The following is a 72,089-nucleotide window of genomic DNA, read 5'->3' on the forward strand; positions in this document are numbered from 1 at the left end:
CGGCACTTGACAGGTGAATGAACTTTCCTAGTAGGGTGTCTGAAGCCACACTGAAGTGTCAGCATAAAACAGGCCGATTTAGGGGAAAATATGGCACATTTTTTCAGGAAATTCAGGCTGCTATAAAAATGTGATCTGAATTAATCATTAACTTGTGTTTGGCATGTATGGAAAGAGAAAATTCAGGGGCATCTTTTGACAGTAAGGAGAAGTTTATAGGATTATTTGAAATGAGGATTTAGAGATAAATTGCAAACCCTTATTTGTGTGTGTGTTGAGATTGCCATTTCCCCATGCGTTTTCTATGGGAAAATGAAATTTCTGTTTGCACAAATTTTTTCACTTTGTCTTTGTCGCAATTTTTCATTGTGATCTGATTTCCAAATCTTTATAAAAATCATACCATCAGAAAGAGCATAAAATTCCTATTAGAAACTTTTAGGACAACTTTAGTCCGACAAGTTTTTGGCATTAATAATGAATTTATAACAGCTCTCAGAAGCTAAATATTTGGATTTGTGTGAGTCCATTTCTTAACTACAGTCTATGCCTATGCCTATGGCAGGGAAATGCTGAAAATTGACCCAATTTCATTCTTCTTTTTTGCAGCCAATAATTGGATTTTTTTTTTTAATGTAACATTTCTGTCATTCTGAAGGTCATTTCTCTTCAAATTCACAAAGAAAATGTAATGTTTTCTTGAAATAAGAAAAATATTTTTTTTCTCCAGTGTCAGAGACCAGACACCCTATTACTCCTACTCCTAGTCCTAGATAATTGTGTGGAGAAATCTTTGACTTTGAAAAATGAGACAGTCCCTGTAATGTATTTTGTAAACTGGGACAATCCCAATTTTCTGACCAGCGCCTCTACTGACTGGACACTGTCTCTGAAATTGGATACCAAAATTCTTTACAAAAGTCTCTGATGTCGGAGATAAACTCTCATGAGAGACAGTCTCCCATTATTAAATTGGCCGTGCGCCTCTGCAGCAGCGCAGCTCGCAGTCGGGCTTCTTGCAAGCGAGTCGTACCGTTAATCGTTATCTACGCCGGCCCAGCCCGCAGGCCAATCATCACTGGTCGGAGGGACTTCGTGTGCGGCATGGCTCAGTCGAAAGAGTTCCATTTGTTCCCTCATCTCCACAACATTTTTAACAGGATTTTAGCTGAAGACTAGACGATGAGAAACCTCATCTCTTCGATGAGCTCTGAACCAAGGGGTTAGTAAAATGCTGAAATAGAAGTTGATTTATTCCAGCTCGCTCGCAGGATGTTGTTCTCCAGCCGGCCAGCAGCAATAGTCGTAACTGAACCACGTGGTTAAATTCAGTGTTAATAAAATAAGTGGTTATTTCAGTTCAATCAATTTGAGGTGGATCTTCAGTGGCGTAACAGGGGGAAGGGGGCATTCTGCCCCCCCCCCCCTCGCTGGCGAAGCTCACCGGGAAAATAACAAAAAAACGGGGAAAGCTAGGGGAAAGGGAAAAAGAAAGGGAAGCGGTAAGAAAAAGGGAGAAAATAGGGAAAAAGTAAAGGCCCGAGAAAAGGGAAAGGGAAATAAAGGGGGACAAGGAAAAAGACCATCCAGAAATACTATAGTAAACGAGTGCCCAGACCAAATCCAGTTGAAACCAATTAGAGCAAAACCAATTGAAACCATGCAGTTGTACAACAGTAATAGAGCTAGTGATTCAATCTTGGAATAGTTTGCCTGCAACATCAACATCCCGGTTCCAGCGCGCATCAACTCATTATTAGACTTTTTGGTCAAGCAAACATTTTGAAATTGTCTGACATCCACGCCCGCACTGTAATTGTTAGACCTTTGATTATGCATCAAGTCTTTACGACCGGGAGATCTATAGGACTACCTACCCTCCCGTACAGATGATGATTTGATTTATTGTTTTCTTCTGCATCCATGGAACATTCGTATAATACATTTTCCATAACATAATAAACATAATATGTTAGCATCTTTGGCATGAATCATAAATAAAATGTACTAAAAATAATAAAAATAATTCCAGACAAAAATGATTAACTACCAAATTATTATATGATATTCACAATTTGCAGGAGAAGGATTGTCATCATAAGCAGATTACTTGAAGAAAAATGACAATCCCAAACTTAACTAATTAAATTAATTAATACGTTTATAAATCAGAATGGGCATACATTTTTAAATACGAATCATCAATTCATGCTGATGATGATGTTGATGGTTTCAATAGGGAAATTGGAACAACTGGTTCCAATTGAAACCAGTTGCCAATTTTGTTCCAGTTAAAACCCATTGGGCAACTGGAACACCAATTGGCAATTGGTTTCAGTTGAAACCAATTAGGCAACTGCATGGTTCCAGTTGAAATCAATTGGTTTCAACTGGATCCAATGGAATTTCCAGTTAGAAATTAATTATAGTTACAAATTAATTAGCATTTGTACTAACTATTGTTCATGCCAACACAGAAGAATTGTTATAATTATGTCTATTATTACCAATGAAGGGCATTGATAAAATATAGACTCTTATACATATATATTTATATGGAGGAGCTTCGAATATATGTATTTGCATGTGCCGTGTAATTTGGTAACAGTTAGTGGTGTACTAATTACACTGTAAAAAATGAAGTGCTAATTTAGCACTTACAGTGCTTGTATAGTGATTGCACTACGAGCGCTGATTTTTTAGTTCTTAGAAAATCAGCGCTCGTAGTGCAGTCACTATACAATCTATATTTAATCTGTTTTAATTATAATCTATAATATTTATGAACATGGTTTTCACTGCTAGGTATTCTAAACATTTATCTTAAACAATTACACATGTAAATGATGATGAATCACATAAAACATTAATCTGTACACATTGGCAGATAATATGCGAATCAACTGGTTTCAATTGGATCCAGTTGGGTAACTGGAAAAATTTCCAAATGGAAACCATTTGGAAGTAATTTCCAGTTACCCAACTGGATCCGGTTAGGATTTCCAGTTACCCAAGTTCCATGCAGTTAGGATTTCCAGTTACAACTGGTTCCAGTTAGAAGTCATTTCCAGTTGAAAGACATTTCCAGTTACCCAACTGGTTCCAGTTAGGGTTACTACTGGTTCCAGTTAAAAGTCATTTCCAGTTGGAAGACATTTCCAGTTACTCAACTGGTTCCAGTTAGGATTTCCAGTTGCCCGACTGGTTCCAATTGTATGGTTTCAATTGGAAATTGTTATATTCCAGTTAAAACCTATTGAAACCAGTTGGAAATTGGTTTCAATTGGATTTTGGTCCTGGGTGAGAAAGGGGTGAATTAAGAGATGGCAAAATGAAATGGGAAGTAATGGCGGGAAAGGGAAAGAAAAGGGACCAAAGACACGGGAAATTAGGTAGAATGGATGAGCGAAATTGCTAACATAAATCTGAATCAGCCGATCGACTCGGAGTTGCCGAGGATGAAAAATAAAGAACGGTATTAAATGAACAATCGGGTGGCGTACGTGTGTGTACGAAGTCTATATTACCTTTTATAAATTTCATATGCAATAACGGGATTCGCGCGATCGAGGTACCATCCAAGCATTGCCGATGTCCCCAGCCAAAAATAAAGGGTTACTGACATGCCCTTTATATATTTAGAATTTCATTTCAAACGTACATCCATTTCTCGCCGCGCTCGGGACGTCTTAGAAGCTTTCCCACATTTCCCATCTACCTTCTATAATTCTCTAAAAAGTGTTTTGGTTTGTATAATATGCCAATATACGTTGAAGTAATGTGTTTTGTAAAACAAATCCTTGCAATGGTTTGATTCAGGCGTAACAGGGGTTGGTGGCCAGGGGGGGGGGGGGGGGCAAGAGCCAGCAAATTTCCCGGTATAACCTTTTTTTTTGTATCATATGGTATGAACAGGCGTAATGGTGTAACGAGGCGACGATTTTGAGAGGGCCAGATATTGCGTATCGGGCAGAATTTATCTTTAAAAAAAAAACGTTGCAGGCGAGCAAAGCGAGTGAGCAAAAATTTTGGCATTTTTAATACAAAAATCCAATTTTTTGTGATAGATTTTGACATCAAGAGAATAATATATTTCACTCTCTTAATTACCATTCCTTTTTTTGTGGTCTGTACACCTCTTTGCGGCAGTAGCGTGAAGAGTACAAAAAACGAGGGGCGCAGTATGGCGCATGTGCTAAAAAGCTGCTTAATATAAGTCCCGAGCTATAGCGAAGCGAGCGAGAAAAAAAATCACCTTTTCATGAGAATCTAACTTTGAGATATTTTTTGACATTATATTCTGTAAATAAACTCATATCCTGCACTTTTCCTTTGCTTTTCTTTCCTCCTTTTTTTTTTGCTCTTGGTTGTACAACTTTTAGGGCCATGGCCCAACCCTTCTATACTCATATACGGCAGTGCTATGCGGTTGGGGTCCGGGCCGGGGCGGAGCCCCCGGAACTTCTTGATATCAAAGCCATTTAAACCTCGAAGATTGCCACTATTTTTAATCAAATCGCGGGTATATATACAGAATATAGCTTTTACACAACACATTTATTCAACCCAGTTGCGTAATGAACCAAATATTTTGAGGGGCAAAACATATAGCAATGTGGGAAAATTTGTAACAAGTCGCCAGCGAGCAAAGTGAGCTGCAAAAAAGTGCCTATTGAAATTAAATTCTAATTATGTGATAGATTTTTCTGTTATATTCAGCAAATAACACATTTCATTGTTTCAATTAATTTCACGTTGTCTCCTAGCTATAACTTCTTTTATTTCCTCTTGGGTGTGGAACCAAGATCCCCCCGCGCCTGTACGCCATTGATTGAAATATAACGTAAAGCTTATAGGAAGGGTCCCTACGGGCGGCGTTACATTTGAAGGTTATAGATGAACAGCCCCTACTGCATGGGGTCTGGGTAGCCCCGGTAGCCCCGGTAGCTTAATTATTTGCACAAAATTTAGCAAGCTTATATATATAGCACAATGTTTATTCTTTACTTTTGAACAATCCACGGCAGCCCGGTCGTGTTATTAAGTTTTTTTTCTTGTCCCTTTTCTTAATTGTTTTCCAATTTAGCTTTTGACTATAATTCCATTCTACCTTCCTTTCCCGCTATTGTTTGCCACTTTGTCATCTTTTGATTTATTTCCCATCATGCTATTCCATTACATAGGCCTATTTCGGAATGATTTGTTCTTTCTCAAATGTAAGTTCTTCTTTGGTTCCTTTTCCCGCTTTTCTTCCTTTTTCATAAAAAAAAATTCTTCGTTTTCTTTTCACTTTCCCCTTTCCTTTTCCCCTTTCCTTTTCTTTCTCCCTCCCTTTTCTCTTTTTCCCGTTTTTTAATTTTCCCGGTGAAATCCGCCAGGGGGGAGCAGCTTGCCCCCCCCCCCCCCCGCGGTACGCCACTGGTCTGTCGCGAATTTGATCTCAAAATAAAAGTTGCGCGAGAAATGTTGCGTTTCGGGAAGCGTTGGGGGGGGGGGGGCATTATTTTTTGTTACGCCAAAAAGAAAAGGAAAAAAAGCTAAAATGAAAATAGCTGCTAATTTCAACTAGGAAGTGCCCAAGCAAGTATGGCGAAAATGTAAACACTGTGCGCTGGGACTAAGTGCGATACCACCAAAAAAAGAAATATCCATGAGTCACAGACGCAGTGAAATCCTATTATAATTGTAAATATCCAGTATGAGGAGCAGAAGTAATTCAGGAGTTCGACTAGATTACTACTATCGTCTTGTTTCAGAGACAATTCTAGCATATCAGGTAAGAATCTCCGATTCCGTGCTTGTGCCTTTTGTGGCTGTGCTGCTGTGGAGTGTGGCTGTGTACCGTCTAACCAATAATATACATGGTCTAACTAACGTTACATGTATGTAGGCTGTGCGCTGTAGCTGTGTCGAGTCTGTGCCTGGCTGTGGTGCGGCGTGGGCCGTGGCTTTGTGGCCGGCTGGTGGCGCAGCAGTGCCGCCTGCTGAATCATTCATATTTTACACAGTAAGTTGTGAATATATAATTCAGGTCGGGCATTATCATGATTATCGTGATCCAAATCCCCGCTGACTCGGATCCAACGACAATTTTTCACAACGTAAAACATGTCCTACCTGTCTCTACCAACGGCCTCGTAGTTGTGTGCCACTTGTCTATTCAATTTCAGTCTCCACTTTATTGGCGTAATAAATCAGAATTGCATCTAGGGCCTACTTCTTTTCAATCTCTATATTGCTTTACTTTAGTTCGTAAACTAGTAATTTTCATATAAATAAATCAGGATTATATTCATCTTTTTATGTTTCTCACAATATAAAATTTGCTTTATTTCGTTTACGTTTTTATTATTAATATTAAAGGAGAATGAAACTCTTGGAGCAAGTTAGATAGATAGATAGATAAATGGTTTATTAATAAAAATCAATACATCATCGCGGCTAAGGCCGAATTGCGATATATTCACAAGGTAATAAATACACAAAAAATATTCAAACAATAACACAGATAATTACAAAATAAATAATACGGATAAAGTATGGTATTGAAAATTACTTGTGTTGTGAGAGAGAAATGGGAAGGAGGAGAGGCAGATAGAGAGAGAGAGGGGGTGGATAGGAATAGAGAGAGAGAGGGGGGAGTGAAGGGTAGGAGTGGAGCAGAGAGTCAGAAGAATGGAAGGTACAAACATTATGAAGGAGGTGAAAACATGAAGTTGTAAGGCTGCGAAATTTTACGTAAGAATAAACAAAGAAGAATTTGAAAGTAAAATATTATCCTCAACACATATTGGTATAGTGGTCCAGATTATCATTTACCGGTATATAGTTCTTGTACATCAGAGAAAAGCAGTAGTATTTACAATTCAAACTTTCAAAAAAAGAGAGGAAGAGAGATGGATAAAAAAGAGAGGGAGAAATATGGATAGAGAAAGACAAACAACAGGAAGAAAGGAGCTGCAAGGAAGGAAAAGGAATACAACATAGAGATCATACGAGTCCATCAATTAGTAAGTACATTGTAAAATTTAAGAGATTATGGATTTATATCCTCACATGATATGCGCAAGAAAAGTTACCTTTCAAAATTTGTTCAATTCTTGTGTAATACAATAATACCTGATTTTCAAAGATCATATATTTTTAAATGATATTTGATTATATACAAATTGGCTAATTCTATAAGCATGTCAAACAGAATATTTATGTCATCTACAATACTAAAAAACATAATGATTGTATACAAATGGTGAAAATAACTGACTAATGTTCATAATTGCGAGTAGAAATAGAGTACATATTATACAAATAGTGTGACATACTAATGATTAAAAATTTAAAAAAAAATCAATTGACTGATAAGAGCAGCAGACAGAGAAATACCATACTATAGATGTGGGTTGATTATTAAGTCATGATTGAGAATTCAGGAGGTCGATCAAGTATGGGATGGGACTGTTCCGAAATCTATTAGTTCTACATTTTAATTGTTCTCTTGTGTTTGATTTGCGCAAAGTTCTGGTGTTCTTAGGAGGGGGTATAAGATAGGATACCCTCTCATTTGAAATCAGTCTTTCGGCAAAAGTCAAACACAGTGCCTTTCTTCTGTCTGCAAGAGAGGGGAGGTCCAATACATTGAGAGCAGAATCATATGACTGGAAATTGGGTCCCAAGATTATTTTGAGGGATCTTTTCTGCACCCTCTCTAGACGACTCACTTGTTGTTTAGTTAGTCCTCCATTCCACACTGGGCTAGCGTACTCTAATAGGGGTCTGAGGAAGCCCATGTAGCTTTTGTGAAAGCAGAAAAAATCAAAGAATAAGAATTAAGATCAACAAAAGTTTGAGTAAAATAGGACTAGCAATAGAAGAGTTATGAGCATTTGAATGTCGAGATCACTAATGCTATGGAGATCCTCCCATTGGCAATGCGACCAAGATCGATGATGTCACAGATGAACAACTCTCCCCTTTTGGACACTGAAAATATACCCCCAAAACATCTCTTTTTGCTCATTCTAATCATGACAAACGATTCATCAATGATATAATGTTGTGAAACCTCTGTACTCTCTCATAAAGAGAACATCTCACCTTGTGATAGACTAAAAGTGAGAATATAAGTGAAATAAGTACTAAAGTAATGAGGGAGTTGTACGTGTGTGACATCACAGATCTTGGTCGCATTGCCAATGGGAGGATCTACATGGCATTAGTGATCTCAATATTCAAATGCTCATAACTTTCTTATTATTCATTCAATCTTCCTCAAACTTTCAACAATATGTTTCTTTGATTTTTCTCTTTGATATGGACTCAGCTGGTTTCAAGGGTTTCATTCTCCTTTAAATAAATCAATAGGCCCTATCCCTCTTCAGTCTCCATTGCTTTATTTCGTCGATTCCTAATTTACTAAATAAATCAGAATTGCATCTTTTTCTTTTCAATCTCTATTGCTATATTAAATTAGCACTTTTCATATAAATAAATCAGGATTCATCTTTTTATGTTTCTCACAATATAAAATTTGCTTTTATTTCGTTTACATTTTTATTAAATAAATCAATAGGCCCTATCCCTCTTCAGTCTCCATTGCTTTATTTCGTCGATTCCTAGTTTACTAAATAAATCAGAATTGCATCTTATTCTTTTCAATCTCTATTGCTTTATTTCGTAAATTAGCACTTTTCATATAAATAAATCAGGATTATATTCATCTTTTTATGTTTCTCACAATATAAAATTTGCTTTATTTCGTCTACGTTTTTAGTAAATAAATCAATGGGCCCTATACCTCTTCAGTCTCATTGCTTTATTTCGTCAATTCATAATTTACTAAATAAATCAGAATTGCATCTACTTCTTTTCAATATCTATTGCTTTAGAGTCGTAAACAAGTACTTTTCATATAAATAAATCAGGATTATATTCATCTTTTTATGTTTCTCACAATATAAAATTTGCTTTATTTTGTCTTATTTTTTTACTTAATAAATCAATAGGCCTTATCCCTCTTCAGTCTCCATTGCTTTATTTCGTTGATTCCTAATTTAATAAATAAATCAGAATTGCATCTACTTCTTTTTCAGTCCTTATAGCTTTATTTCGTCGTACTTTTTTTGCTAAATAAATCTCTTTTCATATGTATGTTTCTTTTGGTTATGCTTTATTTCGTCTATCACGTTTTTACTAAATAAATCAAATTGCATCTCCCTCTTCAGTCTCCATTGCTTTATTTTGTCAGGTAAAAAGAATGTCTGTATAATTACTCCTCGTGATTCAAGTCCTCCTCCATCCGAATTAAATCACTGTATCACTTTTAGACAGTTTCCTATTTTCGATATGAATTATTAAAATAAATAGAATTGAATTAAAACACTATAAAACTATACTCCTCGTGATCCAAGTCCCCTCTCCTAAAAATACAAAACGGCAATTAACCCGTTGATATTCATCTACCCCTCATTTCCCTCCTCTTCAAAACCACTCTGCCACTTTTAGACAGTTTCCTAGAGATGATAAATGAATATTTTAGATAATATGAATCATTAAAATTAATGAAAATCATATTAAAAACACTATTTAACTGTCTAATAATCCTCGTGATCCGAGTCCTCTTCCCGTGTTAAGACTGTCTAATTTCTCAAAGGAGGAGACTTGGATAATGAGGAGTACTATTACTCGTGATCCAAGTCCCCTCTCCTAAAAATACAAAACGGCAATTAACCCGTTGATAATCATCTACCCCTCATTTCCCTCCTCTTCAAAACCACTCTGCCACTTTTAGACAGTTTCCTAGAGATGATAAATGAATATTTTTGATAATATGAATCGTTAAAATTAATGAAAATCATATAAAAACACTATTTAACTGTCTAATTACTCCTCGTGATCTGAGTCCCCTTCCCGTGTTAAGACTGTCCAATTTCTCATAGGAGGGGACTTTGAAACGAGAAGTACTATTACTTGTGATCCAAGTCCCCTCTCCTAAAAATACAAAACGGCAATTAACCCGTTGATAATCATCTACCCCTCATTTCCCTCCTCTTCAAAACCACTCTGCAACTTTTAGACAGTTTCCTAGAGATGATAAATGAATATTTTCGATAATATGAATCATTAAAATTAATGAAAATCATATTAAAAACACTATTTAACTGTCTAATTACTCATCGTGATCCGAGTCCCCTTCCCGTGTTAAGACTGTCTAATTTCTCAAAGGAGGAGACTTGGATAATGAGGAGTACTATTACTCGTGATCTAAGTCCCCTCCCCGTTTTAAAACGTCAAATTTCCCATAGGAGGGGACTTGGATAACGAGGAGTACTATTACTCGTGATCCAAGTCCCCTCTCCTAAAAATACAAAACGGCAATTAACCCATTGATATTCATGTACCCCTCATTTCCCTCCTCTTCAAAACCACTCTGCCACTTTTAGACAGTTTCCTAGAGATGATAAATGAATATTTTCGATAATATGAATCATTAAAATTAATGAAAATCATATTAAAAACACTATTTAACTGTCTAATTACTCCTCGTGATCCGAGTCCCCTTCCCGTGTTAAGACTGTCCAATTTCTCATAGGAGGAGACTTGGATAACGAGGAGTACTATTACTCGCGATCCAAGTCCCCTCCCTTTTTAAAACGTCAAATTTCCCATAGGAGGGGACTTGGATAACGAGGAGTACTATTACTCGTGATCCAAGTCCCCTCTCCTAAAAATACAAAACGGCAATTAACCCGTTGATATTCGTCTACCCCTCATTTCCCTCCTCTTCAAAACCACTCTGCCACTTTTAGACAGTTTCCTAGAGATGATAAATGAATATTTTAGATAATATGAATCATTAAAATTAATGAAAATCATATTAAAAACACTATTTAACTGTCTAATTACTCCTCGTGATCCGAGTCCCCTTCCCGTGTTAAGACTGTCCAATTTCTTATAGGAGGGGACTTGGAAACGAGGAGTACTATTACTCGTGATCCAAGTCCCCTCTCCTAAAAATACAAAATGGCAATTAACCCGTTGATAATCATCTACCCCTCATTTCCCTCCTCTTCAAAACCACTCTGCCACTTTTAGACAGTTTCCTAAAGATGATAAATGAATATTTTCAATAATATGAATCATTAAAATTAATGAAAATCATATTAAAAACACTATTTAACTGTCTAATTACTCCTCGTGATCCGAGTCCCCTTCCCGTGTTAAGATTGTCTAATTTCTCATAGGAGGAGACTTGGATAACGAGGAGTACTATTACTAGGATCCAAGTCCCCTCTCCTAAAAATACAAAACGGCAATTAACCCGTTGATATTCATCTACCCCTCATTTCCCTCCTCTTCAAAACCACTCTGCCACTTTTAGACAGTTTCCTAGAGATGATAAATGAATATTTTTGATAATATGAATCATTAAAATTAATGAAAATCATATTAAAAACACTATTTAACTGTCTAATTACTCCTCATGATCTGAGTCCCCTTCCCGTGTTAAGACTGTCCAATTTCTCATAGGAGGGGACTTGGAAACGAGAAGTACTATTACTCGTGATCCAAGTCCCCTCTCCTAAAAATACAAAACGGCAATTAACCCGTTGATAATCATCTACCCCTCATTTCCCTCCTCTTCAAAACCACTTTGCCACTTTTAGACAGTTTCCTAGAGATGATAAATGAATATTTTCGATAATATGAATCATTGAAATCAATGAAAATCATATTAAAAACACTATTTAACTGTCTAATTACTCCTCGTGATCCGAGTCCCCTTCCCGTGTTAAGACTGTCTAATTTCTCAAAGGAGGAGACTTGGATAATGAGGAGTACTATTACTCGTGATCTAAGTCCCCTCCCCGTTTTAAAACGTCAAATTTCCCATAGGAGGGGACTTGGATAACGAGGAGTACTATTACTCGTGATCCAAGTCCCCTCTCCTAAAAATACAAAACGGCAATTAACCCATTGATATTCATGTACCCCTCATTTCCCTCCTCTTCAAAACCACTCTGCCACTTTTAGACAGTTTCCTAGAGATGATAAATGAATATTTTCGATAATATGAATCATTAAAATTAATGAAAATCATATTAAAAACACTATTTAACTGTCTCATTACTCCTCGTGATCCGAGTCCTCTTCCCGTGTTAAGACTGTCTAATTTCTCAAAGGAGGAGACTTGGATAATGAGGAGTACTATTACTCGTGATCCAAGTCCCCTCTCCTAAAAATACAAAACGGCAATTAACCCGTTGATAATCATCTACCCCTCATTTCCCTCCTCTTCAAAACCACTCTGCCACTTTTAGACAGTTTCCTAGAGATGATAAATGAATATTTTTGATAATATGAATCATTAAAATTAATGAAAATCATATTAAAAACACTATTTAACTGTCTAATTACTCCTCGTGATCCGAGTCCCCTTCCCGTGTTAAGACTGTCTAATTTCTCAAAGGAGGAGACTTGGATAATGAGGAGTACTATTACTCGTGATCTAAGTCCCCTCCCCGTTTTAAAACGTCAAATTTCCCATAGGAGGAGACTTGGATAACGAGGAGTACTATTACTCGCGATCCAAGTCCCCTCCCCGTTTTAAAACGTCAAATTTCCCATAGGAGGAGACTTGGATAACGAGGAGTACTATTACTAGGATCCAAGTCCCCTCTCCTAAAAATACAAAACGGCAATTAACCCGTTGATATTCATCTACCCCTCATTTCCCTCCTCTTCAAAACCACTCTGCCACTTTTAGACAGTTTCCTAGAGATGATAAATGAATATTTTTGATAATATGAATCATTAAAATTAATGAAAATCATATTAAAAACACTATTTAACTGTCTAATTACTCCTCGTGATCCGAGTCCCCTTCCCGTGTTGAGACTGTCTAATTTCTCGTAGCAGGGGACTTGGATAACGAGTAATATGCTATTAAGATAGTTAAATAGTGTTTTTGATCATTGTTTCATCAACTTGGAAGAATATACAGCCACAGGAGAGAAAAGAAAAGACTATTTTTGTCCTTTGAAAAAGTGTCCGAGTCAGTTGTTATTATGTCAATGGGGAAAACGTGTGGTGGAAGGAAGTCCCCGATCAGTGAGACGCTTCGCACCGTTTTGCACCGCGAACAATAGATTTCTTTTGAAAATCGTCCAACCGTGGATTCCATTGAAAGATTGCTGATATTTGAGGTGTGTCTCAAGTTTGTCCCCAGTGACTTGGATGACGATAAGGCCCAGGTCGTGCTCTGTGCTCGCATTATTGATATTCATGATTGAAAAAATGTATTCATAATGCCCAGATTCTAGGTCTAAATCGAAAACATGTGCACGCATGTTTATTGAGCTGAGATACGCAGATAAAACAGCCACGCGAGCCATTGCTTTGGGTGGTGATGGACATTTCATAAAGTTTTTTTTTAATCAGCAACTTTACAAATAAAAGAAAAGTAAAATTCTAATAACTTTTAAAATCTTTGATGGATTTTCCATACTTATCATTATTTTTTCTGCTATCTTTACAATAAACTTTTTGTCGGGGTGAACTCCCCCTTTAATGTTTGGTCACTTGGAAATGACACCTACAAACCATGAATGTGTGTTTTCTGTGGGGGAAAATTTGGAAATACACAAAATCACTTATCAGTTATTTTTACCATGTTTTATTTTTTTCAGAAAATAAGACTTCAAAAATGTGTTTTGACCATTTTCATCATCAAAGTTTTAAGGCATATTTCTGAAATTCTGATCTGCAAGATGCAGGATCGCGGGGGGGGGGGGTGGCATGACATACATGTATCGATTAGGAAGGCCTCAAAAGATGATAACATCCGTTTGCATGTTAGGTTTCAAAACAATATTAAATCAATGGAAGAAACTGTACACACATGTGAGAAACAGTACAAGAAATGATAGTCAGTTTGTCATGAAAGAATGAAAATATACGTTGAAAACAAGCTAAATTAGCCGTCAAATAAATAACATTATTTCATCAATGAAAATATGAATTATCGGGGAAAATTATGTGGAACGATTCATTTTAAAATCACAATTTCTTGAAAACTATCGGGATATGGTATCATGTAAAACTGAAAGGCTACGTCGCACCCCAGAAAATTCAGTTCCAAACGTGCATGTCAAGCTTGCTCGGCTAGCGCTAGCTAGCCACATCGGTGCGCTGGCAAAGCGCTAGCTAGCCGCGACGGTGCGCTGGCAAAGCTAGCGTGGCTGGCTGGCCGGCTGGAAGTGGAAATGCACCGGTGTTTATGCATGGACATCATCCGGTCATCAATAATAAGATCGTAGTTTGTTGAGATGATTCTGACACATCCTAAACTTTTGAGGATTGATGATGAATGATGCAACAATTATTTCTGATAATTATCCCCTTTTAAAAATATATATATCTTTTTTTTTTGCATGTGTTGCACACGTTTTTGCGTGTGACGCATGAAGAGCTTGTGGAATGCGTGCGTGTCGCATGCAACGCGTGTTTTCTACACTGACGAGAACATTGGCGTTCGCATTATTTATTTGTTGAAAGATCGTCTTCATGTCTAACTGTAAACAGTCCTTAACAGGTCCCTTTAAGATCAAGCCAGAATATATTTAAAAATTCTGCTCACACTCTGCGCTCGCAGTAATTATCTAGTTACATACGCATCTTGATCAGGATCACAAACATTGCCCAGAATGTTCACTTTTCAGGACAAAATACATGAAATTTCCAAAAAAAAAATGGAAATGTGGAATTGTATATAGACCCTCTAACTTTCTAATTAATTAATCTACCCCGCATTTCCCTGCCCTTCAAGATCAAGACCACCCTGCCACTTTCACAATTACAAAGTTTAAAAAAATAAAAAATTAGGGTGGTTAGGGTGTTTGGGTTGGCTGTCTCAAAAGAAACTCCCAATTTACTAGTAAATAAATCAGAAATAAAACAAATAAGGGAATAGGATCTAGATCGTAAACTATCTTTTTATACTCTTCAAAAATGGGAACCAGTGGCAATGAGTATCATACATCTCTAAAATTCTCTATAGAGTTGTACAAGAGTAAATAAAGACAGATAACTAGTAACTTTATTTATTTATTATTCATTTATTTATTAAAATTCATTTATTCTGGTACAAAAGATCAGCAAAAGGCTGTTTTTCATCAATGACCTGATGAAAACAGAATCATGATTACAAATAACATCAATATCATACATGTAAATAAAATCAAATTCTGAGTCACTATCTACACCTGTAGGCAATGCTAGTAACACAAACATTTTTTAATATAAATGATAACATGACAAGGACGAAAATGTTAACATTGGCACAGCAGAAAAATGTAGATATACACCCCAAATTGTATTATTTATTCACTGATAAAAACCACAGAAATGAAAGTAATGAATTACTCATTGATAACTGCTGATAGCCCCCCCCCCCCTTGACAGGTGAATTAATTTTCCTAGATTCATTATGTGTAAATATCATTATAAACAAAGACAATCCTTGTAAATAAGGGAAGATCCTCATTTTCAGACTAAAGGCTCTACTATTAATTGTTAAAATGGTAGAAAGTAAAAAAATGTGTAGCCCACACAAACACTTTGTTTAGATTTAATTGAAAAAAAAAAACAATTTTAAGAATTCAATTTAGAAGTGGGCCAAGGAATATGATGAATAACTGTAATAGAAACTTACTATGTCCCCCCCCCATCAAGCATTTATCTATTAAATAAGTGAAAATAGGCCAACGTATTCAAAGGTTACATTTCCAGAGGTGGAATCGGATGGTTGCTGATTTTTTTTCCTTTCCAAGTTTAAATGCTGTTGTTTTCAATATCATTTCAAGTTATGGGAACCTTTTTTATATTTGAAACTTGACATATTTCTCTTTTTTTTAATTTAGAATCCTATATCTGGTTTATTACAAGCCACAGCAGACCAGAAACATGCCTGGGTTAGAGATAATGTATATAGTATCATCTCTGTCTGGGGGTTGGCCTTGGCATATCGCAAGCAAGCTGACCTGGATGAAGATAGGGCTAAAGCATATGAGCTTGAACAGGTATGGAAGGCTAACCAAGTTTGTATTTTTTCTCTCTTCTTTGGTTTGATCTTAACAGCAAGATACTAAATTGATATCATTATGATGTTTCTATGTACTTTGAGTAGCTATTTCAGTTTTGAAACTGCTCTACCAACAGGCCCTGCTTATCCTTGACCCTTTTTTACAAAGAGGTGTGATAGAACGGATTGTTCTCATTTATGGAAAACCAGTGACCCCAACATACACCATTCGGAGTTCATAATGTTTTAGAAACTATGATGTATTGTCATGCATGTATTTTTGACGTGACCAAACAGTGTGTTTGTCATTATTTCCAACAGGGTTGATTTCCTGAAGCATTAGTCTTCTTTGAGCAATTCCTTACTAGTGTTTGGAGAGGATCTTTTCTTTCGATGTTGCAAGCGTCAGGGTGTAGTTGTTCTGACTCTCGACTCGTAAACAAACTTGGGTTGTGTGTTCGAATCCCACTGTAGCGTTGGCAAGGCGTTAATCCACAATTTGCCACTCTCCACCCAGGTGCTAAATGGGTACCCAATAGGATGCAAAAACCTATATGCCTAGCATTTGAGTCTTGGAACTCTTGTTGGAATGCTACCCAGGAGGTGGAAAAAGTGCATTTGTGTGCATGCATGCCAGGATCCAATGATCAGGATAATAATATTTCCATAGAGCACTTAGAGACGTCGATCCGATGTATTAAGGGCACAGATATGAAAGCAGACTATTATTATAATTAATATTAATGTTTTTCTGTATATGAACAGCAAGTAGTGAAGCTAATGAGAGGTCTGCTGACTAGTATGATGAAGCAGGTAGAGAAGGTAGAATCATTCAAACTAACCCAAAGCCCTGGTGATTGCTTACACGCCAAGTATGACAGTGAGACCGGTGATACATGTGTCAAAGATGGAGAATGGGGTCACCTTCAGATTGATGCTACATCCCTCTACCTACTGCTTTTATCTCAGATGACTGTGTCTGGTAAGTTTTATTTGTGATGCTACAGTTACCCCAAGGAAACCGAAAACAATCCAACCGATGATTCAAAGTAACGTAATACATGTAGCTTTGATCGGTTTGTCAGTTTCGTTGGTTCAGGGACGTGAACACGTCCTTGGTTGGTCTGACTGTAGTATAACCCATTGCACTGTTGAATACTTTAACATGTAAATACTAATGGCTGATTCATTATCAAATTCTTCCTATATTATAATTAACATTCAATTTATCTTCATTTCCATGTATGTAAACCTCAAAAGAAAAATTCAGCAATAAAAGTAAAGCTCCTGCAATCCATTATTATTATTAAATAGAATATAGACAGATGTTCGGATTACTCAAACATACACATACATTTTCAAACAACATACTTCCTGTTTGATGGGTAAATGGTTAGATGAAAATACAGGGTCCTGTCTGTCATGACATTAATTCTGTTTTGTAGAAGAAATAATTTACAGTTTATAAAGGTGCCTGATCTCTTTCTTCTCTGGAAACATACATATAACGTTGATAATTAGATTATATTAAAAATACAATTTAAAACTTGTATTTGTTGCATAATGTTGAATATCTTGTTGTTGATGAAAAACTCATTAATGACCCTGTTTTGGTTTTATTTTGGTGGTCCTGCTTTATTTACAGTTGTGATCTTATCATATCAGATAAGGTGTATGTACATAATATTTTAAGAATTAAAAATGTTCTGTTTCTTATTTCTAATTTACTTTCAAACAGGTCTTCAGATAGTCTTTACATTAGATGAAGTAGCATTTATCCAGAACCTTGTCTTTTATATTGAGGATGCTTACATGATAGCGGTAAGTTAAATCTTCTTGAATAAGTCATCTTCTCTATGAACTAAATTGGCGAAGAATTTGAAAACCATCCATTTCCTAGAAAATTAATATAGTTTGTATTTTTTGTATTTGCGTCTATATGTCTTTGTAACAAAGGAATGTACATATGTACTAGTGAATAAGCTTTGTCAAGTCTATTTTTAGAGGAAATGAACCAAATACATGTAAAAGTGAGGGGGTTTTTGTTGAGAGAGATTGTGGATGTTAATAGTGTAATGATAGATTTTACAATGAAATATTTAGCAAGGACTATTATATCAGTTCCATTGGTGTTTCAATACTAATTTTATCACTGCTCTGCTGAAGGATAATTTTTGTCTCACCTGCATTGCAGAGTGAGACTATAGGCGCCGCTTTTCCGACGGCGGCGGCGGCGTCAACACCAAATCTTAACCTGAGGTTAAGTTTTTGAAATGACAGTATAACTTAGAAAGTATATGGACCTAGTTCATGAAACTTGGCCATAAGGTTAATCAAGTATTACTGAACATCCTGCCTGAGTTTCATGTCACATGACCAAGGTCAAAGGTCATTTAGGGTCAATGAACTTAGACCATGTTGTGGGAATCAACATCAAAATCTTAACCTAAGGTTAAGTTTTTGAAATGTCATCATAACTTAGAAAATATATGGACCTAGTTCATGAAACTTATACATAAGGTTAATCAAGTATCGCTGAACATCCTGCATGAGTTTCACGTCACATGACCAAGGTCAAAGGTCATTTAGGGTCAATGAACTTTGGCCAAATTGGGGTATTTGTTGAATTACAGCCATAACTTTGAAAGTTTATGGATCTGATTCATGAAACTTGGATATAATAGTAATCAAGTATTACTGAACATCCTGTGCAAGTTTCAGGTCACACGATCAAGGTCAAAGGTCATTTAGGGTCAATGAACTTTGGCCAAATTGGGGTATTTGTTGAATTACAGCCATAAATTTGAAAGTGTGTTGGTCTAGTTCATAAAACTTGGACATAAGAGTAATCAAGTATCACTGAACATCCTGTGCGAGTTTCAGGTCACATGATCAAGGTCAAAGGTCATGTAAGGTCAAAGAACTTTGGCCACGTTGGGGGTATTTGTTGAATTGCCATCATATCTCTATAAGTGTATTGGTCTAGTTCATAAAACGTGGAAATAAGAGTAACCAAGTATCACTGAACATCTTGTGCGAGTTATAGTAGTTTTCAAAATCAGCACTGCTGCTATATTGAATCGCGTGATGCAGGTGAGACAGCCAGAGGCATTCCACTTGTTTTTATAAATCATCACTAAATATATCACAGATTTTTCTGTCTTAGAATTTAGAAACAAAGATATGATTAATGAATAGTCCAACCATTCTTTATTTATTGCAAGATTATGAGGATATGATTAATGAATGTTGTCTAACCATTTTTTTGGGGTAGGACTATGGTGTTTGGGAGAGAGGTGATAAGACTAATCATGGTCAACCTGAATTGAACTCAACTTCTATAGGAATGGCAAAGGTATAGTATATAGTCTGGACCCTGTTCCACAGCCCCATTTCAATGTCCATGAAATCACTATAAGATCAACCAGTCTTGAAAAAGGAAATTGTGATTGATTCTCAACAATTGAAATTCTGAATTATATGAATCTACATAATGTGTTAGCCATTTCTAATTTTCTTGAAACTCATTCATCGGAATAATACCAGCTAAGGATGAATTGTGTGCATGGAGTGTCTTTGTTTTGCTTGCAACATTCCTTGTCTATTCATTGTGCTGTATCACCTAGATTTTGAATGGATCGCAAATATAAAACAATTTTGATTGGTTCGAAGAGTGTTTTTAATACAGTGCTCATGTAAAAGTGATCTTAATTGGCCATTGCTGTTTAGAGATTGATTGCGAGCCATTGTGTTACTGAGCCTAAGTGATCCTGGCATTATTTCTACTACATGTATATTGTAATATAATATAATGGATACATGTCTCCTTTCATGGATATAATATATTTCCTCTTTGTTCCATTAGGGTGCCATGGAGGCAATCAATGATTTAGATTTATTTGGAGCTAGAGGTGGAAGGAAATCAGTCATTCATGTTCACTCTGATAAGATAGCTCAATGTCAGGCGATTCTACACTCAATGCTGCCAAGAGAATCGAGTTCAAAGGTCAGTTCAATCCTTATATTTGTATTTTAATGTTTATCTCAAGGTACCCCCTTTAAGTGAATTTCTACCTTGTAAATTTTTGGTTTGATCACACGATTCATGGCCAAAGGTGGGGGGGGGGGGCATAATGCCTAAGATCAGGTAAATCTCCCTCAAAAGTGCGTTTTCACTCTTAATTCAATACTGCATTATACAAATGTGTTTCCCTTATTGATGAAGATATGGAATTTTTTTTTTCATTTTGCGATTGTATATAAATCTTTTCATGGGATTCCTGATAAACCTGAACAAAGTAAGATAAATGATAAGATTAAATGCAGAGGATTTATGTTACACCATGTATTCTTTTGCAGGCATATGTTTGGTCCTGAAAATGACCACTCAAAGTTGATGTTCCGACAAGTATGTTCTATTTTGTAATGATTGACAATTGTATTATATATTACTTTGTTAGGAGATAGATGCAGGGTTGCTGAGCGTGATTGGTTACCCTGCCTTTGCAGTGGACGATGAGTCTATTATTAATATTACCAGACAACAGATTCTTGATAAGCTCCAAGGAAGGTATGGATGTAAGAGATTCTTGAGAGATGGACACAAGACAATAAAAGAGGTAGGGATTATTTTTTCTGTATCAGTGTTATGCTCTTTAAGGACAATTATGCGGCCTTGGCGTTGGACGTCTAGTCCTTAATCTTGGTCTTCGGCCTTTGGCCTTGCTCTCAGAGGTCTGAAGTCCTTGGCCCCAAGATAGATCTGTGGTCAAATGGTAAACATTTAAAAGATGATAAGCTAACAATAAGTAAATTGATCAATCTTTTTTGTATGGAAAGTCATTTGTGCGCTGTGACCCTCGAGCCTTTCTTTGGACTCCTAGTTCTGAAGTCCTTGGTCTTGGATAGTCAGTCTTTGACCCTGTCCACGGCTTTCCTGCCTTACGCACAAAAATGTTATTTTTATTTCAAGGATGGTTGTTAATAGGTTTGAGTTTTTCACATATAATTGAATAATATGGAATAATTATTTTCAAATTTCATTAGCAGATTCTCTTTCCTTAATTCATGTTTTCTCAATCTATATAATATTTAGGATCCTAATAGACTGTACTATGAGCCTGCAGAGCTGAAGATCTTTGAGAACATTGAATGTGAATGGCCTCTGTTCTGGACCTACTTTGTCTTGGATGGAATCTTTAGAGGCTGTAAAGAACAGGTGGATGAATACAGTGAAGCTCTTGAAGAACTCATTCAAAGGAACTCTCATGGTACCAAGGTTATACCAGAGCTTTTCTATGTTCCTGCTGACAAGGTAATTCCTATAGCAATAGCGTATCCAGCATCAACTATGACAAAGAAATGTATAGGACTATGCACAAGTATAGTAGAGTCACTATTGTCTCCAGACAATTGGGCCCATGAAATGCTTTATAGGATCTGATGCTGGATACGTGCCTGTGTAGTGATCTGTTGAATTCACTTGGTAAGGCTTGAAACGTCACATAAAAAAAATACATATAGTTGTGACTGTTTCTAGCAACAGAATCGCTGATCTGTGATTTTCAGGATATGAATGTAACCCTAACCTTATAACCCTAACTCTATGTTTCTGACTAAATGAACTATCAAGATAATTTGAATTATCCTTGGTCATATCCCGAGAGATGTGACCCTCTCCCTTGGCTTACCATCAATTTTTTTTTCTTTTGTGGGGGGAGGGGAATCTATGTTTATAACTGAAGCAGTACCAGTTTCAATGTCCTCCTATGACCTTCTTGACAACTTTTGGACATTCAAAGTGACTTTCAATGTGATCTCCATGCTCTTGAGCAGGTCACTTTTTTTTGGGGGGGGGAAGAGGTGGTGGTGGTGGGAATCTCATTACATCCTGGGCCTTTTCTATAAGGGAAGCATCACTAGTTTCAATATTTTCCTCTTATGATCTTCATAATAATCATCAGAGTGACCTTCAATGTGACCTTCTCCATGTTTTACAGGTTGAGCTAGAGTATAAGAACCCAAACAGTCAGGACCGTTTGCCCGGTGGTAAGATGCCTCACCTGTGGGGTCAGTCTCTGTATATCTTAGGCTGTCTCCTCAGAGAAGGCTTCATAGCACCGGGTGAGATAGACCCTCTAAACAGACGACTCTCTACAGAACCTAAACCTGATCTGGTCATCCAAGGTATGCATGTAATATCATACAAATAATGCACAAGTGTTTGTGTTTAGGTGTTATTAGTGATGTAGTGCACTCAAGGGTATTTACAATGTGTGACAAGCACGAGGCACTGGTGCTGAGTGCTTTAGCATTTTGTTGTGAATACTCAAGATGCATGCAAAGTCATTAACATCACAAATTTAAATCTGTGCATTATTTGTTTTAGGTTGACAGTTTGACAGCATGAATTTAAAGTGTAAATTTGTTCAAGTCGTTCCAAAATGTCCTTTGAGTGCACAAATGAAGAAACAACATATACTTCTAATGATGTCATCACAGGCATTTCTAGTATTCATGCCTAAGTAAGCACATCAACATCTTAGCCATAGCCTTCTCTGTGAAACAACATGTATTTTTAGATAGCGTCCCAGTTTTCACATTGATGTATCCAAAATGCATAGTGCTGCACCCTCAAAATTCACAGCAGGAATGTTGCGCAGAATTAAACAGTGAACATGTGACTTGCATACACACTTGCTACTGGCTACATCCTTGAATCTGTTTCATAAACTTTGAATATGTAGGATATTGATATGTTTAGCATTTTTACAAGACATCAAATCCTAAATGTACGTATGTTTATCCTTTAACCCATGAGAAAAATGAACAGAAGTATCTTGAGATGTGTTTAGTTTAGGATTAGCAATAGTCTAGCAGTTGCTTTGCCAGATATGAATATGCCATAATTCAGCCTTATTTCATCAGTGTAGGAATTGAATGAGAATTGGAATGCATTGCCTGCTTTAAGAATTGTTCTTAATTATTGCAAATAGTTCGATATTAAAAAAAGCATTATTAAGCATACAAGTAACTAGGTATGTATCACAAGGCTTAGCAATTAATGGTAAAACAATTTTTTTTACAAATGATTGCATTGGCATCAATATACAATCAATCTTACAAATGAGGTGTATGATAAATTGCTAAGTTTTGTGTTGGGCCTGATAATTCTGTCAATGATATGAAATGGAGTTGATCCAATGAAAGCTAGAGTATGTAAATTTCCGTAGACTTTAAGTAAGCTACAGGTTATATCAGATTATTTCTTAATGTAGAAGATGCTTATGGTTCAGCATACGGTTTGTCTCGAAAGAAACTGTTTGGATGGCCCGGCCTAGTAAAAGTTACGAGTTGCTCACAGAAACTAGCATTGAAAATCACATATGAATGAGCATTGATTGTTTGCATAATAGAATTATTGATGCATCATTTAATGTACTGTGAAGGTATAGAATTGTTGGGTATGCTACACGAGTTATATTATAGTGTGCTGCTTAGCTGTGTAAAGTTGAAAGAAGACTTTATTAGTGTTTAATCATTTAGAGCTATCACTTGCATGTCTAACATTGGAATCACTTTACCTTCTTTCCTGCAATGTTTAGTGGTATTATTAGCCGAAGATGAATATATTCAAGAGAAGTTGAAAGAACATGGGATACAGATCAAGACGGTAGCAGAGGTTGCTCCTATCAAAATACGCCCAGCGAGGGCGATGTGCAATATAACAAGACTTATGGGTAAGTTATTGAATCATTTCCTCTCCATTGAAGTTAAATATTGCACTCGATGATTATACCATAGTGTATCTTTGCAACCTTGCTGACCCTTATTGATAGTCATTCTGATTGTGTATGAAATGATTTGTATTCAGATATACAAATATATGAGAAATTTGATGCAGTATTGTAATCTACATTTAAACGTTACCTATCTTTGATGATCAAAACTGATGGAATAAACTAAAAATGAATGACATGAATAAAGAAGATGTATTCATGATTGCCATGATGGGGGGCTTACAAGATGGGACAACCAAAGAAAACATGGAAGGAAAACATGGAGGAAAAAATTAGGGGGAGTTAGGTAGACGATAGAGAATGTTCTTCATTAGGCAAAGTAGAGGAGAAAGAAGGAGCGATTGCTGCGAGTGAAGGGTAACTTTGCTCACCCCATCGATCGGGAAAAATCCAGATTGAATATTTTGGTATGCCATGTCCTCCTCCGCTGCCTCCTCCACCGCCTTCTCCTCCACCACGTCCTCCTCCTCCGCCACGTCCTCCACCGCCTTCTCTTCCTCTGTCTCCTCCTCCTCCGTGATACATCCGTACATCATTTACTTTGTCATCCAGATATTAGTAATCTACCCTGTAATGATTTATAAACCAGATTAACTTACTTCATATGCAGGTCACAATGACAAGCTTGGCCTATCTGGGAATGTGAAGAAAGAAGTGGGCATTCTCAGCACAAGTAAACTCTATTCAATCCATGAAAAGATCATAGCATTTCTACCACAGGTATAGTATTCATTCAATTTCCATTTCCATTTCACTTCCAATTCCAGTTTCAATTCCAGTTTTAATTCCATTTCCTATTATATTTTAATTCAATTTCAATACATTATTTATCAAACGCCTCTTTTACCTTCCAAATGACTTATGATGTTATTACTACCCTGGCTTTAGTTCAGCTGTCTTTTACAGTGCACAAGAATTATGAAGATTGTAATTCTCAGGTACTATTAGTATATTTTAATCAGCAAAACTTTACCCTAAATTCAATATTTCCTTTTATCCATAAATTATTAATATCAGGAATGCATTAAAAAAATCCTGGCAGTTGGTGGCTAGCCTGAATTCAGTAATTATGATAATGCTAAATGAAAAGGTAATGACATGTACATGTAGTCAATAAGAGAATAATAAACCAATATTGCTTTCCTCAATGGTTGCATTTGCTGGAAAATACGCTACAATTAAGAATAGGATTTCTCTCTGCATATAGGATTATATGTTAATGTTAATAATTTGGTACCATTTTCTTTTTTCCCCTCTCAATGTGATATAGTTCATGGATCATCATCAGTTCTACCTCGCCCTTGACAATGACCTTCTAGCTAGTATCTGTATGAATGATATGTCATATCTTAGGTATAATTGGAGAGAGCTTGGTAGACCAACCATGTGCATTGAGGTCAGACACAGCATGATGGGTAGGTCAACTTCATTCTTTTCAGAAGGATTCCATAGTATTTGCTCATATGATTGATATTTACTTGGTCTACAAGCAAATGGTGGACGTCTTGGTCTACTAACAGATTGGTGTAATTGTTGTTTGGTTTACAGTACACTTGGTCTGAAACCACTTAATTGTCATTTAGTCTAATGATCTCATTGTCTGCCTATTATTTTTCATTTGTCAAATGAAAATTGGTTTTATTAGTAGTTCATCTAATATAGATTACCATTGATTTTTATTTCACATCTTAATTTTTACAAAGTGTTGCAATGAATAGAAAATAAACAATTGTTGCCAATGTGAGGATCAAATAAGATTAAAGTTTAACATTATGAAAGCAATGTGCCTAAATAGAACATTCATCCTTCCATCTTTCTTTTCTTGATCATGAGGTCAAAGGCCAATGTGACAGAGGTCACCATATACCTGATAATAACAATTTAACAGTTAACATTTTTATCTTTTATTAATCATGCTTTCATCATTTTTCATCTCTTTTGCAGAAGATGATGACATTCAGAGGGCAATACTCAATATATTTCACAAGTTTCATTCAGGATATGTGAATGGTGTCCAGGTTCAGATGAGGAATATATCTGACATCATCAACACTTCATGTATTGAGAAGCTTAGCTATCTAGAAGGATTCTCTATGTCAGGTAACATCAACTTGTTACTCAACCAGATTATCAGGAGACTCTGTCCTGGGGCCTGTCTTACAAAGAATTGCAATTCTCGCTACCCCAAATAGCGATTTCGCCGAGATCCGGGAAAATCCCTGTAATGCGCATTGCATTATGGGATAGCTTTTCGGTATTACAACTTCCTGTTCGGAAGTCCAATGCACTGTTTTGCCATTTAGATCAACAGTGCCGTCATGCACAACAACACAACGTCGCTTTCACTCGGAAAGTTCGTGATCACAACCCTCTCTTTCACGATACAGTTTAACGGCCTTTTCTGCTAAAGTCACTAATTCTGCCCGACACTTTCCATTGCACGGTATTCCTCTGTCAGTTAAGATTTTTTTAAGTTCCGAAACTGATTTTTTATCCATTTTGTGGTCGACGAAAAATTGAACGGAATGAATGTTGTATATATTTAGTGTCTAGTCGAATACGATCATGATGTCAGGCCGGTCGCTAAATGCAAAATTTTAAGATATTCATTTTTTATAACCAAATAAAAACATGAATAAAAATTATTTTCACGTGAAATATATTATTTATTTTTATTTATAATTCAAATGGAATCGAAACTGACCAAATTAAATAAAAAGTATTATAATCTGTACATATTACGCTGATTGGCATCGATTTCAGCGTGGTGGAAAACTCAGTATCGCGAACCTCGCGCGAGCACGACTCTGAACCGGAAGTGGTGATGACGACCTGACGGGGTGAAAATTATCTCGTCTCGCGCATTATGAGATTTTTGTTCCTATTTGGGCTAGCGAAAATTAATCCACTTCAAACTCAAACTGTTGCTGTTTTTCTGTTTTTTGTTTTTTGGTAACTCCCGTAGGAACTCAGCAGGACTGCGTTTTGCTTGTAAATGCCAAGCTGGTATATAACCAATTACATGTACCTAGGAAACATCAACTAGATCAACTAAGGTTGATCTCAAATTATGTAGCTAAAGAATAGGAATTTAGGTAAATCTTAATTTGAGTTTGAATGCAATATGTTGCAACTCATTGTGAGAGGGGGTATTGATCTGAAGGGGGTTTAGTGGTTATTTTACCATCGGAGTAAAACAGACTGAAAGTGATAATCTCTTTTAATGAAAATGCTTTCCTTTTGTCATGTTTGATTGGTAATTCTGTGATTGCTCTCAGTTTCACTGTATAATAATAATAATGATAGTGGATTTGTGTATTTCTTGTCATGTCTGTCAATGTGACTCTCCTGTGGCTCCATAAGATATAAGATTGTGTGGTAAGTTAAGGACTTAGGTAAGTTTGAGGGGAAAGGCATTATGGCTGGTCCTGTGGGCTACCTTACTTGTCTTTATTCCCGATTGCATCTTTTAATCAGGATATATATATTTTTCACTCTAAGGGAAGCATTTTTTTAAATGTGTTATTACTGACTATTATTAAAATTGTTGACTGACAATTTCAGTGAAATCCTTGGTTTAATTAGCTGAGAAAAATTGGTGTCTGACTGCTACTATGGTAACCATTAGAGAATGAAAACTTGTTGGTGCAGATGAACTTGACATTGTATTCAGGGGAGCTTTCTTGTCGGAAGGATATTTTATCTGACGGTTTTGATTTATCTAACAGTTACTATAGAAAACTGAAAGCCAATCAAATAAAGGAAAGTTGTCAAGCTAACAACTTGTTTGATAAGAATGATGAAATGCTCTCCTTGTTTCAGATGTCTTTAAGATTCTAGTATGATTGTCTATCACTTCTCCTCAGGTTCTGAACTAGCCCAGTTCCTGGAGCCATCAAGCTACTCTTCTGTCCCCGAGCCAAGCTTACGAGGCATCAAACAGCTTTCAACGGACTCCACCACGTACCACCACCATCAACACCGCAACCAGCTACAACATCTTCATAACTTGCAACAAGAACAATTCCAACTCTCCTCTGATGATGAAGAAGGTGGGATCCATCTTATGACGTCTACACCGGTAGAGATGCGTAGATCACCGTCGGGTACAATGCTTGAGAAGGGGACTGGAGATCATCGAAGATCGTCCTTGAATGTCCATGGAATCATCCAAAGAACTAGATCTATCTATATTGAAGAAAGTTCAGCAAATCCAGGTCAGTGAAAAAAGCTTTGAGTTCTGCATGCTAAAGTCAAAGTAAAAATGAGGTCTATACAAGAGCAATATGAAAATGTATGATTTAAAAGCACCAGTTCACAAATTAATTTGTTTCTCTCACATTTTCCACAGTATTTGCCCAAATTTAATAATGGCAAATGATTTATATAACATTTTGAAAATAATAACAGGTGATTGCACTCTTGTATCGTATGGCTTGTGATATAAAAATGGCTGTTTTCAAAATATATATTTTTTTTATTATTAGTTCAAATGTTATGTTCACTCTTGACTATTTTCTCTACTTTTCATTTTTTTTTGGGGGGTGGGGGTGAAGAAAAAAACTCACTTTCCATAATAGTTGGGTAAATGTTTACATGCTGTACTAGACAATAGGAACATATAGTTTAGACAAATTACCTATATTCCTGTCAAAGCTATAAAAAGTCAAAAATAAAATGCATGTATGTAACTTATTTTTTGTTTAGTCCAAGTGTTTATAAACCATGTGTCTTGTGCTTCCTATTAATATCAGTATGGGCTTGGTCTGAATGTTATTTATCATTATTTTGTGGGCTGTCTTTATATAGTGTAAAATAACTCTTCCAAGTTCTGAAGATAAGTGTCATATATCTTGTAAAGCTAGAATGTATAGATTTTCCCTTTTTTCTGCATGTTTGTAGGCATCATATCTCCTATTGGTTCTTATGGTAAGACCTCTTTTCATAGTAAAAATCAGAAGCAAACATCATATCAAGCAATCATGATTTTTGTGCAATCATCCTTTTTCATCCCTGCCTTCTTGCTAGTGAACAGACCATGGTCAAAATATCATTGCGATGTGAATATTCATGATCTACAATATGAATATTCATCATTTATTATGTTCTATTTTAAGAATGTAATTCATAGAGTACAGAGAATATAGTATCAAAAAGAGGAATTATGCCCAAGTTATTTTCTCTACAATACCCTACATTTTGTCATTGAATAATTAGCAAATAGCTGACAACAAACTGATTTTTGCAATATTCCTTTTCTGTACTTAGGAACATGTTACATGTGCCATGCACTAAAAGAACCAAGTATGTTTTAATCTATGCTTACATGTACTTCTGAATACTTTGTTTCATGATATATGTCTTCTAGATGTAAACTGGGTCCCATCTTTAAAAGAGTTGTGATTGACCCAATCAGCTTTATCAATCTACCAATAACATTATTTTTTCCTTTTGAAACAAAGAGGAGCACGCTGGTTGATTAAAACAATGATGCATATATAAATAGTGTACAATCTATTATACTGGATTATATGTAGGACAAATATAAAATTAGCCAGAGTGCAGGTTTATTGCAATAGACCTGCACGAGGGATAATTTGATATTTGGAGATCATATAGTCCAGTAATATTGTATGATAGAACGTTCACTATTTATTATAGTAAATTGCACAATGCCTACTTAGCTTGTTGTACGCAAGCAAATAGGAGGCTGAATGTCAAGCATGCGTACCGTTGCACACATACCATCCAAAATGTACCGTCCATAATGTAAAGTTGCACATGTCAGGAAAAGGTGACGTCACTATAAAAATTAAGATTCAACGCATTGCATGCGCTTAGTAAATGCAGACGCGCAGGACTGACTGGCTAAATGCGCATTGCTATTAATCAATATTCTCCCCATTCATTTAACACAGGATTTACCCTCCGAAAATCGAAAGTTATATTGTACATATGTACAATATAACTTTTTGAAGGGAGGTCACGTTGTACCAATCCAGCCAATCACAGCTCGTATTTTACTACCACTATTTACTATTAGTATAGATGATTACAGATAATGATAATATAATAATGATAGTAGTATACATTCATAATGTTTGGGTCCCTGGCCTTCCATACTTGTGACTCTGGCCTTCCATACTTGTGACTCTGGCCTTCCATACTTGTGACTGATCTGATCAATCTGGGCTCTGTAACACAATGGTTTGCGATGAATTGCAAATATGAAAGAACCACACTGGTGTACATTGTATATGTTTCAGTATGTAGGTGGATTTAAGATTACAAATTGTAGGGTTCAGTTTCTCTGATAATTTCTTGTCCAATTTCTATCCTATTCTACTGCTTTATGAGTAGATTATAGTGTTGTATATTGACATTTTAGGTAAATTTATTCTGGACTGCAGAAGGGTTCCTCAATTTGATTCTCTTAATACAGTTATTGATTTAAAGACATGTTTTCTGCACTGTATAGTACAATCGCAAGAACACTGAAAATCTCAAAAGAGTTTCATGTGATTATACCCAAAATATAACTTCTCTTCATTACTTTTTTTGCATTTCTTCAAACTTTTCTGGATGGTGTAGGAAGCAATAGAATTAAATCTTCCAAGCAGATGAATCATTCCTTGCATGTGAAGTAAAACTGAGCACATCTAGTGGATCAGGAAGGCTATCCTTAAAGTGCCAAGTTATACTTATTGGTGATTAGAGGTTTTGGCCAATATCAATTAACCCGTTGAATACTGAATTAAGTAATTCACATAGACTTTGTACAGGGATTACCCAGTTCAAGTTGGCAATGGGTTAAGTTTCATCTAAGATCCTACATCAGTGATCATGTTGAATGTCTGATGGAACTTGCAGCATTGCAAACAAATACCCCTTTTTTATTTCCTGTTTATTGTGCAAAAGAATGTCTTCTGAAGTACTAGACCAATCTCTTTCTGTTTGACTTTTTCCTAGAAAGGATATTCCACAATATAGTCAACCATTTTGTATATTTGACTCCCATATATCTTCATTCATAATTTCATACACTGCCTAAGTCATCATGAATTGAGAGCATTAAACATTTTCAGAAGAATTATAGAAGGGAAATGTCCCCAAAACAGAGGGTAAAACATACTTATTTCATGGAATTGCCATAAAAACATATTTTGTACTTATTTATGTAACTTAATAAGACTCACCATATACTTCCCAATTCCTTAACTTATCAATATTTTACCAATCTAGACCGATCGCTAACTATGGACTAAAATTTTTGTAATACCTGTTGATATTGTATGAAAAAATAACACAATGTGTATTAATGAATGTAAGTGGAAAGTAGCATTAGTTGAAGCTTTGTTTTGTTGTATTGTTATTCAACACTCTATGTGCTTATTACTAGATACACGGCCGCTCATGCACCTATTGAATCGCAAAGCCTCCATTAGTTTTAACATGCCCTCCATACGACATGTGGAGTCCCCTATGCATATCCACATCAGGGAACAGCCAGTGGAGCAAGGGGATCATCATCCTCACCATCACCACCATCATCATCACCATCATCATCAAGCTACTCCTCCTCCTCATCGTAAGCTTACACGTGAAGGCAGTTTGGAGTCTTACAAGACACCATACACTCCGTCCTTGTTACATCAAGGTAACGTGATAGAAGAGGATGAGGATGTCTTTAGTTCATCCCCGACCCTTGTACTTTACCATGCTGGTGATTGCTCTCCTCCAATCAGTTCGCCTTCTATCAGCTCTAACAGTAGCAGCAGCGGTAGGAATCGCTAAACAAATCAATTCATTTCTTTACCAAATCTCATCAGTCTGCAGTGCAGTACTAATTGCCTTAATTCATTTGATATAAGTTTGATATCAATTGCATCTTGGACTTTTTTATGTTATGTTCAACTTCTTTTTTTTTTAAATCAAAGGGATGGTTTTTATTTGATTCATTCCTTATTCTACCCTTCATGAATATATCTATCCCATGGATTTTGATTTCTTGGGTTTAACTTTTTTCCCCATCATGGAAAGAACATTCCATCCATTCAAAGTTCAATTAGTGGTCAAGGAATACAGATTTCTTCCATTTTCTTTGGGGTTTTAGAAATTCACCTTATTCCAGTGGCAATTTAACATCTCTTTGGTTTGTACTGTTATTATCATAGGCAATGGTACTGCTACGCCAATGCCCTTCAGAAAAGCATTTCATAAAACAAAATCAATGACTTTGTTATAAGCTACTGAAATCCTTGCATCTGATTGGCTTAGCGTAAACATGTCAATGAAAATCCTTAACAAGATTCTCCATGAAACAATCCCTAGAAAAGCCTCATTTAAAATCCTGATGCAGGAATCTAATAGTACAATTCCAACTTTTTTTTAATATGCTAATCTGTTAGGTTGCTGAAGTCCAGCCACGTAGGCATAATTTTCAATATTGGTAGTTAACGGACTGCTTAGTGAAGAAGCATGAATGTGAATAATAATGATAATAACAGTAGTACTTATGTATCACATATTTTTAGTCTTTTGCATCTCACAAATGATTAAAAAAAGCGTAACACATTGAATCGAATTATTGACTTAAATTAATAGGAGGGGAATTTATGACCGTAAATAGATATTTTACAGCATTTAGTCCTTTAATCACAATAAATATACTGTTTTCAGTAAAAAGAATTACAATTGATATTCAATTTCTTGGACATGATTGTGAAACCTTGCCAGAGTTTTCTATTAATCTGAAAGTGTAGAGTGATTTTTCTTTGTATGACCTTAACAACTACTAATGATGACAGCGTTTCAAATTAATCATGGACGCTGTGCAGTTCACAGCATTATGTAATAGCATGAAGCCAGATTTTACACATTGGTGACCACTTTTCCATTTTTATAGATCAAATGAACGTTTGATTCTTAGCTAGCCAAAGTCTCAGATTAACACTCCGTACAAATTCAAATCAATTTATATATATTTGGCTTGGCTTGTTTAAAGTTTAGTAATAAGTATTCATTAAACAATACATATTTGTATTTTCATGTTTTTGCTTTTTATTATGTTTAATCATGCCCTTCTAATTGTATCCTTAATTTTTATTTGATTTTCCAATGGATTTTTGTCAAGGTAATCTTTAGGTTTTATCTTGTGCAGTTAATTCATATTATTTGTAAAAGCAAGTAGAAAACATGGATGTCTACTACATCGCCATAGATATTGGAGACTAAGGCAGTTATTCTTCTGAGTTTTGTATACGTTTGTTTGCAGATGGTTGTATTGTGGCTCTCCCCTTGTCTGTCTCTCTTGTCCCCTTTTTTGCTCCCCCCCCCCCTCTTTCTCTTGAGAGGTACATGTATATCTGACATGGCAAGATAAATACCCCCCACCCTCTTTCTCTACCCAGGGAGCATGAGAGGTATATCTGACATAGCAAGATAAATGAACTAAGTGGGTTTGATAACTCTGTATGGGAGTGCAAAGCACCCCTCTGGACTACTTGAAAGATCAGGGTTTACATGTAGATGAATACCTGACATAGCATCAACTCTTAAAAGTTTACACCTGTTCCAAAGCATGTCATGTATGTACTCAAATGAAAGAGAATCCAATTTTATTCTCAAATTTGGACACTAATATTGTCATTGATCAGAAGCGGATTTTGTTCTATATTTATGTCCTCATTCTACCCCCCCCCCCCCTCCTTACTCTAGATGCTCCTCCATCCATCTCTCCATCTCTCCCCCCTATATGTTCACCAATTAGATGATACACCGGGTTTACGGTTTTAGGCTTTGTTTGTGCAGAAGTGTGAGTTTGTCAGTACCATACCAGCCAATGGTTGTGTGCACAGTTTTGTAGCTGCTTTCTTTCTCTCTCTCTCTCTCTGAAATGGATCTTTGTTGAAGAGCTGTTGAATACTTTTGGTTCAACCTTTGTAAAAATCCTCAAAATTTTAGACTTCCCTAGGATGGGGAAGTAAATTTGAGCTTTGCAACATTCTAATGCTACACATTTTTTCTCCAAGATCATAGAGTCACTCAAATCCTGTCTCTTGGCCCTAGATTTTGCACTGCAGTGTTTGATATACAGCGTAGATTCAAAAGCGCATAGTATATCATTTAATATCTTTTTTTAGGAAGTTGCTGTCCTGATAATTGAAGGTTCATGTTTTCTACTTTAATGTTTTACTTTACTTTTTACAGGCAGTGTATATTCATGAATTAATATTTATGAATATATTTTGCATGTACTGGTATTCTCAACTCTGGGACTATTTCTACATGTTTGTTTATTATTCACATAATAACAGCTTGGACAGGCGGCAGCTTCAGTCTAAGTTGAATTAGTCTTATAACACTTTTAAGGTCTCCAAAGAGCTAAAAATTAATACATGAAATTTGTCATCAAAGTATGTCCACATCCCTGTGGATTGTTCCTAATGTGAAGGAAATGTTTTATATTCAAAATGTGGAATCTGCATGTTATCTCAGATATGGTAATGTAATCTTAGTGCACAAACCCCAGGTGCATCTACGTGTATTGTTAACATTAAATAAATTTCATTGCATCCTTGCAAAATACCTACTCATCAATAATAATTTATTGCCATCAGTTGATAAATACTTTCAGGCATGCAATTTTTACCAATGTTTCCGTAGCCCTGAAAATAATAAAAGCACACTTCCATGCTTTCTGGTATCCAAGAAATAATATTTATGCATGTGCTATACCAGGGATACCTCATGTAAGACATATTGCTCTTTTATTTACCCAGTGTTAAAATATTAAATGTAACATGTGTATCCTAAAGGTACATGTACACTCTTTATTCTTAATATCTATTGCAATAACTATAGCATGATATGCTTTTTACATGTAAAAAGATCAGGTCCACATGACATAGAACTTATCAATTGATTGTAATTTATCTGTACTATTGACTGTATTTATCCTAAATGGTAATCGATTGTATGAAGAATCAATTGTTAGGATTTATGTATGAGCCAGGTCCCACATTTTTTTTATATGAATGGCTTCTGTCATAAGAAATTATGTTTAAAGTACAGTATCTAAAGACCTACAAACACTGTGAAGCAGTTCTGAAGATCACACACTTACAATCTGGGCCATTTCTCCTAAAACGTGTCATTAAATTTAGAAAAGTCACTGGAATTGATTAAGATTGAATAGTGATGTGATTTTTCTTTGACACTAAAAATAATGAGTTTGTGAAAGTGAGTTGCATTCTTAACAGTTGTTCTGCTTTAAGCTTGCTTGCTTGCAGATTGATATTTCTACAAGCTTGCTTTAATATTTGTATTCAAGTATGTGAACCATGATTGTAAATTATTTGAAATTAATGCATGTATTTCACTCCTGTATGCAATGTACATGACAAATAGATACTAAGTACCTGTATAGTGTTGTTTCAAGCAAGTTTCAATTCTTATCAGATATTGGTGATGGTCTTGTATTATTGAGTTGTTATTGGATATGAAGTGGCAAGTGTTCTTGGGGGTAATTTGATCTACATGTTTATGTATCTTTACATGGCCTTGACATGTGCTTTGTTTTTGTAAGTTTTGTTTGTTTTTGTTATTTTCATGTGCATGGAGGTACATTCATTTTTTCAGGTTTAAATCCATGTTCATCTTACATGTACATGAAAATGAAGTGTAATGCTCAGTGTCATTTTTTCCATTATAAAAAACTTACAAAATGATTCAAATAGTTAATTTTGGTCTAAAATAGAATGATTGATTTTGTTTTTATTACAAGAAACTAAAAAACTCTACAAATGATTTAAATAGCTTGATTCAGATCTGAAATATAAAAACACAAAATTCATGTTGATGGAAGGAATCTAAACATCAAGCTCTTATACTATTAAAGATTTTTCTTAAAAACCATTTCTCACCAAACAAGCATTTTCATTTTCTAATTCTATATTTTGAAGAATCTGATTGCAGTGATGGAGAATCGGTGTCATTGAAAGTAACCCTGCTACAGAGAATGCCACATAGTTCAGAAAACAAATTTTACATTATATCTGTAATCTATCTGAATGTTTCAGATGATACCGACTCACATGACACAGTAATGGAACCGTCTGGTAAAGAGATTCCACTCTCCTCGTCTCCTGGTAAATTTCATCTCCGTCCTGATGCTGATGGGTCGTTTGGTTCACCTATGAAGAGGACGCCCTCTTGGTTTGAATACAAAGAGGTAGGGTTCTCATATGATTGTAGTGTTTCATTAAATTATTTGGGGTTTTTTGTGAAAAATTAAAACAACATTATAATACAACTTGTATTAAAAGCCAGTGTGTGCAGTCATCCATTAAAAATTGCCTCCACGACGTTCTGGGGAGTATTCACTTTCATGAAGCATCTAGTTTGCCCTCAGCCAACCAGATGCAAAGATTTCAGTGGCTTATAACAGTTAAAAGTGTTGAGAGAAAGCATAAGAGTTTGTGTACCTTGACAGTCATTGGTAAAGGTCTCAGGTAGGAAGTGTGCTTCAAGGACATTATTTATTAATTCATTCATCTTCTGCTGCTACTGTGCAGAAAATTTGTGAAAGTAATTCTGATAATTGTCTGATGTTCATACAATCAATTAAATGCAATTTTTTTTTTTTTTTGTAACCATAGACCCAATTGCCTTTGAAAGGATACACTTTTGGTAAATTTTACAGAGCACCTCTTCTCAAGTACATTGTATATGCTAAAGGGCATAAGGTTTAAAAAGAGATAGAAGACAATGAAGCATTCTTTTGAGATAATAATACTAATAGTACTCAGCTTTTATATAGGTTTTCAGTACGATGTCTCTAAGTACTTGCCAGTTGGTAACATGACAGTTGCTCTTATGACAATTGCTCCTCTCCTAGAATCTCTGAAGATGTAAGGTAAAAGTTTGATTTGTGACAAGGTTTTTAGTTCAAAATCATGTGAAGATTAGTATCAAGGTAAAGGGAAGATTTGAAGCTCCGTCTTATGTTTGCCTTAAAGGACAAGTCCACCTCAACAAAAAGTTGATTTAAATAAAATGAGAAAAATCCAACAAGCATAACACTGAAAATTTCATCAAAATCTGATGTAAAATAAGAAAGTTATGACATTTTAAAGTTTTGCTTAATTTCACAAAACATATATATATATGCACATCCTGGTGGGTATGCAAATGAGGAGACTGATGACGTCATCCACTCACTATTTCTTTTGTATTTTATTATATGAAATATTCTAATTTTCTCCTCATTGTCAAAAGAAAAGGCGATTAATTCCTCCCTGAACATGTGGAATGAGCTTTGTTTAATACTATATGATTCAGTCATGTTGGTCCTTATTGTCAAATATATAAAAAATGAAATATTGTATAATTCAAACAATAAAAAACAAAAGAAATAGTGAGTGAGGGACGTCATCGACTGTCCCATATGAGTTATGCATATCACTGTTTTGTGAAAAATAAGCAAAACTTTTAAATGTCATAACTTTCTTATTTTACATCCAATTTTGATGAAATTTTCAGCATTTTGCTAGTTTGATTTTCTCTATTTATTCAAATCAACATTTTTGTGGGGTGGACTTAACCTTTAAGAATTTCTAGTAAGATCAATTGCTGCAGGAGCAAATTTAATTGTACCTATTAGATGCATGTATATTATCACCCTGGTCAGAGGACGCTGGCTCGCACATTCTTCACTCCCTGAGGAGTATTCATGCAAGGGTACTGTAAATGATACTAGTTATGATTAAATTTTTCTTTATTCCCATTGTTTGTATTAGTTGGAGGAGATATATAAAGGCCAAGAAGCAGCTCAGTTAGTCCAACAGCTCCAGGAGTCAGACTCACTTCATGAACAGGCCGACATCGTTCACTACCTCTACGAGTCAAAGTGAGTAACTACCTTATTCAGTGTGACTACCCTTATAGTCAAATACTATCTTAGTCAAATTGAGTACATGTATCTGCTGTAGTTAAATTGAGTAACTACCTTAGTCAATGTAACTACCCTTATAATAGTCAAATTGAGTATCTGTTGTAGTTAAAGTGAGTAACTATCATACATCAAAGACTATCTAGACTTGGTCAAAATTAGTAATTACCCTACTTTGAAGACTATCTTGTCCTAGTCAAAGTGAGTAAATAGTTACCTGTCAGTCTCTGTCGATCTCTTCCAATCTCTTTGAATCTCTTTGAATAGAATTCAATATTGCATTAGCATTGCAGATGTTTGAATCAATTTCTTTTTCGTATTGACCCTCAGTCATGTGGAAGCATCATCATGTAGTTTTCCAACTCTCACTTATTATTCCTGAGGAGTTTTAGTTTATATCCTACTCTGTGTCATTAATTCCTTACAGCAAGATATTTACTCTATCCAGGTAAAGTGAATAGAAGATGATTCATTTAATGCATAAAGTGACATGGTTTCCGGAACAAGATTTATGTATCTTGAAGCCAGGAGAGAAATTTGTTAATATTGCGGAGATATCAACCTTTCCCAATCCATCGTAAGGCTCCTTAAAAATTGCCCCAACTCCTTCCCTTACAATCACCTCCCTCTTTTCTTTTTTTTTAAATTGTTTAAAAATGCATATTTAACATATTTCTGTAACATATATGTTAAAACAATGGGAACTGTTATGTTTTTTAACATGTCAACTACTGTAAAATAGAGCGCTCGGCTCTGCACTCGAGATGTGCATGATGCATACAATCTCATGTCACTTACAATGTCACTTACAAACCCTCCCTAATTCTAATTATCAGAAGGTGGCATCTCTGATATTGTGTTGTACTATAATTGGTTATTATTTCTTTCTTTGCAGGGGTCTTGATTGGGATACTAAAATCAATGGTAAACCAGGAGTTACTGTTAAAACATTGATGGAGGAACTTTATTACAAGGTGAGATGATGAATCAATCCCAAGAGATATCAAAGACTTAAGATCCTGATTTGAATTTGGAAGGTTGATGCACTCTGTTATTTGTCTGATAAAGCTTTGTATACTACTGTACAGGGATGCACCCTGATTCTGTTTTATGTTGTGGTAACTATGCCTCCACTCACTTTTATGTGTTTGCCGGAGGCAGGTTAAAGTTCACAATTGACATAATGTACCTGTTCAAGGGATCAATGTCGCTATTGGCTTTTTTATGCATACGTGAGAATGGTCTGAGCAGATTTTGGCATCACAGGGTCAAAGGTCACAGAGGTCATTATTTGAAAATGATAGAAGTTGGGTGTGAAGCATACTCTTGGTCTTGCAATGGCAGAAGCATAAATTATGACCGAGTGCTGTCGATAATCCATCTAGGTGCAATGAAGCTCTTTGTTTATCTTCTTGTTTGTCCAGAGTGCCCATCATAAGACATGGTCAGTGGTTCGTCACACAGCTGGTATCCTCCGTAAGAGAGTAGAGCACCTTTCTAAGTCTGTAACTGATCTGTTGGTAAGACAGAAGCAGGTGTCTGTAGGATTACCCCCTGAACCCCGGGAAAAGATCATCTATGCACCCTTACCACCGGAGGAATTAGAAACATTCATCTATGGAGCTTGTGGAGAGGATCGTAGCTCAGCCGTTCTCACACAGGTAACATTCTAATGGGGCTTTCCCTGAATATTACGATCAATTACATATCTCTGGGCCAGCCAATCAATTGTATATCTTAGAATTAATTAAAAATTTGCAATTTGCGGAGTTGGCTCAGTCGGTAAAGCGTCTGGCTATCGAACTAAAGGTTGTGGGTTTGAGTCCACCCTGTGGGATGACTGAAGCCTGCTTTGTGTGTAAACATCTCTCCCCTGTTCCACAGATGCAGGCTATGTTACAGTAGAAAACACTCTGTTCCTCAGATAGAACGTTAAATGGAAGCCTTGTGTAGAGGAGAGTCGCCACCTTTGCATGTTAAGAACCCACTGCACCATTCAGAAAGAGTAGGGGGAAACCTGGTGTAGTGGTCCACCTGCACTCCCCCAATCAGTTATATCGGGAGGAGAGATCTGTGGGTCATAGTGATTCAGTTCGCTTTTTGCCTCCCAGGCACAGGTGATGCAAAAATAACAAATAATAATGATGATAATAAATAATAATTGATGGCAAATTTGCAGTGTTTCTCTTTCAAAGTGATCATAAATTTCAATTAAACATCATTTCTCCTGGGATGTCACTTCTCATTCTACTAATCAATCATATTTCTTCCCTGTCCTTCGCGGCTTGGGATTCACCGTTCAGTTAGATATTTCTTTAACTTTTCAGTTCTCATTCGCTAATCATCTTATCAAGGAAATAGTTATTGCCCCACAAGGAAAAGTAATCATCTTGTGATCATGGACATTAGTGAATTTATTATGAAATGCACAAATTTAATGAATTGTATTTCTGTAGAATTTCTAGGTGTTTTGCCACAAACCTACCTATGACATAAATGATGCAATGTTAGAGGATCTTGTATTGTTTTACAGCAGCTAAAAGCCACCAAAATGCTGGATAATAATTCATTAATTCTCATTTGTTCTGCTGATACTTTTCCTTTAGTTCATACTTTCCCTCATCTTATCCCTCCTTGTTTTTGTTTTTTCTTTTTTTCTTTTGATAAAAATATCCCTATGGATTATATTTTTATTGAAGAATGTTTCTTATTTCGTTAAACAGGAATTATTAATCTACCTCTCTATGTTCATCTGTACCGAGCCAAACCTCTTCACCGAGATGCTGAGATTGAGGGTGGGGCTTATCATTCAGGTCATGACTTCTGAACTTGCTAGAGCTATGGAATGTGAAGGTAAAAAAAATAAGAAGCATATGACTCATCAGTTGACTCATGATATCAACCAAAATTATTTTAAAAATTTTATATCATTATTTTTGGCAAATACTATTTTCTCCATCATGTAAGAAATTTAAATGAGTACTTGACTGGAGAATTGACACATTTTTGTTTTGCTCTTATGTGTACATAGTTTTCAATCAAGATTTTAGCTGACAAAGTACTAAGTGAAAGAATACTTATATTTTCACTTTAATACATGGTAACAGTACCAATTTCTTATACTACTCTTATACATCTGTATATATTATTTCATTATATTGATTGAATGATTTTGGTCCTAACTTTGGTGTGTTAAGAGAGTGGAGGCGGGGGTCAAGATCATTGCAAAAGTATTTCATCTTTATCTTTTATATGTCTCTTTAATGTACTTTGCATATTATTCATTACGTAGTTCATTATCCTTTCCACTTTTAGATTGTCTCTTGCTTGTTAACAAAAAACAAATTGTTTTACTTCTTTTTTGCAGTAAATGAAGCCTATGAGCAGCTTGTGACATTAAGTCCTTTTGAAATCAAAGATCTCCTTCATCACATCCTGAGCAGTAGAGAATTCATGGTTAATACAAGTAAGTAGTCATATGTTAATCATTTAAAGTCAATGATGTCAGCTACTTTATAATGATGATAAAAGTACTATGCTTTTATATAGTTCTTATTACAATACAACATTTCTAAGATCTTTACATATATCTTATGTCATTTATTGTCCAGAATGATTTATAAGGTAAAACTAGAAAATTTGTTATTTCCCGTAGTTTGTGTAGTATAATGAGATGACCATGAGTTTGTAGTCTTGAATAGTAGTAGCAACAGTGACTAGTTGAATTTGAAACTGAAACTGAAGTTGAAATCTGTTTGGGTGGAGCTATGATTAGAGTATGTTTGATGTCGAAAAGGACACAAAAGTTAGTCCTGTGTATAGAAGAGTCACAACCTATGTAAGTGAAACCAATACATTATTTGTTGAAAAAGATTGGTGTTCGCCTGATGAATTGCACGTGCCAGGCCCCCTTTACCTCTGCGAGAATCTTTAGAATGAAAGGAGACATTGTAACTCGAAAAGGAATTAATATTAATTTTGTTGTTTTGATACAGCATCTCATCGTTCAGGTACTATGGAACGTCAGTTGTCCATTGTGAGTTCAAGGTCAATCAAGTTTCATGGAATGTCCTACCTCAAGGGTCAAATATCCACTGTGAGTATTCACCTCTTTGATTGCAGCCTCCCTAATATTGACCCATCAGTGTTCAGCTATTTGCCATCAATGATTAAATGGAGGGCTCTGATTGGTTGGCAGCTTGAATGCAAGCTCCCAAATATTGACAACTCACTGTTCAGCCATTTGTTATCATTTGTTGAAAGGGGGATAATCACTGTGATTGGTTGATTTATTGAGAGGCAAATTGATGTGGAAGGAATTATAGCAGAAGATGATACTTTCCCTATATATTTGCCTAAAGTTGAGGTGCCTTAGCTGAGTGGTCTAAAGGCCACCGCACACCTTACGACCCGACTGGTCTGCGACTGGCTTGCGACTGAGTGAGGGGAGATGAATCGCAAGGTGGTCATAAGCCTCGACACCGCACACCTTGCGATCCGATCTGCGACTCACGCATGCGCTTTTTGCTTTTTGGCATAACAACAAAGAGAATGCGTTTACTACTGCGTATGCGCGTTGTTTATCATATACGCGTCGTGCAACTCTGCTGTCTGATTGGCTGGAATTTGGATTGAGCTTGCGATCCAGTCATAAGGATTCGACATGTCAAATCCTTCCGATTTTCCTTGCGACTTGTCTCTGACCGGTCTGCGACTCTGAAGCTGACATGCGCTGTGACGTCACATCTCCCCTCACTCAGTCGCAAGCCAGTCGGCGACTGGTCGGGTCGTAAGGTGTGCGGTGGCCTTAAGACACCTGGCCAATAAAAGTCCAGGGTTTGATTTGCATCCCTGCCTTAATCTTCCAGTCTCTACACCCAAGTACACCCAAGCATACTTAAAGCTTACCAAAACCTCAGGAGAGAATCAGTCTCCATTCATTTTGGACATACATTTTCCCATTTATTTCTCATATTTCTGATAATCTCATCCTGACCTTGATATTTGTGATGTGAAATATATATGTTGTCTCACCTGCGAAGCAGAGTGACACAATAGGCGCCGCTTTTCCAACGGTGGCGGCGTCAACACCAAATCTTAACCGAAGGTTAAGTTTTTGAAATGTCATCATAACTTAGAAAAATATATGGACCTAGTTCATGAAACTTGGACATAAGGTTGATCAAGTATTACTGAATATCCTGCTTGAGTTTCACGTCACATGACCAAGGTCAAAGGTCATTTAGGGTCAATGAACTTTGGCCAAATTGGGGGTATCTGTTGAATTACCATCATAACTTTGAAAGTTTATGGATCTGATTCATGAAACTTGGACATAATATTAATAGTAATCAAGTATCACTGAACACCCTGTGCAAGTTTCAGGTCACATGATTAAAGGTCAAAGGTCATTTAGGGTCAATGAACTTTGGCCAAGCTGGGGGTATTTGTTGAATTACCGTCATAACTTTGAAAGTTTATTGGTCCTGTTCATAAAACTTAAGAGTAATCAAGCATCACTAAACATCCTGTGCGAATTTCAGGTCACATGACCAACATCAAAGGTCAATGAACTTTGGCCATAATGGGGGTATCTGTTGAATTACCATCATAACTTTAAAAGTTTATGGATCTGATTCATGAAACTTGGACATAAGAGTAATCAAGTATCTTTGAATATTCCGTCCAAGTTTCATGTCACATGACCAAGGTCAAAGGTCATTTAAGGTCAATGAACTTTGGCCATGTTGGGGGTATTTGTTGAATTACCATCATATCCGTGTAAGTGTATTGGTCTAGTTCATAAAACTTGGACATAAGAGTAACCAAGTATCACTGAACATCTCGTGCAAGTTTCAGGTCACATGACGAAAGTCAAAGGTCATTTAAGGTCATTGAACTTTGGCCATTTTAGAGGTAATTATTAGATTGCTGTCATAACTTTCAAAGTCTATAGATGTAGTGTATAAAATGTGGATATAGGGGTAATCAAGTATCACTGACAAGTTTTCAGTCACATGATCAAGGTCAAATATCAATGAACGTAGTATTGTATCATTATATGAATGGTGTTTCTTGTGAATAATTATTTTATAGTAGTTTTCAAAGTCAGCACTGCTGCTATATTGAATCACGTGATGCAGGTGAGACCGCCAGAGGCATTCCACTTGTTTATATGACTTTCTTATGCCCAGTAGGAGGAAAGATGCAATTCAATTGATAGTGGCGAAAATCTGACAATTTGTGAACAAAATAAAAGGAGATTTTTCCTCGAAATCAGCCTGTTCGGAATCCCAATAGAAAATGTACAAGATTTGTTTGAACTCATTTATCTTATAGCTGATTTTGATAAAACTTATTTTAAATTGCTTCTCACATTTACCTCTTTTGAATAAGATTAACTCTCTCCTTGGGTTTTGATTCCCTTTGTTATTAATATAAATTTAAGTACTCCAGAGTTTTATAATAATTGTTTATACTCTGTATTTCAGAGTTCCTCAGACAAGCCATTTTCAACTGTTAGTGGAGACTTAATGGAGGAGCAGCTAACAGAGCGACAAGGTCAGTGGTTAAGAAGACGAAGATTAGATGGCGCCCTCAATAGAGCACCTCCGGACTTCTACTTCAAAGTTTGGAAGATCTTAGAGAAGGTCAGTTTATTTCCCTCCTCCAGACTTCTATTTCAGAGTCTTGAAGATTTTAGAAAAGGTCAATTTATTTCCCTCCTCCAGACTTCTATTCTGGGAGATCTTAGAAAAGGTCAATTTATTTCCCTCCTCCAAACTTCTATTCTGGGAGATCTTAGAAAAGGTCAATTTATTTCCCTCCTCCAGACTTCTATTCTGGGAGATCTAAGAAAAGGTCAGTTTATTTCCCTCCTCCAGATTTCTATTCTGGGAAATCTTAGAAAAGGTCATTTTATTTCCGACCTCCAGACTTCTATTTCAGAGTCTTGAAGATCTTAGAAAAAGTCGATTTATTTCCCTCCTCTAGACTTCTGTTTCAGAGTCTGGAAGATTAGAAGATCTTAGAGAAGGTCAGTTTATATACAAGGAAAGTTAAGAAAAAATACCATATTTTCCTTTTAATAATGGTTATGTGTCTGATTCCAGTCATCTGATGAAAAGCTTTTTTTAGAACATCAATACTACACAGCACCATCGCTCCCTACTCCCCAAGAATAAGCTGGTAATAGATGCAAATATTTTTTTTTATCATTGTATCAAGCAGTTTCTCATGTTAATTGGATAAACAACTTGTCAAGTCTGAGAGGTTATTTTAATAGAAAATAAAAGTAAAATACTGTCCGACCTCTCTTATCCGGACACGTTGAGACCAGCACCAATCCGGATAAGAGATTTATCTGGATCTGAGAGACCAAATATTAAATACACACCGTGCGCCTCCCCAATGGTAGCAATTAACATGTAATCTATTGTACACAGACAGTATTCACTGCAGTGTCAGTGCAAATTATAGGCAGGTTTTTTTACGGAAATAAAATCGGTTGGTTGCCAAAACTCTTGGATAATTCATCTGCCGATATGATTGAGGAATACATCGAGCATACCTCGAAAGAAAGAGAATTACTCAATGAAACTAAGTTTGAAAATTGGATCATCGCGGCAGGCATTGCAGCTTCGCAAAGTCAGCCATTGTTACACTGTAGGCTCAAACATGATAAATGGCGCTGTCCGTATCAAGGCCTAGCGCAGCTAGCGAGACGTGTTGTTTTTTTATCCCCGCAAAAAAAAAAGAATGTGATAAGATGGTTGCGCTGTGCCCTGATTTACTGGAAAATTGAGATATTTTCATAAAAAATGATGTGGTTGCAGGTAGACTATATTGGAAAATGTTTGTAATCAAAGTGAGTTTGTGTAGGAATTTTGATTTTAGATTGAAATCTCATTTCCCCATGTACCAGATTGAAAAAAAAAAATTCTCGGCAAGTTTGCGTCCGGCTAATAGAAAGATCTGGATAAGAGAGGTCGGACTTTAGTCAATTAGTAGAGGTGTTGTGGCTCAGTGGATAAGTCTCTGACTTTGATGAAACAAAAGGTCATGGATTCAATTCCCACTGCAGTACTTTCGATCTTTGGCAAGGCATTTGTCTACAATTGTCACTCTCCACTCAATGAAGTAAATACGTACCTGGTAGGAAGAATTTTCTTGACTGTTTGAATACCTAATAACATTTAAATGTTGTATTAAGTGCTATATGAATGTTGAATTTATTGTCATCATTTTTAGATCATCCGTCCTGAAGGGCCAGATGAGCTTATGCTGTGATGTGGCGTTCGTCGTCCGTTCACAATTTCAAAATGCTTCTTCTTCGTCATTTCAATTCCGATTTCAATTCTGTTTGGTTTATATGATAGCACTAAAACTTCTACACAGAATTTTGAAACTTATTGAATATGCTGATTTATTATTTTTTGAAATTCACAAATAATGCTTCTCCTTCTTTATTTGTTGACCGATTTTGATTTTGTTTTGCTTCCATCTGGTAGAGCTTCATGAGGTTCACCAAAATTGTACTCAGAATTTTGAAATTTTGACTAGAAAATTAGTTATGTGAATTTATGCAAAATTAATTCATAATCACAAAAAATATTTCTTCTTTATTTGTTGACCAATTTTGAATTTTTTTCATCGATCTGGTAGAGCTACATGAGGGTCACCAAACTTTCGCATAGAATTGTGTAATTTTGACGAGAAAATTATTTGTTAATTTATGCAAATTTTATTCATAAATCACAAAAAATGTTTTTTCTCTTTCATTTGTTGATCAATTTCAATTTTGTTTGCTTTATGTGATAGCTCTAGGTGGGGATACAAAATTTCTACACAGAATTTAGAAACTCATTAAATATGCTAATTTATGCATATTTTTCAAAACTCACAAAAAATGCTTCGTATTTGTTTGTTTACTGATTTTGATTTTTTTTTGGTTCCATCTGAGAGCTACATTAGGTTCACCAAGGTTCTACACAGAATTTAGAAATTTTGACTAGAAAATGATTTATGCTATTTTATATGAAATTTATTTGTACATCACAAAAAATACTTTTTCTCTGTCATTTCTTCATCAATTTCAATTTCTTTCCCTCAATTTATGTCACCAATGTAATTCACTACAGTGTCAACTGGGCTGAAATTAAAACTTGTGTTAAATTTTGCTGCAAGGTGCCGGATGAGCTCCACATCATTGATGTGCTAGTTTATATTTTGGTATTTTGGAGTGATGATTCTGTTTGATATCGAGCATTCTTATTTTTGTTTTGATTACAGTGTCAAGGTTTACGAATCGTGAGTCACTTCTTATCACAGCATTTAACCCGTGAGATGACCCCTCATGAATTCAAGTTTGCTCTCAGAGTCGAAGAGGTTCTTAACAGGTTTGTTTCATTGTCCCTAATATTAATTAGAAGGGGCCTCGTGGTCTAGTGGTTATGACTCTCGTCTCTCAATCAGAGGGACGTGGGTTCGAATCCAAGCTATGACGTGTTTTCCTTCAGCAAGAAATTTACCCACATTGTGCTGCACTCAACCCAGGTGAGGTGAATGGGTACCTAGCAGGATTACTTTCTTGCATGCACTGAGTGCTTCAAGGCTTCTTGAACTAAAGCTGGGGTAATAATAATAACAATGCACCTTGGAATAGATCATTTCTAGATGGTGCAATATGAGTGCCTATCATTATTATTATATTTTCTTCTTTTTTTCAAACCACATGAAGATATTATTTTTCAATAAAGATTGAATATCTGAACAGGACTATTCTTCCCATTTCTGTTCATTCAAATTTCATTTTGTACTTCTTCCTCTTCTTTCCTATCCATCATCTGCAACTTCATTAATTATAGGTTTTTTTCCCTCTAAATTCTGTCATACTTTGTATTGTCAACATTCTATGTTTTAAATGCTGACTAAACAAATAAATGATAATAATGAATAATAATAATAATAATAATAATAATAACGTGGAGAAGGTTTACGGTTCACCATGTGTAATATGAAGAAGGGACGGAAATTCAGGCAGAAAGATTGAAATGGAAAGACGAGATAGAATGAACAGAGAAAATTAGAAGTATTCTTTTCTTGAAAGTGAGTGAAGTCCTGAAAAGGACTGTAAACCAGATGAGATGAGCTGAAAATGGCTTAAGTAGCTATGGTTTGAGTAGTAGCAGGTTGAAGTGAAGAGAGGTTACTTGACGTTTTGGGCAGGTTGACTGTCCGTCTTCAGGAGTGAAGGATGCTAAACGAGCACAGGGTACTTATGGTGAGAATGCGGACGTCGGAGGAATCGGTGGCTGGTTGGGTCGGCGGCGGGCGGTCAGTGGTGGCGCTGTGACTTTGTGGAGTTGTGTGGGCGTGAGTGCGGACGTCGGAGGGATAGGTGGCGGGCCGGGTCGGCGGTAGGGCTGACGGTGGTGGCGCTGTTATTCCGAGAAGTTGCGTGGGCGTGAGTGCAGACGTCGGGTGGATTGGTGGCGGGTCGGCTGTGAAGTTCCTTGGTGCATGTTTGGTAGGCGTGGGCGGAGATTATAGCGGCATCGTTGTGTCGGCGGTGCGACGATATCAGGTGTGGGGGATGCGGCGGCTTAGGTTGTGAGTGGTGTGGTGGGCTTGGTTGTCGGCGGAGCGGCGGGCTTGGTTGTCGGCGGTAGTGTAGCATGGGTGGATGAAGAAAGATTGGTGCCAAGGTGAAGGATTGGGTGCCAGATTTTGTTAAGGTGAAGTCCAGTGTCCTGGGGTACTGTGTCGTGTCGTTGTATCTCAATGGCTTCTCTGACTCGTCTGGTATGCCAATGCTTGATGTTGGTGATGAGTTTGCTGTCAGCCCAGTCAATGCGGTGATCTTCTTGTTATGCATGCTTAACGATGGCTGACTTGTCCCAGTCGCTGAGTCGTTGGCAGGACTTGTGTTCCTTGAGTCTTGTGTAATAATAATAATACTTTCACCTGTATTTTTTCTATAATTTCCCAGCTTTTATATAATCCAACTTATCATGGGGGTGAACTTCCCCTTGAGAAATGAGCTTTTATTATATTATCTGCACATGACACAAGACTTCTCATGCAACAAGCATATGAAGTTGTAAGTGAATTATAAAGCATAAATGGCTCATGAATCGAGAAATGTTTTTTATGATGCTGCATGTCTATTGTCTAACAGCCTTTATGCCTCCAGTATGGCTATATCTTGAAGAATTTCCTGTTGATCTTACATCATCATTGAGACATGAGAGGTCAAGCAAGTCTGATGATAATGAAAAAATAACCTACTTTAATATCTTTGGCAAGGTCTGAATTAGAAATCATGCCTCAGTTCTCCAATCTTTTCATTCTTTAAGATTTAATCACCAGATATGATGTACTAATGAACTGTTTATTTTTAATTGTAGGATACCTGAGCAGGAGTACCGTCAGCTGATGGTGGAGTGTTTGATGGTAATCTCTCTGGTTGTTGAGAATGAATGGATACATAACTTAGGTGGAGTAATAGCAACAGATAGACTAGTAGCTGAGGCCAATGAACTCTTCCTACAAGATCAGGTATGTTTGATTTTATCTTGTTCTAGTTATTAATATTAAGGACCATGGTGTAGAATCATCTCTCCCTTCATGCTGTGTTCTACTCCTTATTAAGGAGCTGTAGAAATAAAAATCATCCGAAAGTTTATTTTGCCAAAGTAATTGGTTGTGGACCTGGCAGCCACTGTGCAGCGCCAGATCTATATTGCTCTATGCTTTAAATCATTGACCGCCAAACAGGGTAGCAGCAAATCCCATCTTTTAATTCTTTTGGTCTGACACGGCTATGATTTGAATCCTTGACCTCCAATTGTGAGTCCGACCCTCTACCAATTGAGCCATCACACCGGTTGTAAGGTCTTTGAAGTATTTGTTGTCAACTCAGTCTTTCATCCCATTATATATCCTCATTCATCTGCATTAAGCCTAATCCCCTAAAACAGAAGATCCCACATCATGTATGAGAAATTGAAAACTCACTATTATACAAGGGTAGAAGTTTCAGATATCTTTATTATTTTTTTTAGATTTAGATTTCAATTCAATTTAAAAAAGAAATGATTGTATAGCTTCAATCCAAAAGCATGATCACCAGACTATTTTGTTAACTTCCTTGCATCCATTAGTCCTGGAGAGTGCTTCATAAAGCAAATATTCACTGATATTTCACTTATTTGTTATGAGCCAATCAGATGCAGGAATTTCAGTAACTTAATTAGTTGATGAAAATCACTGACTGTGAAAATCATTATTAAATGCTTTCCTGGGGAGTGTTTCATCAACATTTTCATCCGACAAGTTGTCAGATCTGACATCTTTCTCTGATGTTGATTGGCTGAGAGGTACTGTTACTATGGTAAAAGTCGGATAAAATGGGACTTGTTGGATAAAACGTCCGACAAGTCCTTTCATGAAACGCCCCCCTGATGCCTGACCCCTGTCTTACAGGACATTGTTAGTAAATATTTGGTCTGAAAATCAGTCACAAGTCTTTCAATAAATAGTGAATTTCCAATTGATTAATACATGTAGTAGATGTAGATACATGGCAGGTCACATATTTTCTTCTAACACCCCTTTGGCTTGGAATCAATGTTCAGCAGGATTTTAGATTCATTAGATCTACTCTGAAGGATTGGACAAGTGATTGATTTCCCTAGGTTATTTTTTAAAATGAAATTCATCTGAATAAACAGGTATATTGACTTTATTTCACAATTAATATTATGTGCAAGGAAGGCATCAGGGATGAATGACGATATTTTACCATCGTACCATCCTTAACATGTTCAAAATTAATTGTATTAATGCTAAATCTTTTTCAAGCACTTGTGGAAAGCATTTCAAGTTTACAGAAAAAATGGATTTGAATTGATTCTTTCGTTTTTGTTTTTTTGTTTTTTGTTTCTTTTTTTAAAATTTCATTGGATTATTTTGTGTAATTTACTGTTCCTTATTTTTGTATTCATATTTATGTACACATGTATTAGTTACGACTGAATGTGTTACATCATTAATTTTGATCAAGTTGAAATGAGTAAATATTATTATGATATGGAATGAGGTGCAATAGAGAGCGAAGTATGAAAAATGTGATCTTCCACCCCAAAACCAACAATAAAGTGATTCAAAATGAGTTTTGATATTTTAAGCTATAAAATGATATTTAACTTTTCCAAGTTTATCAAAAGTAAGTATTTGTTTGAGTATAGAATAGATTCAGTGACAGCAAGGAGAAAAGAATGATTGAATTTCAGGGTTCACTCAAGCATGAGATGTATACATTTACAATCTCAGTGAAACATCCATCCAGTTCGAAAAGAAGGGTGTCAAAGAAACACTTGAATCTCGTTATTTTTCTTTTTTTTATCTAACTTTACCTTATTTTCTCATTTTTACTTTTTAAAGATCATTTGCTATAAATTTAGCTATTTACAGAGAACATCCCTGTGCAGCTTATTGTTGGTTTTGGGTCGGCTAGTCACAACACTTTGTATTTTCCAGTTGTTCATACAAAAAAAATTGCTCTTAATTTTTTCTTTTACGAGCAGTACAATATATGCTGAGACGCTATGATCCTTTCGTGTTCATAAATGTGGTACCAAAAGTGAGAAAAGAAAAACTATTTAACCGCATTACATGTGAATTATTTATACATTTTCTAGAATTGCCCTTGCTGTAGTGTTTTTTATCCCATGCATTGTAAGTGTTCAAAAAGGTTTTTTTTTTGTGATTACACTAATTTAAAAATTAATGGAAGTGATGAAAATATTGTGGTGAAAAGTCACTTTAAGAAACTAAATTTGCAGCTAGTGGGATTGGGACTATAGAAATGATATGGAGCTCAAACTTGAGAAACGGAAACATATGTAGCCATATACATTGAGGTTGATTAGCTCATGATGGACATGAAGCCTTTACGATATGTGGCCTCGCATAATAATGATAATAGCTGGAATTATAAAGTGCTGCTATTATTACTCCAGCTTTAGCTGTGCTGTCATATGGTGCTCAAGCATTCAAGGAATTTCTTCCAACCAGGTACCCACTCACCTCACCTGGGTTGAGTGCAGCACAATGTGGGTACATTTCTTGCTAAAGGAAAACACTCCATGGCTGAGAATCGAAGCCACGTCCTTTAGATTGAAATACAGAAGTCATTGAAATGCAAAAGTCAATAACCACTAGACCACGACTCCCCACATGGTGGGTGTGGATGTTCAAGACTTGAGCTAGATTAGCATCAGGAAGGACGTCCCGTCATCTATTGGTGACAATTAAGTACTGACACCACCTAGCCCGAAGGTTGGGATGGGAGGTAGCGGCCTACTAGACAAAGAACAGTGCAAACAATCACCCTTGGTCGCCCAAGCATTGCTTGCTTTATGATGGTGGGAAGCTGGACAAGTGGTCTGGGTGAAGTTGGGGAGGTAGAATGTAGTGTATAAGAGTTGTGTGAGATCGGTGATGCTACATAATAATTATATCCTGGGGCGTTGTGGTCTTGTGGTTATGACTCGTCTTCCAATCTGAGGGATGTGGGTTCAATTCCCAGCTATTGGGTGTTTTCCTTCAGCAAGAAATGTACCCACATTGTGCTGCGCTCAACCCAGGTGAGGTGAATGGAAGAAATTTCTTGAATGCCTGAGCACCTGTAGGCAGTGTAGCTAAAGCCAGGGTAATAATAATATCGGTATAGTTATGTGCACATTATAAATATGGTTGTTATTAATTATTGGAGCGAAACATGGGGTTTGAATGAAAATCAGAGGGGAATTTGAGGACAGAGAGAACAATGGTGAGAGATGTGTGGTGTTAGTTGATGGATAGGATGAAGACAGAGGATTTGATGAAGATTTTGGATTTAGAAGAAGCGTTGGGCCAGTTGGCAGAGGAAAATGAGGTGGGAGGGATGACGAGCACATTTAAAGGAGGGCTTGAGGTGGGTGGTTTGAGGAGGAGACAGCCAAAGAAGATGTGGAAGAAGCAAGTGAAGCAGGAGAGTTGGGTTGAGGATGGAGGATGCACTGAATCATGCAAAGTGGAGTTAAAAGGGTGATTGCTTCAAATGGGAGGTAATCTGGCCAGCCCTGTTCAATGGGGATAATACCAGATTTGGACACCTTTAACTGCTGACTGACAGACGATTTGTTTGTGTTGGTTACTTACCTTACTAGAAAGTAGAAATCTTAGAAAGTTGACTAAAAACTTGAGAAAAAAGGAGAAAAGAGAGGTGGAGAGATTGGGGAAGGAGGGAATGGTTGTTATGAGATATAGCTACATGAAAATATGCTATTTCTGTTTGCAACAACAAAAACATGCCATTTGCTTTTGAAATGCATTTGTCTTGTTTGAACTCAAATGAAATTAGATTATGCAGAATTTCTAATGTCATTTTGAAAAAAAAAAAGTGGCCTTCTGTATGTGTTATATGTGTACCTATGAGTAGGGTATTACAATGTACAGCATGTATATCCTTTTCTTACAAAATATTTCAAGTTGTATACCACTAAACAAAAACATAAATTATGCATGTATGAGCATGGTGACAAATATAGATTTAAATTTGGGGGGGCATTTACTTAATAAGTTAAATATCAAAATATGGAGCAATGTAGTACTGGTTGGGTTATAAGGTGTTTTTTTTTAATGTTTATCATTTAGTGTCAGTGGCAGCACCAGGATTTTTAAACTAGGGGGCAAAAGAACAGTTTTTTTAGGGGGGCAATGGCGGACACAAATTTGTTTGCCTGTTTCACAAAATCAAGTGCAAAGCACGAGCTAAACTTTTCATTTTTAAACTTTATAATATTATCGATGTGAGAGCATAGCGTGAACTGAAATTTTTTTAACATTCAGCATTTTTTAACAGGATGCAGGATGCATATCTCACTAAAACAAATAATAAAAACTCGAATTACGCAAAGAATAATTTGTGCATATTGATTTGAACACAACGTGTGTGAAGTGTGAGCGAAATTTTGAATTTTATATATTGACCTGTAAGATTTATGTATGTATTATTGTTGGGAGCTAACAGTGACTGGATGAGAAAATTTTCAAAATTTAAAAAGTGAAAAATGCTGTTTTGGAGTAGTTTACAGCTTGATTAAGATGTTTATGATAGCATTTACTATACATTTTTTATTGGTTGAAATTCCTGGGGAGGGGGACAACGATCCTGAGCGTTGGTGAAGGTGATGGGCAAACTATCACTTTGAGGCAAGCTGGATATAGCTATGTTTCCGAAGCGAAGCTGAGGAAGGATAGCGAGTACATCCTGCTTGCCGTGGAAGTGATAGTTTGCCTCATATGCGGAATATAGACAAAAGTAAGCTCATAAAACTCTGATATTTTATTTGCATGTTGGCCTACATTTATGTAGGTGCCAAAATAATTCTAAAATCACCATTCTAATTCATTACTAGTTTTATATATGAATGTGTATGCCCTACAACAGTTATGATATATAGGATATTGAAGTAAAATGTGTTTTATTGGATAAATTTTGTGATTGTACATGAAGTTTATTTTATTTTTTGTTAGGTACCTGATTAAAATTTTCCCCCTTTTTTTATGTAAAACCTTCCCTAAACATGGAATGGGATGAAAATAATTTGACTTTTGCTTTCAGATATGTTATGACTAAATTTGTAAGATAGATGTTCAAAGGCCTTTTAAAAAAATTAACGTAGTTGAGAGTTGGCACTAGACTTTTTTTTACACAGAGAATCGGTGGTTGAAAAAAAAGCTGATCATACACTTTAGTAAGATTAGCAAATTAGATAATACTGAAGTATCATTTCTATTACTGACCCTCAACCAAAGCTTTATCCAGGCTTTAAAGATAGTAAGTGCATAGAGCTATTACAGAAGGAGAACCATCTTCCAATTCCTCTGTTAATCCTTTGTTATCGCTTCTTTCGGGCGATGGATCGATATCTAACATCAATCGGCGAGCCGCCAGGCGAAAGTTAGAGCCCACTTACATAACGCGATAAGCCCGCTCGTAAAATCTGAGGTCAGAGATTTTTTGAAGGTCCCTGCGAGGCACCGCTTTAAACGACGTTATCCCACATAACTTCTTTTTCGAGCTCATTTTTTTTTTCAAAATCGAAACACGACTTGCTGTACTTCCAACATCCATATCTCTTCGTAAGGATTCCTGATGTACGTCTTTTATGTATGGTTGAACTTCTGAGATGATCCATTAGCATACATACTAAATACGTTACAATCTCATTCGACTCAACAAAATTACAAATGGAGAAAGTTGGAGATTGGTCATTTTAGGTATGTCCGTCTTTCTTTCGTAGCTAAATCTTTCCCTGCTCGTATATGTTTTAGAAATTATAATAATGTGAAAAAGCATACTTTGAGCTTAATTTTTATGCAAAGATCATTTGCGTGATTACAATGGCCTTGAAAATATAACGACGAATCTGCGGGGCATTTCTACGTCGATTGATGCATCGTCGAGTATCTTCGGTGCCCTACGTACTCCTATTTGTGTAAGTTGAAGGTGACTGTGATGCTTGAGCTGCGAGCTCGCGCGCTCAGCTCATTCACACAGTAGGGCCTACAGGCCTCAGCTCCGGGCCGTTTCGGAAAAATACTAGAATTGACGCACTTGAAGAGATAGATCTAGACCTAACTTTTATGATATTTTGTTGATTATGATCTGTAAATTTTATTTATATTAATATTACCCATTGGGTCCGAATGATGACGTTTTAAATTGCATTCGATCAACTTTCCCAGTCAGATTTAGGGCTGATTTACGGGCGGCATGCGCCTGTAAGTGTGAAAGTGCCATGATGGACCACCCTGCTGTGAGGGGATTAGCGGTGCCGCGCATGGGGCAAAGCGTTCGAGAGAGTCAGTCCTCCTTCTGTAATAGCTCCATGGTATGTGTGTGTTTATGCTTCCATTGTGGAGACAGAATCAGCGTTTTCAAATGTTGATTCAGAACGCTGATCCCAAACGTGCTGTTTATGCTTAGTTTTTCACAGGCTAAATCGTGATCTGCAGCTGGCTTTGCATCGTAATTTTCGTTGAGCAGGAAAGCGAGGTCAAATTTGGCGCGCCCTTTTGTTCCGAGTGCTGTTATGGTCACAATTTCCGATCTTTCAGTCATTGGATGGAGTACTTGACATAGCCATATCCATGGTGAGGATAATAGTATGTCAAAATAAAGAATATTACAGTATACACAAGACATCTATTTGTTTATGCTACTGGGGCTTTTGGCTCAGTGATGTCTCCTCATCATAACTCATGTTCCGGGTTTCTTGTAAATCCCTCAACATTCATCGTGATGACAAATAAGATGAGTAGTACAGTAATAGTAATAGTACTTGACTTAAAATTACATGTGTAAATGTACATTGGTCATTATGAGAACCAGGGAGATGAGAGGTAGTTTTGTGGAGGTAAATCCCTGCGAGAACCATGCGACTGTATTTGCCCGCAGATTTTCATCTCACCGGAAGCATGTACCAATGACGTCACTTAAATACGTTTACAATCATGGTTCTGTTTATACTTCCCCAAAACCTTAATTCTAGTCGAACGACGTTTTGAAATGCACCTATTTGTAAATTAACTATCGATATTCTGAAACGTTGTTTAAATGAAAGTAAGCATGGACGCAACCGTGTTTTGGAATAATCACGTATAAAAATGCTGATTCTTGCCTGAAAAGTGGAAGCATAAACACGCCCTAAGTTGAATTTGTGAAAGTTGATGTCCTTTGGTAGAATGGAGGAGTAAATCTATTTACCATGCCATCATTTGGTATATCAGCTACATGATTAAATGATGAAAACCGACAAACTCAAAGTATAAATAATCGCAATATCCCTTCCTCCTGACGTCATCACAAATTCTTGAGTAATTGGCCGTGGTCTGGTGCGCTCGTCACAGTCCAGATGGAGAGTTCATGTTGGTTAACATACCATCAGATGATTGCATTTCATCAAGCATCTTTCACTGACAAGTTCTGCTCTGAGCCAATCAGATGCAAGGGTTTCAGTAGCTTGTAACATATAGTTAGTGGAAATCACTGGCAAGGTGCTTGATGAAACACTCCCCTAGATGATTGCATTTACAAAGTTGATGTGGGGCAGGGTTATGAAGAGGATGAAATGAGCTAGTCATTAGCATGAACCAAAATAAAAGTGAATAAAAAATGGGGGATGCTTTCTTGTGGTCCAGTGGAGTTGATATGGTCACCCCTCCCCCCCCCCTAAAAAAAAAGATGGATTGAATTATATATAGCATGAACCAAAATAAAAAAGAATAAAAATGGGAGATGCTTTCCTATAATCCAATGGAGTTGATATGGTCACCCCCCCTTTCAAAAAAGAAGAATATGGATTGAATTATATCTGAAGTTTGTGCCCCCCCCCCCCTTGTGAATGTAACTGTGTTAATTGTAGACATCAAAGCTTAGAGCAAAATTAAACTTGATTTCCTTTGTACCATTAGAGTCAACTTCATACTACTTTTCAGGCTATATGATAAGTATGGGTTATACTATGTTCTGCCCATACACTTCAATACTTAACAGACCAAACCTTTCCTGCATTTCAGCAAAGTTTTAGGATACAAACTATATATCTCTTGATATACATGTAAGTGCAGTTTTAAATGCATCACTTGGGTTTGTTTGAGTTCTTTTATGCAGACAACCAGTAATTTATATTTTTTTTAATGTAATAAGTGTGGAATGAAGAGAAATATTGTGAGGATGGAACTTGTCAGAGTGAAAAATATTGATAGACATACCAAAGTAGTAACCAAACTATATCAGCAAAGATTGTTCAAGTTTTGTGTTTATTGGTATGATTTTTTTTCTACTTACATGTAGATATCAACATCAATATAAGGTTTAACTGTAATGACGTTTTAGTCAATGGTTTTGATAGGAACCCAGGGAATGATCTGATTTCAATTTGAATGAAAAATTATTTTTTAGCACAACCCTTCTACTGTACCTGGTGAGAACTGATAACAGTTTTGTTAAAATTACCGAGTAAAATACTTATAAATGGTCAGGGGCTGATCAAGGATTTGAAGGGTGGGGGGGGGGGTACATTAGAAGTGAAATTGGCAAAGAAAAAGTATAAATAGGGGCTCATGTACCCCTCCCTATAGGCTAGATCCTTGGCTACATGTATTACTGATCTATGACTTCATCATGCTCCCACACCCATACTCATTCACACCACAGCTTCTTCATTGGTGCATTTCCACCAAGTCAAGATCAAACAAATTTCAGACCTAGTAATAGAAGTTCTAAGGATCTTTTTCAGTGAAAGTGAAAAATATTTTCATCAAGATTCATTCAACCTTTGACTATTACACTTGATGTTTAGTAACTATTACATTATACATGTAATTTAAAAGATTTTTCATTTAATGTAACTTGCCATGTACAAATAGGAGACCCTTGTTACATCACTCACCTGATATAATGTAGGCCTATATCAGATATTCTTGGGAGCATTTCATTTTATCTGACAGTTACCATAGTAACAGTGCTTCTTCGCCAATCATATTGGAAAGGAAAGTTGCCAGATTTGATAACTTGTAGGACAAAAGTATTGATGAAACTCTCCCTGCTTTTTTAAATTTTCTGGAATAGGCGAGAAATAAGGTGAACAATATCAGATATCATGGCCCCGGCAATTTAGTTCATTTGTAAAGATAAAGGATGATGTCATTAGTACCATGTGTATTATACATACATGTAGAGATGAGGAATGCTCTGTGTAGAGCCTTGCCTTATATTTGAACCTTCTGTTATAATCATTACCATTAATATTTCATCACTGAAGCACATGTATCAATGCTATCCATTACCGATGTTGTTTCTTTGTTTGTTTGTTTTTGTTTTTTTTTACTTACATATGCGCCACAACTTTTTATACAGTAGTAAAGAGAAAAGATATAAAAGAATCATTAGTAAAAAAAAAACTTTGAAATATTAGTTGCCTGAATGTATGGCTTCAAAACACTCCAAGGAAAAATATTTTCTAGCCATGAAAATGAATTCAGTAATTTATTTTAACAGTGATAGCGTATTAAGACAAAGATAATTGGCATTTCAATGTCATGCAATTCCAATTAGTTTTAACCTTACGTAAATTTGGACGTTAATTGTTCAGCATGGCTTCCTTTTTTAGCTCATCCAGCCCGAAGAGCCAGATGAGCTTACATGTATGCCGTGGCATAGCATCTGTCGTCCGTCCACAATTTCAAAATGCTTCTTCTTCGCCATTTTAAGTCAGATTTCAATTCTGTTTGCTTTATATGATAGCACTAGGTGAGGGATTCAAAACTTCTACACAGAATTTTGAAATTCATTAAATATGCTAATTTATGCGCATTTTTCAACATTCACAAGAAATGCTTCTTTAATTGTCGACCGATTTTTAATTTTTTGCTTCCATCTGGTAGAGCTTCATGAGGTTCACCAAACCTCTACACAGAATTTTGAAATTTTGACTAGAACAATTTTTATGCTAATTTATGCAAAATTACATGCATTTTTTTAAAATTCACATAAAATGCTTCTTCTTTATTTGTTGACCAATTTCGATTTTTTTTTTTCCTTCCATCTGGTGGAGGTTCATGAGGTCCACCAAACTTCTACACAGAATGTTGAAATTTTGAGTAGAAAATTATTTATGCTAATTTAAATGTGAAATTCATAAATCACAGAAAATGCTTCTTCTTCATTTGTTGACCGTATTTTAAAATGCTTCTTCTTTGTCATTTCAAGTCTGATTTCAATTCTGTTTGATATATATGATAGCATTAGGTGGGGGATTCAAAATTTCTGCACAGAATTTTTAAACTCATTAAATATGCTAATTTATGTGCAATTTTCAAAATTCACAAAAATGCTTCTTTAATTGTTGACCGATTTTGATTTTTTTTGCTTCCCTCTGGTAGTGCTTCATGAGGTTCACCAAAATCCTACACAAAATTTTGACTAAGAAAAATGTTAATGCTAATTTATGCGAAATTAAATGCATCTTTTTAAAATTCACGTAAAATGCTTCTTTTAATAATTGTTGACCAATTTTGATTTTTTTTTTCCTTCCATCTGGTAGAACTTCATGAGGTTCACCAAACTTCTACGCAGAATTTTGAAATTTTCATAAGAAAATTATTTATGCTAATTTATGCAAAATTTATTCATAAATCACAAAAAAAAGGTTTTTTCTCCCTCATTTGTTGATCAATTTCAATTTTGTTTGCTCTATATGATAGCTCGAGGTGGGCATACAAAATTTTGAAACTCAAACTCATTAAACATGCTAATTTTTGCATATTTTTAAAAACTCACAAAAAATACCTATTTATTTATTGTCTGAATTTGATTTTTTTCTTTCCATCTGAGAGCTACATAAGGTTCACCAAGGTTCTACACAGAATTTAGAAATTTTGAATAGAAAATTGTTTATGCTAATTTATACAAAATTTATTCATAAATCACAAAAAATGCTTCTATGTCATTTCTTCATCAATTTCAATTTTGTTTCCTCAATTTATGTCACCAATATAATTCACTACAGTGTTAACTGGGCTGAAATTAAAAAAATTGTTAAATTATGTTGCGAGATGCCGGATGAGCTCCACATCATTGATGTGCTAGTTTATTCATATAAAAACAGTAAATATTAACAGAGAATAAATGGGATTAACAAAAAAGTTAATAAACAAAACTAGAATAATGTAGTTTCCAGCAAAAGAATGAAAATGTTGAGAAACAATAGGTAACAGCAATTACACAAATCATGCAAATGAAACAAGTTATAATCCTTATAGCACATCACATCATCAAATGCCAGCAATCATACAAGAAAGGGGGGTGTTAGTGGTATTATGCACAATGAGAGCAAGTTACTTTGAATAATCTTTTCAACATTGCTTTGAGTGAAGTTATATTATTTGTTGAGTACTTTACCTCTTCTATAAGATTATTTCACACACTGAACCAGGTCCATTATTGGATCAACTGGTTTTAATGGTTTTAAAGATGGAATTCTCCTCTGCTCAGAGACCAATGTACATGTAAATGCATAGTTAGAGAAAGAGGGATAGGAGGATACGGAAGATGAGTGCTAATTATTATGAGATAACCATCCTCTCTTGTCACCATCTGTGTTGACAAGATCCCTGTCTTGATATGATCTGTTTAAGAGAACAAGCTGTGACCAGATAGGTATCTCTTGCTTCATCAGTTGACCCTGATTGAATATCAAACTGTTTTCATTCTTATGTACTCCAATCTCTTGTTTTGTCTCCTCCACAAACTACTACTAATACTAATATTTAGCATTTACGAGGCACCGATTATCTAGTTGCCTATTTGTATGGTGCATTCAAGGAATTAATCCTTCTGGGCACCCATTCACCTCACCTGGGTTGAGTGCAGCACAATGTGGGTAAATTTCTTGCTGAAGGCAAACACGCCATGGCTGGGATTCGAACCCATATCCCTCTGATTGAAAGACGGAGTCATAAACCACGGCACTAGACCACGGGACCCCTAACAAACTAATTTCATTGTGTTTTTTCTGTCCTAATCCTACTCTTATGTTTTTAAAATCTTTCTCCCTCACCCTTCCTCTCTTCATGTATACTTCTCACTCATTTCTCACTTTCTCTCCCCCCCCCCCTCTATTTCCTTCCTGCCTCATCTCTCTCTCTCTTTCTCCTCTCTATCTTTCTCCCCCAAATAATTTAAATATTTATTCATCAAATCCTTATACACCAACATACTTGTAACTGATGGAATACTTAACACAAATCCATTATAGAAGGTCACTTATCATATTGTGTTATATGGATTAAAGTGTTTTATACATGGGACACAAGATGACCCCATGGGCCTCTTTCACACTTCTATTACATTAAACTGCATGTTAGATGAATATCCTTATAATGGGAAAGGGGTTTGAAATGCTTCTTCAGGTCAGTGGGTCAGTGTGCAAACTGGACATCTTTAATTGCATTTAATTATTTAATAATTGTATTCTTTCTGTCCAATTAAGATGTTTTATACACTTGAGCTTACCATAGGTTCTTGACTTCATACTTTTATAGACAGATCATATCTTCCTTTGATGTGAAAATTGAGGGAAAACAATCAATATGTAACCAAATACTGTTGCATCATGGTTATCTCATCAGCGCAATACAAAGCTAAGTTCAACAAGTTTAACGATGATACCAAAATTAATTTGTACTCAACCCTACTGTCTACAGTATATATCAGCCAATTGAGAAGTACATACATACGGGTAACCATTTTGATAATGTAATGATAATTCCTGTATTAGACCTATGAAGATAAACAAATTCAGCAATCAGCTGGTTAAAAGGAAATATGAATTAGATATGTATTTATGATTATTGGCAATGATGTTACAGGTTGTACTTTAAAAAATGAATGACCAGAATGCTAGAGTGCATGTCGAAAAGCTTCAATACATGTAATTTTACGGTACCGAATACTTATTTTTTATGAGTTTGATACCCCCCCCCCCCTCTGCATTTAGATTTAAACACGGGTGAATTTGATGGCCTTAAATCTGCATTCTTTTCCATATATAATCCTTAAAGGACAAGTCCACCCCAAACTAGCTTATTGGTAGTAAATGCATAACTTTTCTTATTTTACATCCGGTTCTGACGAAATTCCTTTCATTCAAATCTTTTTTTCTAATGGGGGGGTGGACTTGTCCTTTGACAACGAAGGGTGTGTTTATTAAAATACCTTGATATAAACCTCAAAATTAGAAATGGGTGCTTGCAATTTAGTGAATAGCTTTAAAATTTGTCGTTTTTCAAAGACAATCTTTCAGTTTTTAAGTTGGTATCAATTGTGGAAGTGGTTTACGGTATACCATGTGGTGAGTCCTAAAGTGGATAGAGATAAAAGTGAAATTAAGAAGCAAACAAATGGGAGTTTAGAAAAAAAGAGTATTTTTGGACATGAGTAAGGACTGTAAAGAGTTCAGGCTTGAGTAGTTGGATAGATGAGAGTAGGTTGGCTTGAATTTAAGAGATGAGAAAATGCTGGCTTGAGTCAGAGAGATGAGACCCGGGGGGGCACTCAGTATATAATGCATAGTGGGTATGTGCCGCGGAGGGGACCCCCATTTTTACACACAAATTTCCGTTCCAAGGCATAGCCTTTTTGTCTTATTGAGAAAAAGAACAAAGAAAGCCGCTCCAAAGCATAGCATTTTCTTCCGTTATCGAGAAAAAAGAAGAAAGAAATCCGCTCCAAAGCTTCGCATATTTTTCCTTACGCCGTTCCGGTCGCATTGATCTGCAATTTTGGTGAAAAGCGGTCGCAGAGCGCTTTCCGAGCATCGCCTCTGCGTGAGCGCACCCGGCGGCCTTGCCGCCGGGCTAACTGCATCATGCACGCATGCCCTTTCCATAGGGATGCATACGCACTCACATGCTGGCGATCCGTTCCAAGGACCCCCGTTTTCACAAACATTTGAAGTTCCAAAGCCCGTTCCGAGGACCCTCCTTTTTACAATAAGCCCGCTCCAAGGCCCCCGTTTTTTGTCTCGCCCGCGGCACACCCCTACCACTTTTTTAGTCGAGTACCCCCCCCCCTCCCCGGGAGATGAGAGAATGTTCAATTTTCCACCTTCTTCTGACTTGGTAATGATGTGGAGAGGACATTCTTTGACTTTTTTCTTACCATTAACCATCATTTTTGAAGACTTCTATTTCTAATGTAATTTCCATTCCATGTGCTTTGCTAAATAATTTGCTAGTGTGAACTGAATGTTGGAGATCTATAGAAGCTAACCATATCCTTTCTATCATTTGATTCTATTTTCTTGGGGAGGGGGGTAGTAGAGATGAAGGCCTGCATAACATATCTTTTATAATGTTGTTATTATGAACTAATTTTTAAAAGAGGTTTCACTATATATATATATATATATTTAACGTCATCAAGGTAACATCGTACGTGAGGAGGGGATTACCATTGGCTTCATTCCTAGGAGGGGTTCGTTGCCATTGGAAAGTGGACAGCATGCGTGATGGCTATTAAAAGTTGCCTGAAAGTATTGACCTGCTCCTGGTTTGGAGATGTGTTACATAATCACTCCAAGCTGACCTGCATGTCAATGTTAACTTCCTGGGTCAAAGTACGATGCACAGTGGCTGGGCTTGAAAAGAGCCATTTTGAATGCTATTCCATCATATTACCATATTATTATTTATATGATTCAACATTGAAAAAGTGTCTGATGATGAAGGTGGGCTTTTACCACTGGACATTAAATTGACACTTATTACCATGGTTACTGTATTCATTGAGCAATCTGTTATGTAAATTAATTTACATAAACAGTGGATACATTGATGCTATAATCTGAGCAACAAGCTTCAACTTAGCACACTGTGGTCAATGTACGCATTCATTATTGGACGCTGCTTCATTAGTGAGCATGATTCAAATGCAAGTTTGTGATTTTACATCTTCAACTGGTTATGAGAATGGCGGAGGGGGTGGGGTGTAAATCAAGAAATTATATAATTTAATTGTGTTTTTATAAGACCTTGCAGGATACATTTTGTAGTGTTTCGTATCATTAAAATCTGGTATATGATGAAGGTTTTCATTTTGGGTAAGATTTTTCTTTATTAATTGTAAGGAAACCACACTAGGTGATTTCAAGTAGGCTTCGGTGTTAAAGTCTGGTGTTGGCGTTGTGACTATACTATCACCAGCCAAAACACTGACTTGAAATGAGGCTGGTGTTGAGATTGACCTGGGAAAATATGACTTTTTTTCTTGCAGTTCATGTCGAGTGCCGGTGTAGAAAGTCATCTGCTGACCGAGCAATCAAGCTTGTGTTGCAGATTTACATGTTATTTCCCACCTATTTTCTGATGTTAAGCTAGCCCTCTTCGGTGTCAGACTACATGTTACCAACGTGGGCTAGCATGGTTAATAGTATTTTACTGTCTGGCCCTGCTAAAATGCAAAGTTAATCGGTGGTGCTTGCTGCAGTGCGAAGAGCTGTAGTCTGATACCGAACCAGGTTTACGGAAAGCGGAGCTAAACCTGAGCTGATCACATTGTTAAACATGCCCTACGTGCCAAAATCATCAATATTTATGAGCTGTGCAATAGTTGGGGGTTAAGCCATAACCCCTATTATTAATAGTGTGGAATAAGAAAGGCATCTGCATCCCCCCCCCCTCCTCCAAGAAGATGAAGATAGTACAGGCCTCAAGATATCATGAGTGATTTACTTGTAGATGACAAAGCAGTTATTCCAAAGCACCAACTCTCTAACTACTGAACAATAACTCTGATTCACACTCAAGTCATCTATCAAGAAGTCTTTTGATGATGCATCATATTTTGGTCTTTCTTAGAATTTGAAGTGTTTCTATTATTTGTCTCCCTCTACAGGTGACCCATGATGGAGATGCTACACTTTGCTGTGCGACCCCTGATCGAAGAGGACCTTCTCCCCTTCCTTTATCATGTGGTGGTATTGCTGGTATCTGCCTCCATTTCTATGATACCGCCCCCATTGGTCGCTATGGGACCATGACATACCTCGCTCGTGCTATTGCTAAGCAGCTGAACTTGACGCAGCATTTTGGTGCAGATGCCAAAGTGGAATGCAAAGTTAGCTGATTATTTTTTCAAAGAGTGAGATGAGGGAGAAGGATTTAGGAAATGAAAGCTTTTAATTCTTGTTATTGTTCATATAGCTGTGGTTGTATTGTTATAAGAAATATTAGTTATTCTTAATGCTTGTTACTTGCTGCCATTTTGTACTGTACACATCTAACTAAGGTGCTAATATCAAATGAGATATGATGAATTAATCTATGATTGATTTCATTCTGATGAAATATTGAAGAATAAAATACTTGTCTTTTTGTTTAAAGTTTTGAATAAGCTGTTGGGAAGTGTATAGACATTTAAAAATTATATTATCTCAAATGATGTTCCATAAATTCAGTTGAAGGATAGGCCCAAAACTTTTCTCATTCGGATAGTCTCCGTCGCATGTAAAAAATACTTTATTTCAAATGAGAAGTTCACCCTGGCAACATGTTGATTTTAATAAAAGCAGAATGTATAGAGAAAATATTGGTATAGGTTTGACAAAAATCCAACAAAGAATAACAGGTTTCTTTTAGTTTTTATTTTGTGGCATCACAGCTCCTCTGTCCATTGTTTTGATATGAATTTCATAAAATGTAATTTTCAAAAAAAAAATGAGAGTGATTTTATTTGTTGGTTGGATATATCATCAGATACATAATTTCACACCCCCTTGGAATTTGGAATCGATTGGAATTTGCATTACAGTTGATATATCGGGGAGCTTCTTGAAAAAAAAACTACAACTCTCCTTTTGGGGGAATTTTCATCAAACTTTCACTGATATCTTTCTCTAATTTTTCTGCTTCTTTCAAACCAACTTATAGTCATAATGAACTTCCCCTTTGGAATGAAAGTAGCCCTTTGAATTTGACAAATATTTTCCTCAAGATGTATTTATAATTAATACATAAATACGCATCGGGAAGGATATTTCAGTGATAAGAAGTCTGGGGGATTACACAAATGCCCAAGTAAAATTTTGTTCATGAAATAATGGTGTGGATCCTTGTTAAGCTGTCATCATCTCACAACGATAACCGGTCAGAATTCTTTCCTTCTAACCACTCATTAGTAAATTAAAGCAATAATGAATAGGCAAGATAAAGCACTGGTCATGTGGGTGTATGCATATTATATTATTTGGATTATTCATGTCAAAAGGAATCAAATGTGCATATATATTTTTTTACGTACATGTAGTTACATAAAGAAAAGCAATACGCTTATTTGTGGGTTTTTCTGATCGTAAATGAGGGTAAATTTTGTGTAATGTGGATTGCTGCAGAGTAAGTAGTTTATTACTGTAAAATATTTGTGTGTCAAAATGGCCAGCTGAAATACAAATTTATATTTTTTCATATCTGCATCATTACACTTCACATAATCTCAATGAGGTACAGTGTATTCCTATTCAAACGGGGTGTAAACCTGAAAGAACACTATTTAAGCTTAATACCTAAGTCACATTTGCTCTATGGTGGCCGTACGGCGAGTCGAATTAGCTTTTTCATTCATTTTTATTCAAACCACATATATGTAACTGGTACAAGAAATGTTTAAAAGGCTGTTTTCGACTCGCCCTACGGCCAACGTAGAGTAAATGTGACTGAGGTATTTTTTGGTTAAATAGAAACAAAGACCCATTCTTTTATGTAAGTTCTTTAGTGTGGTGACATGTTGGTAATGTATTTTTATTTTAGATATTTAGAGCTGTTTTTATTGTTTCTTGAAAGATGATAGTGTGTGCTTCAAGAAGATTAGTACTCTAAACATGTACTAATGTCCACTTCCAATGGCTACTAATGTCCACTATGAATGGCCTACTGTTGTTCTTATCAGTTAGATGTTTGTATGTTTGTACAGAAAGTATATATTGTATATAAAGCTTATTTATTCGTAGTATGCTGGGAAATGATTAGATCAGCTTTGCTATTTTTTGCTGCCTCGTGCATTTTAATATTAGTGTAATTGCATAAAATACCTTATAGAAATATAAAATGAGTCTATGTATTGGAAACTTATCTGTGTATTCTGACACAGTCTTGATATGTTTAACCATTCTTTTTATTATGTAAGCAGTGCATTTCATTTAGAAATATAGTTAGCTGATGTAATTTCTATGAGCTTATACTAGAGATAATATGGTCTATCTACACAATCTTTATTACTATTATAGACTTTTATATGATTATTATACCTCTTTTCATCCACTTTATTAAATAATTTCCAAGAGGAATGTGGAAGATTTGAATTTGTGACAAGTGCAAGCAGCCGCGCCGTATGTCATGTTATACGAATTCCCATTTGTGAATGGTTCATGATGACTGAAAACAAAATTCTTGTAGAAACATATGATGTGTTGAATCATTCTTTTCTGAATAAAATTGCATTTAATGTAATTTATATCGCATAACCATATGAGGAGCTGTTAACATGTGACATCACAAGACAAAAAAAAATCCAAAGCTCTGTTAATCTTTTGAGATATTTTTGCCAAATCTTCATCAATATGTTTCTTTGTTGTTCTGCTTTTATCATAACCTACTTGACGCGTGGGTAAGCTTCCCCTTTAAATGAGCTTCTGGCATACAGTCTTTAATATATTGTCTACTGGAACTGGATGATTGCAACATCTAAGGGAATCACAGATTTTAGTAATTTATGGTGAAATTAATACTTGTGAAATGGGACATTTTTCAGTCATCATGAACCACTCATGAACCTCATTTATTGGATAATGTAAATTATTTGTGAGATAAGCAATAAGATCCATTTTAAATGCATGAAGCATTATTTAAAATCCTAGATTTTTTCCTCCTAATGTGGAATGATGGCATGCAGTGGTTTTACCTAGATACGTATAATTATCTTATTTATATCTAAGTTATCAGGAAGTTGTGTGTTTCTATGATGGCTTGATGATTGGTGTGTTTGTGCAGGAATGTTTTTATTACCTAATAGAAGTATTAAAAACCATTATTTTCATAAATGATATGTCATTTCAAGTTGGTTTCAAATTGTGGTTCATTGCTGACCAACACCTCTTTAAAGCAAATATATCTGCAATCTCTGATGTGACTCCTTCCAATAATGGTAAATGGTAATGTTGACTCCCCCCCCCCCCCCCCCCCCCCGGCAACATATCAGGTGTTTATGTATGTAGTTATAAGTCCTCCATGATAGAAACAAATTGTAACCTTATTTCATATTGGTGATATTGACCCTCATGCATCACATAAGGTGTGGATGCTATGTAGTTGTAAATCCATAATATTACCTTTGATTGTCACCTTATTTTGTAATGGTGATATTGATCCCCATGCAATACATACGGTGTGTATGTAATGTCGCTTGACATCCTCGTTGATGTTACATATATATAATTATCTTTCCATATATAAGGTCATCATATTTTAATATTTAGACTGGAATCGAGTCATTTTAAGCATTGACTTATCTCTACATTTATGTGAATCATATCCCATCCCAATTTCTTGTCTCATAAGTTGTTTTGAGTTTGAGTTAACCAAACCCCATTTTGTTTTGATATCTACAAGGCATAACTAGTATGCAATGTATTCTTTTGATGATTTAGATTAACTCATTTTCTGTTTCTTTTCTTGGCCCTCCTTTCAGATGATACATCCCATAATCGTTTCCTCCTCAATTAAAATTTCTTCATTTCACATTCATCAATCATGATTTAAAATAAAAACACATATGAAAGTATGTTGATTAAATTATAAATAAACCAAACACACAGGCATTACTTGCTAATTCAAAATTCAATGTATTTTCCCACTTGAACTGTATGGACATGTACATTTTGACATTTACCAATACACTTGTGTCAATTGCTATTGGCTATTTACACATATGGTGTGAATTGAGATTGTGGTTGGTGTCCAACTGAGTCCATTTTTTTGCCTGTAGCCTGTTTTGCCCCAGATTTCTGTATCCTTTGCCCCATCTTGTTTTTGATACATTATTGTGGTTTGATTTAATTGATTGTTTTTATTTCTTGCAATATGACAAGATTGGGTAATATTTCTTTGTTTATGAAGCTGGTTGTGATGAATCATGGATTGCATAAATCAAGCATTTGAATGAAATATTAAATCATTGAGTTTGAGTCATGATTAAGGGTTGTTAAAGAATTGAAGAGAATTAACTTGTTGGGAAAGGATATTGTCACATTATGCACTAGGTATACAGATAGTCTAAACCACATATGGAATAAACCCATTTGGTATCCCTATCCACTTGGTTTAATTGCTGTTTGGGCTACATTTACACTTGGTCTAATATCTACTAAATCTAATTCTCATTTAGTCTAATACTCAGATTGTCTAATCTTCACTTAGTCTACTAATTATTCTGCACTTTGAATTTAGTTCATTATTTTTATTTCTTGCAATATGAAGTGATTGTTAATTATTTATTTGTTTATGAAGCTAATTGTGATCCATGCACCAAGTGGGTTTCACATGAAATGGGTATATAGTCTAATTGGAAATGAGACAGAATGGTGAATGTGCTATATGGCAATTAGACCAGTATTAGACCATGTGGGATGAGACCAAACAGAATTTAGACGAAGTCTGTGTAGACCAAAATGGTGATAAAATCATAAGTCATACAAGACTTGCGTGAGGAAGAGAGAAGTGGTGCATGAGAGACTTATGGGGGTAGGGTTAACAGGAGCAATTTATTATTTATTCATGTTTTATTTAACATAATCGATAAAAACAGTGGAGGGTAGTCCGGTTCAGTTAAAAAAACTGTTTTACAACGGAGTCCTCCATGAATAAAAAGAAACATAAACATGATAAAACAAATGCAGAACACATACATGGTAAATGAATACATAACAAAAAATCAATATAATGAAATAGATAACATAACATAAATCATAATTAAAATAAAAAATGGAAAACATAAACGAGCAATTTATTAGAGATTTTCAGCATTTTATTTGCTGTTATCCAATCAATGTGTTCCCAAAAGTAAATTTCTTGCTATTATGTCATCACCCTTCCATACTAATAGGGGCCGCACCAGGGGGGGGGGGTAATAGGGTGCGATACCCCCCCCCCCCCATTATCTATTAAATAGTGGAAAAAACGAAGAGGAAGAAATGGAAGTGAGGAGGAAGAAAAGTATAAATAGGAATGGTATGAGTCGTGTAATTTTATAATACATAGAAATTTCATATATAAGTCAGACCAAATATGGAACTGCTGGAGGATCAGAGAACATTCTTGGTGCATCATCAACATCTGTGTTTCGGTCTTATTTGACTCAACCGATTATGATATGAACCGGAAAAGATGGCGAAATATTTGAAAGCGAGAAATGATATATGGAAATATCTATTTTGATGTTTCAAGGCGAGCTGATAGATAATCAGCGGCCCTCCACACAACGAGTGCCTTCTATTTCTCTTTCTACTCCTCCTCGATGATCAACATTCCAACCTAGATGATAGTATCATCATACGTCATACTCATCAACTGATGCAATCCAGTAGATTGATGGAACGGAGATGAGGGAAGGTAGGAATAACCAAAATGAAGGGCTTATTAGCAACAAATTAGGAGTACGCGAGGTCAGATAAGTTTGATATGTCTGACTGATAGCCAGGAATATAACTAGAAAGGCCCTTAAAAATGTCTTATTGCTTAAACGGAGGATTTCATAATCCCACTGCTGTACTGGCATCGTTTGGCAAGTCATTAATCCTCACTCTGGGCCTAGGTGTTATCAAAGAAATCGATAAGTCTAATGGTTAATGAAAGGGGAATAAAAAAAAACAAGACAATGGTTAAAGTTTGAAAGAATTCGAAAAGGGGAATGAGGTATAGGCCTTTCAAAAGAATAAAAAAGGGGGTATTTTATAACACATACCAGTGCTTGTTTTAAATATTTTCTACAAATTATCACTTAGTTATAAAATAAAAAAAAGCTTAATATTGGGCAAGAACTGCAGACCGTTTATCCATGAAAATGCAAAGATACAAACGGAAACATACAGTACTGTTTTTATCTGTCTAGAGATTCACTGTGTCATATTTTTGAACAGCGCCATCATGTTTAAAAACCTAACATGGTCAGCGTTGTCCTTGCTGTTTTCATGAATTTAGAACCCTGGAAGTAAGTTAATTTGAATAGAAGGGGGAATAGTCTATTAGGAGCTAATATGTGATTTTTTTTCAAGTTATGACAATATGAGTTATTGAAATTCTGCCAAATCTGTGACTCCCGTGGCTTCTCCATTTCGCTGTTCATAGAAATGAGAATCATTGACATACATTAAATCTTATTCATGGAGCAATTCTCAAAATGAAATGTGAATGTATTTGGGTTCATTGTCTAAAAAACTCTCTAGGGAAAATATATTTCTGATACATGAGTACTGACCGGATGATGTATATTCTAAGAACACCCTCACACACAATTGCCTGGTAATAAGATGCAAGATGAGTAATTGAGGGTTCACCCGGTAAACATTTCTTGGTAGACCAAACTTGATTGAACTCC

The 72,089-nt window shown here is 35.9% G+C and overlaps 1 protein-coding gene across 1 annotated transcript; it reads left to right on the forward strand.

The window, feature by feature from the left end:
* Positions 1-5,698: 5,698 nt before the first annotated feature.
* LOC129260740 (phosphorylase b kinase regulatory subunit alpha, liver isoform-like) lies at positions 5,699-49,420 on the forward strand. Its single transcript, XM_064114607.1, has 26 exons — positions 5,699-5,776; positions 5,891-6,007; positions 15,918-16,076; positions 16,844-17,060; positions 17,817-17,899; positions 19,353-19,433; positions 19,944-20,084; positions 20,539-20,697; positions 21,174-21,392; positions 22,078-22,264; positions 23,683-23,817; positions 24,488-24,597; positions 25,148-25,292; positions 25,822-25,977; positions 27,744-28,094; positions 31,277-31,534; positions 35,958-36,109; positions 37,677-37,786; positions 38,724-38,802; positions 39,253-39,489; positions 40,552-40,681; positions 41,196-41,294; positions 41,824-41,924; positions 44,320-44,478; positions 47,120-47,226; positions 49,237-49,420. The coding sequence occupies exons 1-26, from the start codon at positions 5,699-5,701 to the stop codon at positions 49,418-49,420; spliced, it is 3,954 nt and encodes a 1,317-aa protein (XP_063970677.1).
* The last annotated feature ends 22,669 nt before the right edge of the window (positions 49,421-72,089 follow it).

The sequence above is a fragment of the Lytechinus pictus genome, unplaced genomic scaffold (assembly GCF_037042905.1).
Source record: "Lytechinus pictus isolate F3 Inbred unplaced genomic scaffold, Lp3.0 scaffold_19, whole genome shotgun sequence".
NCBI classification, from domain to species: Eukaryota; Metazoa; Echinodermata; class Echinoidea; order Temnopleuroida; family Toxopneustidae; genus Lytechinus; species Lytechinus pictus.

Bases quoted from the DNA above. Each gene is read 5' to 3' on its own strand.
- LOC129260740 (XM_064114607.1), top strand. From the start codon at position 5,699: ATGAGGAGCAGAAGTAATTCAGGAGTTCGACTAGATTACTACTATCGT. The intron at 6,008-15,917 runs GTAAGTTGTGAA...TTTTTAATTTAG, and splicing joins AATCATTCATATTTTACACA to AATCCTATATCTGGTTTATT. The intron at 23,818-24,487 runs GTAAGTTATTGA...CTTCATATGCAG, and splicing joins CAATATAACAAGACTTATGG to GTCACAATGACAAGCTTGGC.